The sequence below is a fragment of the Pinus tabuliformis genome, chromosome 3_1 (assembly GCF_031772625.1).
Source record: "Pinus tabuliformis cultivar Carrire ecotype Pingquan chromosome 3_1, CPIR1, whole genome shotgun sequence".
Taxonomy (NCBI): Eukaryota; Viridiplantae; Streptophyta; class Pinopsida; order Pinales; family Pinaceae; genus Pinus; species Pinus tabuliformis.
The window spans coordinates 720107674-720179762 of NC_142301.1; the positions used below are offsets into that span (position 1 = coordinate 720107674).

General features: G+C 36.7%; 1 pseudogene; it reads left to right on the forward strand.

Annotated features, from left to right (window-relative positions):
- The first annotated feature begins 2456 nt into the window (after positions 1–2456).
- LOC149189311 (uncharacterized) lies at positions 2457–56810 on the forward strand (annotated as a pseudogene).
- The last annotated feature ends 15279 nt before the right edge of the window (positions 56811–72089 follow it).

The window sequence follows — 72089 nt, forward strand, 5'->3', positions numbered from 1 at the left end:
TTATTTAATATGGAATTTTTCCTTGTAAGAGTTGGTAATGATAGACAGTGTGATTGAGATATGTGATATGTTGATATTTATTGTGTTTTATTGTAGCCATTCGATCTTTGGAATATGGAAGAAAATATGAGTATGACGCTTCCCACGCATGATATCCAAACAAGAATTGAAGAAAGAGGAGAATAATAACACTTGAGAGACAAATGTAAAAAGAGAGAGATAAGAGAACTAGTCTAATGATATCCTTAAAGCTAATATACCACATGAGACACACATATACAAACTGATGGTCAAACCTTTAGAGTTGATGAATTCACCTGCAATGCCTTGTCAACACAATGATAATGTTTTGAAGTGATGAAACACTATTTCATGTGTAAATTGTAGTCCAATCAATATATAGTTGGAAACTCATATTGTAATTATTGAAATTTTGTATAATATAATTTATGTGGTCGAATTTATTTATAGGTGTACTTGAGACTATTTAGTCTTGTAATTGACATATGTAAATATGTGTTTTCATATTAGATGAACATGCACATTGTATGACATTTTTTTTTTAGATTTAGTTGTGAAATAATACTAATTAATTTATGTTGATTAATAATGAACATATAAAATAAATCTAAAAATACTAAATTAGTAGTTAATATTGATTGGTTATGAACATAAATAAAATGAATATACAACGACTAAATTAGTCATTTATAATGATTATTAATGAATTTAAATGAAATGAATATAAACTACTAAATCAATAGTTTATATAATGACTATGAAAATACTAAAAATAGATAAATCATTACTGTAAATCATAAATTGTTGATTACAAATGATGACTAAATTTTGCATTTATACGACAATTAGTAGCTAATTTACAATATCTTATAACATGACTGAAATTTAGTCATATTTTTTTGGTCACTAATTCGTTTCAAACGATCACTAAAATTTTCATAGATATGACTATTAGTAGATAATTTATAGTATCTTATAATGTGACTAACATTTTGGTCATTAATTGATTTTCTTGGCTGATTATGTAGTAATATATTTTATTGTGTAATTGTTCATTAATTGTGCCAATTAATGACTAAATCAATGACTAAATTAATGACAAAATTCATAAGTAACTATAATACTAGACAATAAAGTGAGATAACCAACTAATGAAAAAGTTAAATATGACTAAAAGATGGTTGCACTATAAGATACTGTAAATTAGCCATTATTGGCCGCCTACTGAAAAATCATCGTTTATATGCAAAATTTAGTTGTTTTTTTAGTAACTAATTAGCCATTTTGTACTAGTCATAGATTACATGTCTTTGACATGTTTGAAGAAATGACTGTCATGGTTAGGCCTAGTTAGGTCGAGTTATTGATAAAATTTTGTATGAATAGATTTGTCCTAAGTTATTTCATCTTTGTGGAAAGTCTCACCATAATTTGGGCAGTGGTTTGGAGGCTAGCCTTAGCTGGTGGTTGAGAATCTATGCCCGCTACCTCTAAATTGGAAAATTTTGGTCGTAACTGCATGGATGTAGGGTTGTGCATGCGCTTGGAGACTTATAAATGCATGGAGGGGTTATTGTGGGCAAAGTTGGGGGGTCGGGTAAAAAAAAAGGGTGTTCACCTCAGTTTTTGGCCCCTTGGGGTGGTTACTCATCCTCTAAGTAACATGTAGTCCCCATACGATATTATGAGATGTCATTTTGTCTTCCAAAGTTGACCCCACTTCCTTAATGGGACCTAGTAGGATGGGTCATGGCATAGTATCTATTCCGCTCATGTTTACCCTAGAAGGACGGTGAAACTGGGTCGATATGGGAGGGGTGATTATAGAATGGTATCAAAGCTCCCAAGTTCAAAACTTGGACAAAATGGGTAGAATGTGTTTGTCATGCATGCATTTCAGTTGTATATGTGTTCGTTATGCATGCATTATGATTTCCGTTGTTGTTACTAGTGTCATCATGTAGAGGTTGATGATGTTGATGCTGAGATGATCGATATGTTGATTTCATTATGTGTGTGTGTGTGTGTGTTGTGCTAATCCAGATTGATCTTGTAGACAATATAACCTCCCCTGAACTTCAGTGAGGTATGTTGGTCACATTTTTATTGGTTTATCTGACATGGTATGTTTGCAAGAAGTAGAGGATCAAAGTTTACAAGAAAAACAATGGACTACACTTCATGTGATTCTCCCTAAAGATAAGATGAGCATCATGGTGATGAGTACTCCCCTGACATAGAAGACACATTAAGAAGTTTGAAGGCAAAGATCAAAAGTTGTAAGGAGGATAATGATAGAAAAATATAGTCACAAGAAAGACTTGCAATGGAACAGGAGAAACAATTATAGGTTAATGTAGTGATCCTTCATATTTTTTCATATATGCAGAGACAAATGAAATTTAGGATCAATCATGGATAGGAGTAAAGGAATAATGGGGCATATGGCAGCAGGTCTTAATCAAGATATAGGTTTGATGGGGATGATATACTTAGAGATGGTAGGTTCCTAGATACACCTCACATGAGGGGTAATGACCATGGATTTCTCTCTATTTCTAGCTCAAAGAGACAACATCATCATCACCATTACCATCCATATAGGAGGAGTGAGAAGAAGTACTTTCTAGAGAAGTTAAAGAAAAAAAATCATGCTACATTTGATTGATAAATGAGGAAGTCATTGGATGCTGAAGCTTGATTTCTTGGGATGAATATTTTTTTATGATTGTATGATTGCTCATAGAATATGAAAGTCGGGATAGCTACTTTCAATCTTAAAGGAAAATCATACGTTTGGTGGGACGATGTGAAGAATGTTAGAGGCATTCAAGAAGAGGAGTTTGCTTGGAGTGAGTTCAAGATACTTTTCAAGAAGAAGTGTCTATCTAAAAAATACAATGATGAAATGGAAAAGGAGTTCTATGAGTTGAAGATGGGATCTATGACCGATGAGGAGTATACTAGTAGATTCTTGAAGTTGTTGAGATACATGCCTTATCTTAAGGAGGAGAAATGAAATATTCATAGATTCATCAGTGGGTTCGTAGTATCATTCAAAGATAGTATTGAGGTTGATAAGCCTATATCGTTGGTGGAAAGAATAAAAAAGTTGAAGCACTATTATGAGAAAACAAATCATAAGAATGAGTCTAAGTAGGTTTGGAAAGGTAATGAGAAGAATAAGGGAATGTGGGTTAAGAAGAGAGTAAAACCACTGGATATACATGATAAGGACAATGCAACATGGCACAAGAAGTTCAATGTAATTAACAGAGGGTAGAGATTTTTGTTTGAGGAGCATAATAAGGGTGGTGGTAGGAGGCATTTACAATGTTTATATTATGGAAAGGATCATCGTAGGACATATTTTCCACAACATTCATGTCACACAATAGGAATTTTACAATGCTCAGGAGGCACAAACATATGGGGATGTTGGATAGAGTATTCCTTGAATTTGCATAGCATTAGATAATATGGAAGATGATCATCAAGCATATATGATTGATTTGGAAGGTAAGCTTTGTGATCAAGTTGTTTCTATTTTGATTGAACCTATATATAACTATATTTATATCAATCTTGACTTGGTGGATAAGTTTTTCTTGAAGAAATAAGTGCATGTAGATTCTTGGTTAATGCAGTTGACTACAAGTACTAAGAAAAGAGTTCATCATTGGTGAAGAGCTTATGCATTTGGGATTAATGGTATGTCAACATCAACGCATATGAATATGCTTCTATTGGGATCACACAATATGTTGTTGGGTATGGATTGGTTATACATTCACAGGACTAAGGTAGATTGCAATGATAAGACTATTGAGTGTTTGGATGATGACAAAGAGGAGAATATTATAGGGTAAGAAGAAGCCTAAAGTAGCGAGAATTGTTACAACTATGCAAGAAAGGAATAGTGGTAGGAAAGGATGTGTATTGTTTTCAGTTCATATTTTTAGTGATAAAGGTAAGGATGTCGAGGATGCTAAAGTATTGTAAAGATATCTGATTTTACAACAATTTCAAGATGTACTTCCACTAGGGATTTCCGAGTTACTTCCTCATGGGGAACTAGACTTTTCTATTCAGTTGATTCTAGGAGCAACACCAACATCAAAGGCACTGTATAGGATTAGCACTCAAGAGTTAGTGGAACTGAAGTTGCAGTGGAAGGAAATAGTTGAGAAGGGATACATTAGGTGAAGTGTGTCACCTTGGGGTGCACCAGTATTGTTTGTTACGAAGAAATATGGTACTCTTAGGTTGTGTATTGTTTATAGGAATTTGAAGAAGGATATGATTAAGAACATGTACCCCGTGCTATGGATTGATGATTTTTTTGATCTATTGAAGGGAGATATAATTTTCTTCATGAAGATCGACTTAAGATCAGGAAGTCATCAAGAAAACATTGAAAACATGACATATACAATATTTCTTTCCAGACCAGGTATGGTAATTATGAGTTTGTTGTGGTTCCATTTGGTTTGACTAATGCTCCAACTAGTTTCATGTGTTTGATTAATAATGTGTTGTGTCCTTATCTGGACAAGTATTTTATTGTATTCATTAATTACATAGTGATATATTCTATGACAATGGAATAACATGCAAGCCATCTATCAACAATGTTAATATTGTGGATAAAACATCAGTTGTATGCCACACTTAGTAAATGCAAGTTCTTTCAGACCGAAGTTCATTATTTTGGGCATCTAGTTTCCAGGGAAGGTATAGTAGTGGACCTGGAAAAGATCAAAGCTATCATGGAACGGGAAACTACTAAGAATGTTGATGAGGCGAGATAATTTATGGGATTAGCAGGTTATTAAATGAATTTCATCAGGAAATCCTCGCAGATTTCCTATCCTATTACATCTTTCCAATGGAAGGGAAAGAAATTTGAATGGATAGAGGAATGTATAACTAGATTTGAGTAGTTAAAGCAGTTTCTTACAAATGCTTCGGTATTGAATGTTGTAGATCCATATAAAGAGTTTATTATATTTACTCATGCTTGCAACATAAGGACTTGGTGGATTATTGACGCAGGAAGGGAAAATAGTATGCTATGAGTCAAGCAAATTGAATGAGCATGACTAGAACTATGTGACTCATCATCTTGTGTTGGCAACGATCATCCATTCATTAAATATGTGGAGACACTATATTCTTCGTAGGAGGTTCACCTTGATGAGTGATCAAAGTGGATTGAGATACTTCTTTGACCAAACTAATCTGAATTCTAGGCAATCTAGGTGGTTGGCTAGTACAACAAGCACTAGTAGAAAATGATGAAATTAGTGACTGGGTGACTTAAAAAGTGAATTACTACTAAATTTGAGCAATTTTAAGTGACTAAACTAAAAATGACTAATTTTGTCTAGGGATAAAATATACGGCTAGATAATAAGTGACCAAACTAAAAGCGACTAACTTAAATGACTAATTTAGTCGAGGAGTAAAATATATGACTAGATAATAAGTGATGAAATTAATAATGATTAAATTAAATGACTATTATAGTCCAAGAATAAAAATATGACCAAATAGCAAGTAAAACAAGTATATGAATTACTCATTTATGTTAGTAATTTTTAATTATGTCACTTTGGAAATGGAAAATTGCAGTTTTTATATTGAAGTGTTACATTTCAATACATGGGTCTCTGAATCCATCTGCGTTGTTAAAATTTAGAGACAAAGGTGTCTTTGAATCCATGTAAAGTGTTAAAATTATGAATGCTCCTTTGTCTCTAACTTTTAACACTATAGATGGATTCATAGACCCCCTTCTTTGAATCCATCTACAGTGTTAAATTTAGAGACAAATGGGTCTTTGAGTCCATCTGCAATGTTAAAATTTAGAGACCCATTTAAGAGGGTCTCTAAATCCCTCTGCAATGATAAGTACATAAAAATGACTCAAAATGAATAAAATTTTCTAGTCAACAACATTTGGCATAAAAAATACTCAAAATGCACATACATTATCTTGAATCCCTTCTAAAAAAAAATATTATCCATTGCATTGTGAATAAAATGTGATATGAGATTACTTGTGCCATGAAATGTTTGATTTAAATAATTTACTTATAATAGTTAATGAATATTAATGAAGATCATTTTCATAAATCCTTTGGAGTTAAGATGTTGTGCATTAGCTTCATTTTGAACATATTCTAGAATATTGGCCTAGTTGAAATATCCCTAAAACATAACATATGATAAAAAATAAATTCCAGTAAAGAAAGAAAATTGCATAGAAGTTTTTTCTTTATTTTATGCTATTGTTTCCCGTGCTACCACCTTACAACTTTTACTTTGAAACATGTGGTGCAATTTCTAGTTTTAGATGTTTGATGAATATAGTGTTTATAGTTTATATAGACTAATTTATTATTTCCTTCTTGGGTGATATTCTTATACACTCCAAGACAAAAGAGGAGCATGAGTGACATTTGAGGATGGTGCTATAGGTGTTGCAAGGGCAATAATTGTATGCCAAGTTGAGCAAGTGCACTTTCTATCAAAGGAAAATCCATGATTTGGTTCACAATTTCCTAGAGGAGGGCATAGCAATGGACCCAGGGAAGATTAAATCCATCAAACATTGGCAATCACCAAAGAATATTCTAAAGGTGAGATTGTTTATGGGTTTACATAGTTACCACATGATATTTATTGGGTTTCTATAATATTGTACATTCAATTATTTCATTGCAACTGTTATGCTCCTATACCAATATGTGTCATATTTCATGATTGACTTGATGAGCTCTGTAATATGTTCATCCCTTTCCTTGATGCAAAGGTTTTCCATATTATCAAAAAAATAAAAATAAAATGTAAAAAATGTAAAGAGGGTATGCCCTAAAAGAAAAATCAAAGGGTAAAAAGAATAAAATGGTCAAAAAAGAGAAAGAAATGAACCCCAAATAAATAAATACTAGGAAAGTGTGCAAGTCCAAATGCCACTACTATTTCATTTTCTATAAATAAAGCATTGTGTGCAGCTTGTTAAACTTTTTCCACAATTGATGAATGGCCAAACAACTTAATCTTGCTTGTTCATGTTTGAATTTCATGTTTTAGAGATAGAGAATAAAAATCTGACCAAACTGTTTAATTTTGGCAGATAAGTAAATAAGTAGAGAAGCAAAGGAGCTCAACAGTTAAGTCTAAGCCCTTGGATGAAACAAGTGCAGACTTAGGTAGGCTTACCATGCAAAGAAAAGAGAAGTTGATGAGGGTTTTCTAGTCTAAGTGCACCCAAAGAAAGAAGGAAAAAATGCTAGGACTAAAGTAGGCAGGGTAGGTAGATTGGTGTTGCAGAATGATACTTGTGATGGATCATATCTCTCAATGTGTTAACTTTACTTTTATCACAAGTGCAAAGGTGGACATTATACTTGAAGCAGCTCAAGCGAGGCAAGGTTTCATGACTAACTCCCCTTCACATTTTTCCCTAATCATTTACTAATTCCCCCCCCAAAATATTAAGAATCTATTTTTAATATCACTAAAAAGCCACTCGTCTCATTTCATAAAGTTTTTCCTAAGTAAAATCCCTATTTTACTTAGGAAAATGGCCATATTTCTTGTATAAACTCTTTTTCCCCCCTTTAGCCTAAGTTTTTTAACATTAACTTAGTCCTTTCATTTACATTTTTTCATATTAACTATTAACTTTTATTATATAAATCCCACTTTATTACCCAATCTCGTATTGTGTATAAATACATTAAAAAACCCCAAAATGCTACATATCCCCTCCCTGATCGAAATACGACCATATCACTGTTTAAACAGGGATTAATGGTTTATTTGAAACCTATTAATAACCTTCCCACCGCGCAAATCATGGGATTAATTAACCCCCAGTTAATTAATAACCAAACACCCCGTGGACCAATAAAACAACCCTGATACATAAAAAACACAGTTTATTGTGTCGGCCCCGCTGCTTAAACTCCTTCCACCTTCAACAATCAATAGCCATCCGATCAACCCATTCTCATCCGATGGTTGATAACCATTTCCCGACCCCCCTAACCTCTACCTTTTAACGAGCGATCGCTTAGCAGTTTTCTGCCATACCTCTGCCATGCAGCGTGCTCTCAGCCTACTCAGTCGCCCTCCACCCAAAATCGCTCAGCTCAAAAAGTAGTGCGGGGCAAAACCCTTTACCACCCCTCGCTGACGTCACCCTTTGCTGACATCACCCGCCATGTCATCTATCCCAAAACTTCATTTTGTCCAATAAAAAGGGAAAAAAGTCATTTTTGCTATGTTTTTCTGCATATAGCGCCCAATGCTCTCTTGCAAAATAAAATCGACTGAGGTCGCATTTCCAGTTTCCGACTAGAAAGGATCGATAAATAAGGTCCTCCACCCATCAATCAACCCTCCAGTGTACGGTGTTCCTCCTCAATTACAGGTACCCTTTCAACTATCTCAGAAAGCCATGAATTTCTGCATCGTTCACTGGAAACTTCTCAGCAATCCCCACAGAAAGATCTATGTGTTATGAATCAAAGGGCGCAGAACAACCTCCAATGTCCAACAACATGTGTTTATCCATAGCTGCACTGTTATCATTGGAAAAAGGGAGATTTTGGGCTAAAAACTGGACAGAGATGAACAAAAATCACGGTCAAAGATTATCAAATTAGGTTTCAAGACAAGTCAAAGTGTATCAATTCAGCATTAAAGATGTCAGAGTAGAATTAAAGGCAACAGATCAGAATTAAAGAGCACAGTTAAGATAGGAAGTCGGCACAGAGCTACTACAGAAGACAGTTTCCAGCCGAATTAAAGGGCCTGCCTCCAGCACAACATCAGCTATGTTTCTCTAACCGCTTCTATTTTTTTTTGTAAACTGTTATCAGTCATCCTAGATATTATCTCACTTCTGTTATGAGATATTTGTTGCACAAATATGTAGTATAAATACCCCCTCCATTAGAGTATTGGGGGTGGTGTGTGGATTCTTAGACTCTGCTGTAATATTGAAATTTTGGAATAAAGAGTTGTTGGAATCAACTGTTGCATGACCTACTGGATGAAGAATTGAAACAGAGGACTTGTCACAGATTTCTTGAATCAATCTCCAGGCCAATAAGTCCTCTATATCTTGTGTTTTATAGTTTTCTTGTTTATTATATCATCTGTGTTTCATAAATCTAAATGGTAAAAAAAAGGTTAACTTCAGAATATGCTTGACTGCACTCCGTTTTCAGTCTTTATTGTTCTTTGTGTTTTCTTCACAATTAGAATAAGCAGTGAAATCTTAATTACTCCTGTTTCCTGATTCTTTCATGTTGATTATTTGTTAAATAATTCTTAACTGCTCCTTATCAATAGTCATCCATTTTCCCACTTTCAATAGGTTGAAGGATTCTTAACTGCCCTTCACCCATTTGAGCACATTCCAGCTGTTTCCAGTCTTTATTTTCTCCCTATTTGACTATCTTGCTCTGTGAAGCCATCCTCTGTTAAGAAACCAAATCTAGAAAGCCATCTTCTTTGACTCCATTAGCCCAATGGACTGAACTACTCTGTTTTAGCTCTCTGTTCTATTGAATCCCACCACCCAAACTCAAAACAAAACCCTTGAACTTCATAACTAGCCTAATACCTTTAAAAACAAAGCTAAATCATAAAGAGAGAGCCCTCTCTGGATACAGATTGGCTAGATTCTGTATCTAAAAGATTGGTCTGTGGTTACCTCGGCATCCTTCCCTTTCTTACGTCTTTGGGGAAAACCTAAGTGATAACAACAACAAAAATGAGTATAAACTGAATGGACTGCAAATTGTGAAGATAATTTTCTAACCAATGCACCTATTCTAAAGAATGTAGATCCAAATGAGGATATTTTTGTGTGCATAAATTCATGTAAAGAAGGATTTGGTGCACCCCTTATGCAAGATAAGAATGTCATATGAATTGAATAAAATAAAATAACATGAAATAAATTAGTCTACCCATGACTTGAAAATGTGACTTGACATGAAATAACATGAAATAAATTATGCTACCCATGACTTGAAAATGCTACAACTATTATCCATCCATTGAAAATGTGAAGACATTATCTTACGGTATGAAATTTTTAGTCGAAAATAGACCATAGAGGTTTGAAATACTCACGTAGAGAAATTAGATGGTTGGAATGTTCTAGTGAATATGACTTTGACATCAACAACATTAAGGGAAAATAGAAGAAAGAGGTTAATGCACTCAACAAGAGGGTGCGTGTAATATATGTTCTAGCTATTAGCATATACAACATAGACTTAAAAAGAATAATTTTGGGAGATTAGGATAAAACTAACGCTTTTTACAAATTAAAAAAGGCTTACGACAAGGTAATTCACACCAAAAATTTAAAGATTGCATGCTAGAAGAGTATGGAATCCTCTTGCAAAGGAACACAAGTTTATGTTCCTAATTCTCAAGAATTGAGAAATTTAGTGATAAGAGAAATGTGTGATTCACCATATGTTGGACACCTAGGGTACCAGAAAACTATTGTAGGTATAAGAATCCAATATTTTTGACTTAGTATGAAAAAAAATGTGGTTGATTACCTAGCAAATGCATGTAATGTTAGAAGGTAAAGGATATAAATAGACATCCAAAATGATTTATATATCCATTGTCAATTCCTAAATGCAAATGACATATTGTTGCCATAAATTTCATCACCAAGTTACCAAGGATAACAAGGTGAGATGATTCCATCATTGTTGTGATGGACAAGATTATGAAAGGCACACATATTATTTCAATTAATTTGATTAATAAGGAATCCAATATTGTGGAAATTTATATAAAAATGAAATTGTGAGGTTATATTTTGAGGTGGGAGAACCTAGAAAACAAAGTGATTGTTGGGAAAATATATATTCCAAAAGAGATGGAAGAATATATGTTAAATATAAGGAAAAATAGAAAGGATACATAAGATAGGTAGAAGGTTTCTTGAGCAAAGGAAAAATGCATAGATAATTTTGATTGGTTGGGCATGTGTTATTCAAAGTGAAGGATAAAAAGGGCTCATTAAAATTGGGAAGCTACCCAAAATCATAGCATAATATTGTGGGACATTTGAAATCCTAGATAGGATAAGGTTGGTTATATACATTCTTTCATTACTTTCATCCATGAATATTCATAAAAGTGTTTCATGTATCTTTCTTGAAAAAGTATGTGGCTAATGCTAACCTTGTGGTTGATTAGACTATGGTCTAGGTGGGGAAAAAAGGAGACTTTTGGGTGGAGCCAATATGCATCTTAGACTCAAAATCAAAAGTTCTCATGTGCAAAGTGGTTACCTAGGTAAAGGTCTAGTGGACCTACTACAATCGTGAAGATACCATATTAGAGTATGAAGAGGCTATGTGGGATGACTACCCATAGTGTTTTGCACATTTTGAGGAAATGTGAATGCACTTTTGTGCATAAATGATTAAAGACTATAGTTTTTATAGATAGGATTAATAAATTCCATAGCTTGGATATTTCATGTCCGATTAGTGGTTGAGCCCTCAAAGGTAAGTGGGACAGTCTAAAGGATTGTGATGGAGAGAAGGGACTACTCTTCCTTGGATTATCAAGGTTGAGGGGAGTGAGTGTTTGGCATTTAGAATTTCTATAAGAGTTACTAAATTTTCAAATTATAGAGTTCTAAGACGTAAATTGTTTTATGTATCTACATGTAAAACCTATATGGTGATGTGAACCAAAGATAGTGAAAAAATGTAGGGGGAGGAAAATGTAACACCCCAGTTTTGATTGCTAGATTGGAAATGTATATTTTTAAATATGATGAATGTCTAAATGACAAGATATATGATTTGTAAAAATGTAGCGAAATATTTCTAGCATGATTGGATTTCGATGGTTTCATTATGTAAGGTGACTAATGTGGGAAAATTGGAATGGTCAGGAGGAGACACCAAAAACAACTATCCATGACAAGGGTTAGTGTGGTCTATGCCTAGTGTGATTGTCAAGTGATTTTGATGGCTCAGATGCCCTAGTTTATGGTTTCTTAGATCACATGATAGTAGCACAAGTCATAAACAAAATATCAAACAAAAAAATATATGTAAACATTTATATTGAAAATAAAAATATGAAATACATCACTGGTTATAAAATGGACAAGAACATATTCATGGAGGACATGTCATTCCATAAAGGAGGTGCATAAAAATGGCTCGAACGGTAAATCATACATGCCTAAAATCCCATATTATTATAATAAATTATTTTTCATTACCATATAATCCCCATTTGACTTATTAAAACCAGTCATTGAATGCATTTTTAAGGTTGGTAGAAGAGTCATATCAATTAGTTATTGAAGCATGGGCTATGTATACTCATGACGGGAGTGGTTTTATTGAATGAATGTTATAGGTGGGTGAGAGAGTAATATCACCTAGAGGTTAAAACATGTGATGAGTAAAATTATATTTCGAATCATCTGAGTTAAAACATGCATAAGAAAAGGATCTTGACAAGAGGAGATAACTAACTTTCAAAAAGTAAGAGGAAAAAAAACCTAGAGTTTTGGTGCATGTTTAAATGTTGTTGTGCATGATTAATTCATCTATATTATTGAATTTTAAAATCATGGAAAGTCACATGATCCTATATGTCAGACAACATACATTAATTTATTTCAAAATGGTATTAGATTTGGATTTATGGTAACATGCCTTAGACTAAGGGTCTAGGTATGCCACTCATTGTCTTATTTGTATGTTGTCAAAAGCTAGCATTTTCAAGTAGAAGAATAACTCTGATCAAGTTTAATGATATTTATCTCAAACATTCACAAATAAATGCAAAAATATACCTAGACCATAGAGAAATTAAATCATCAATGAATCCCAAAGAAAAATTTCTAGTCCTTATTCATTTGATAATGGATTCTTTTATAGTTTTACAAAGACAACATCAACTGAAGAGTCAATCATTAAATTGGCATGCATACAAATTAAAGGCCATAAGAAACAACAAAATATGAAACTAACTAACAAAATAACATTTAATATCTAGAAAGGGATCCTTCATTGGAGGTGAACTACTAGTGATGATGCTCCTTGGAAATCATGGGCTAATGTTTCACATTAGGTCCTCCAACATTAGATGGATATTTTATCCATTTTCTTCTAAATTTAGTGATGGAGCTATGTATGTGAAATTTCTACTAGATAGGTTATCACTAAACTTGCAAGCACTACTAAAAATGATATGATTAGCAAGGTTACAATGATGTGCACAAGCATATGAATAAAACCCTAATCAATGTGCAGACCCAAAAACTATGCTATGAAAAAAAGCTGAAAGATAAGTTGTTGCTGTAAGCTACCAAACACTACTAACATCATAGTGTGCCCGTCATAAAATTCTAATATATAAAGTGAAACAAGGATCTTATCCAAAATGTAAAAACTCATTGTGTCAAGTATCTCACTCTTACATCTCAAAATATTTAAGCTTTTAGAATATTTTGACCTTCAAAATGATCAACATGCATACTTTTGTGACATTTCACAATCAAGAAAAGTTATTACTTTCCAAACCTTTTATAGACATATTTGGGCACTGCAACCCCAATCACATATGTCCATAAACCAAGGGCTTCTAAACCTCTAAAAGTGTTGTTTCATACCCTAAAGGAACAAGGTCAGCTGATTACATCATCTCCCAGAAGTTCTCCATGAAAAACTACTCAGAACTGGTCAAAACAGGACCATACAGACTGGTCCATGCATAGGGTGTGATGCATCTCACCTATTACACACAGGGGGTGCGATGTATACTGAAAATCCCTTCTGTAGGGTGTGATGAGGGAGAGCAGACAAATGGCAGAAGAAGTTGCTAGGTGGAAACCCAGAGAATCTTCTAGAAACTGCTCATATGACACTTGCCTCTTTGAATTCACCCAGGGATGAGTAAGAGATCTGAAATATCCAAGTGGAACCAAGAACTATCAGTGAAATGACACTAATCAAAATCCCAAATGCTAACTCACTCTCCTGCAAACATCTATATATGGATCCCTCATCCAAGATATGCAAAGGCTGGAATTTTGTAATTTGCAAGGAAGTGTTGTTGGTTTCTCTTTGAAGACATTGTTGGGTGATCTTTCTTTGTATGAGGTGAAGAGGGCTTTCATGCTGGGAGGATGATGCTGGATCAGACAGCTTGGTTGTAATCCTCTCTTCTACTACTTCTATCAATAAAGCTATTTGAGTTTTCCTCCATATGCTTGTACATCTCTAAATCTTGTTTATGTATGCATTTATATGGTTAATGTACATCTGATCCTACATTATTTATGGTTATAGATCTATATGCTTTTATGATATTTTTCTGCCCTGACTCTAAAGGTGTTCTTTGAAGTGGGAAAAGTGAGAAAGTAGTGGTGAAAGTTCTATCAAAGGAGAGAGGAAACAAGCAAGGAGTCTAGCGAAAGACTGAGGTTGGTACTCTCTGCTTCTCTCTCATCTATCTCTCATAAAGGAAAACACAAGTGACTTTAGTTTGTTTGTTTCTAAGATAGCTACCCATCTTAGTGGGACTAGTAGCTCTGAATGGACACTAGTTTTCCGGATAACAAAATGGCAACTCCACTAGGGAACAAATAGTCTGTTTGTTTTGTTACCGTTGTTTTCTTTATAAACCACAGATGAAGCCTGAAGTTAAGCCAGCTAGCCTTCGAACTGCTTTTGCTGTGCAATTGCAAAGTAGATCAACACTGCTTCAATCAGTCTCCGAGTTGGTTTATGAACTGAACATCTAGCTTGAAAACATCCTAAGTGCGCTTGTGGTAGCTCAAATAACCTCATTAGATCAGCCCCTATACTTTGTGTTTACTGACAATCATTAGCTCAGCCTAAATCCCTGAACTTAGCTGCAAACTATGAGTGAAAATCAAGCACAGTCTCGTCCCTAGACCATCGCACTGTCTCTTCTAGGAAATTTGGATGCATCGCACCTCCCGTGTGTTGTAGGTGAGATGCATCCTTGTTTCCATGTGTTACAGGTGTGATGATTGACTAAGACTATTTCTACCTCTAGATTTTGGTTTTTTCTTCATTGTCTTCAGCCTTATTCAGTAGTTTTGCTGTCTTATTTGTATGTTGTCAAAAGCTAGCATTTTCAAGTAGAAGAATAATTCTGATCAAGTTTAATGATATTTATCTCAAACATTCACAAATAAATGCAAAAATATACCTAGACCATAGAGAAATTAAATCATCAATGAATCCCAAAGAAAAATTTGTGGTCCTTATTCATTTGATAATGGATTCTTTTATAGTTTTACAAAGACAACATCAACTGAAGAGTCAATCATTAAATTGGCATGCATACAAATTAAAGGCCATAAGAAACAACAAAATATGAAACTAACTAACAAAATAGCATTTAATATCTAGAAAGGGATCCTTCATGGGAGGTGAACTACTAGTGATGATGCTCCTTGGCAATCATGGGCTAATGTTTCACATTAGGTCCTCCAACATTAGATGGATATTTTATCCATTTTCTTCTAAATTTAGTGATGGAGCTATGTATGTGAAATTTCTACTAGATAGCTTACCACTAAACTTGAAAGCACTACTAAAAATGATATGATGAGCAAGGTTACAATTATGTGCACAAGCATATGAATAAAACCCTACTCAATGTGCAGACCCAAAAACTATGCTATGAAAAAAAAAACTGAAAGATATGTTGTTGTTGTATTCTACCAAACACTACTAACATCATAGTGTGCCCGTCATAAAATTCTAATATATAAAGTGAAACAAGGATCTTATCCAAAATGTAAAAACTCATTGTGTCAAGTATCTCACTCTTACATCTCAAAATATTTAAGATTTTAGAAGATTTTGACCTTCAAAATGATCAACATGCATACTTTTGTGACATTTCACAATTAAGAAAAGTTATTACTTTCCAAACCTTTTATAGACATATTTGGGCACTGCAACCCCAATCACATATGTCCATAAACCAAGGGCTTCTAAACCCCTAAAAGTGTTGTTTCATACCCTAAAGGAACAAGGTCAACTGATTACACCATCTCCCAGAAGTTCTCCATGAAAAACTACTCAGAACTGGTCAAAAGAGGACCATACAGATTGCTCCATGCATCGGCTGCGATGCATCTCACCTATTACACACGGGGGGTGTGACGCATACTGAAGATCCCTTCTGTAGGGTGTGATGAGGGAGAGCAGACAAATGGCAGAAGAAGTTGCTAGGTGGAAACCCACATAATCTTCTAGAAACTGCTCATATGACACTTGCCTCTTTGAATTCACCCAGGGATGAGTAAGAGATCTGAAATCTCTAAGTGGAACCAAGAACTATCAGTGAAATGACACTAATCAAAATCCCAAAAGCTAACTCACTCTCCTGTAAATATCTATAGATGGATCCCTCATCCAAGAGATCCAAAGGCTGGAATTTCATAATTTGCAAGGAAGTGTTGTTGGTTTCTCTTTGAAGACATTGTTGGGTGATCTTGCTTTGTATGAGGTGAAGAGGGCTTTCATTCTAGGAGGATGATGCTGGATCAGACAGCTTGGTTGTAATCCTCTCTTCTACTACTTCTATCAATAAAGCTATTTTAGTTTTCCTCCATATGCTTGTACATCTCTAAATCTTGTTTATGTATGCATTTATATGGTTAATGCACACCTGATCCTACATTATTTATGGTTATAGATCTCTATGCTTTTATGATATTTTTCTGCCCTGAATCTAAAGGTGTTCTTTGAAGTGGGACAAGTGAGAAAGGAGTGGTGAAAGTTCTATCAAAGGAGAGAGGAAACAAGCAAGGAGACTAGCGAAAGACTGAGGTTGGTACTCTCTGCTTCTCTCTAATCTATCTCTCATAAAGGAAAACACAAGTGACTTTAGTTTGTTTGTTTCTAAGATAGCTACCCATCTTAGTGGGACTAACAGCTCTGAATGGACACTAGTTTTCCGGATAACAAAATGGCAACTCCACTAGGGAACAAATAGTCTGTTTGTTTTGTTACTATTGTTTGCTTTATAAACCACAGATGAAGCCTAAAGTTAAGCCAGCTAGCCTTCGAACTACTTTTTCTATGCAATTGCAAAGTAGATCAACACTGCTTCAATCAATCTCCGGGTTGGTTTATGAACTGAACATCTAGCTTGCAAACATCCTAAGTTCCCTTGTGGTAGCTCAAATAACCTCATTAGATCAGCCCCTATACTTTGTGTTTACTGACAATCATTAGCTCAACCTAAATCCCTGAACTTAGCTGCAAACTATGAGCGAAAATCAAGCACAGTATCATCCCTAGACCATCGCACTGTCTCTTCTAGGAAATCTGGATGAATCGCACCTCCCGTGTGTTGCAGGTGAGATGCATCCTTGTTTCCATGTGTTACAGGTGTGATGATTGACTAAGACTATTTCTGCCTCTAGATTTTGGTTTTTTCTTCATTGTCTTCAGATTTATTAAGTAGTTCTGCTGTCTGTGATCAGTACATCTCTATTGAAACCATCTTCCTCTGCATTATTCATCCTCCATCAGAAGGAATTGTGAATGTTTTTTTATGTATTTTTCATCTTTTACAGTTTTCCTTTGCAAATAGTAGCTTAATCGAACTGTCATCTTTTGATTTGAAAGTGTCGCAAGTGTCGCTTTCAGTCAAGAAAAAGAGTATTACAAAGCATTCCTCCTTTAAATAGTCGATTACACTTTTGCTATTGTATTCGATTTGAATCATTAGTATTTCAAGTGTCGAAAACAGTTTAAAATTCAAAATCGCAAAATGTCGTCTGGACCTTACTTTCGTTTTTTGAAAAGAAAATTGTTAATATTGTCGCTTTGAAAGAAGATTTTTTAGATCTATACTTTGTTTTCTTTGTTTCATTCTCACATTAAGGAAATTGAAAAACAATACATGCATGTGCATTTGCATTAAGACTACATGCTGAAGTTGATTTAGGAAAAGTGCATCTAGTGTGTGCTCTCTGCTCTATGTTGAAAGAATTTCATTTCTCTTTCCTTAGTAGCTAAGATTTTCAATGCCAAAAGAACGTAAACAACTCTTTATCATCTTAGTATGCATATTTAGGAATTTTATATCTACATCACGTGGTGAACCTTAAAGGCAAACTTCTTAAGAAAGATCAACTGTAAAATAAACTTCAATGAACATAAAAATTCTTTGGAACTTAACGCACAACATTTAGAAGTCTAGGCTAGAGACGTATTCCGGCGTCGTAAAGCCTGGTAACTATCACTTTCATCGTAGGTTGGGTGATTCCTCCTGTTTGAGATGACAAGTGCTAGTATGGACTTGTGCTCCCATGTACCGTCGAGTATATATTGGGAGACTACAATAGGCTACATCCTTTATCCTTAGAAAGCCGTGTCTGCCACCCTATCGATCGCAATGCACTGAACACAACATTTGGGAAGATCGACTGTCGTACTGTAAACATTATTCTGCAGTTTTGCGATTGGTTTGGTAATTCCTCTGTCTAGATTTCTAGAGTAGTCACTTTCGTTCCTTTTCAGACTCCTTAAAAGAAAAGGTCCATCTGTGCACTTGTCACTTCAGGCTCATTAAAAATATAAGGCGACTAGAGTCATATTTAGCTTTTTCTCGACTCTTAAAAATTGAAAAAGCAAGTTGTGTCAAAGTGTCATAAAATTTATTTTAATTGGAATAACGTCATTGTTCCCTCATTGGCCTTCATGTTGAGAAATGGAGTCTACCAATCAAGGATTTCCCCTTGGCGAAAATCCTAGTCCCTTCTCCTTTTGGGGGGATGTTGGTGCTCCACACATGGCCACATTGTCCCTTCCAGGACTCCTAATTGGCTTGCCTGTATGGCTTTTCTTGACCTCTGTTGTTCAAAACACTGCAATTCCTTAGCAATCAAATCAGCAACTAGATGAAGTTGCTCCCCCACCTTCTACTTCATTTGTTTCTCCCTCTCCTTCTTCCTCTTCGCTTGGTGAAGCTAGTAACACTGAAAACCAAGTAACTGAGAAGAAGAAGAAAGGGAAGGAGAAGAAGAAGAAGAAGCCAACAACAAAAGGAGGAAATCGTACATCAACTAGCGAAAATCCACACGCTGCACCTTCCAAACCTAAATCTCCATGTGTCATTTGTAAGGGAGAACACTATCATCGAGATTGTCCCTCCATCCCACGGATCTTGAGGGACTGGTCTCCCCACTTGCACAATCCGATGTCTTCAACTGCTGAAGATCATGTTGGAAGCACATCATCAACTAGTGAAAACAAAGTCAATGGACAAAAAGGAAGATCCAAATTTCCTTGTAGACTGTGTGAAGGCAATCATGCCCTCCACCCTTTTCACTTCTTAGATGAAGCTAAAAGAGTCTTGGATAACCATCCTACATCAAGGCAGTGACTTCCTCCTAGATACAAGAAACTCTTGCCGAGTCCATAGCTAGTTGAAAATCTGAGTGACACACCATTTTTGTCAGTCGAAGCACCTATCATTGAATATAAACTCTCTGAGTCCACACCGGACCAAAGTCAACGGGCCGAGATGGCAATCGACCTAATCTTGTCTTCAGAGGGTCCACCTTTAGATGATACTATCACCAAAGAGAATGAGAACGACACCATTCAAATTCTCTTCGTAAACGCAGACTCTGATGAACATGGGGGCAATCTACCCATTCCTTTACTGCAGGAAGGAAGTGCATCAGAGATTTATCCTGTTGTTTATTCAGTCCCACCTCCAAGCAACCTAGTCGTTTCCTTCGATTGGAATCTACTAGGCAAACCCCACCTACCATCTAATGTACCATTCTGAATCATAGTACAAGCTTACAGAATGATCATGGTTGGTACTATTATAGATGGAGGGGCTTTTGTGAGTATCCTTTCCTCAATTACTTGGAAGTGCTTGGTTCGCCATCGATTCTGCCTGAGATTCAAAATATAACAGACTTCAACAAAGGAACCAGTCAACCATTAGGGATCCTTCCAAATTTCCTATAACTTTGAGAAGGAAAACCCTTCATCTAAATGTGATGGTAGTCCAAGGACCTCTAGACTAAAATCTACTCCTTGGGTGTGACTACATTTATAGCATGGGAGCTATCATTTCTTCACTCTTTCTAGTGATGTGTTTTCCACATGAAGGCAGAGTGGTCCAGCTCGTAGACCAACTTTCGTTCCCTGGTTCAACACAGCTATTAGTCAAATGCCATCCCTAACTAGTCTTTTTCTCAAGGAATGTCTCATCACTCTCCAGTTCGTCCACCTGATGAACGCGAGTGATTCAGTTATTGTGACTGAAACCCAGGAGGCATGCACCCTGGTCTGCTTCAGTAGAAAAACCCTAGATATAAGGTAGGTTTCCACGTAGGAATATTACTATTCTGACAATCCTGTCTGTTTAGGATAATGGAACAGTCTGGAAAAGGATTCCTCTGTCAAAGGTTTGGTGATTGGAACTAGAATCACCTTCATCCATTTCGATGGACAGATCCAAGGAAGTGTTTTGTTTGCAAATGTGAACGAAACAATCTTGCTAATGCAAGAACTTTCGTATGGTAATTTGGAAACTCTATTTCCTTATACCTGGGGGCATGCAAACCTTTTTTCATGCAAGTGAAAAGAGACCATTTGTTTTCTTAGTTTGTAGGCTCTCAACCCTTTAGACTCGTAGGTTGGTCATTCCTAGCTTGCATAACGAAAGGCTCAGGAGCAAATTTTCGAATGGGGCAAGCTCCCTAAAAAATGAACCTATTGATGAGAGATCCTTATTATACGACTCGCATGAGTAATTTTACACGAAGTTCAAGCTCGTTAAAAAATAAACCTAGCAATGAGCAAGTGTTTCCATAGAGTTCAAGCTCATTAAAAAATGAACCCCACCTTTAGTAGATAATCTTTGCGATTGCATAATTATTATCTTTTGAACCTTGGTCGTGTTCTTACCATCACCTCCACTCTTTTTTAGCCAATCATACACCTCCATTTGATTGTTTACCTTTTTGAGGAACACCTGCGATGAGTGATTCTATTAGCCACCTTCTTTACATTGCCATGATTGAAAAGTTACAAACCTTACCTAGAACCAGTTGCTATCCAAAACATCACTCGTTCCTCAAAAAATGAGTCTCCTTTAAGCTCTTTTAATCCGACTCATAAAATATGAAAAGATTGTCGAGCAATTGGCCTCTCCAGCTCGTTAAAGTAACCGGAAGTGCCATCCCTCCTCTAGATTTTAATCTTTTTGGACCTGGGGGATTATTACACAAAAAGATCGAGCACTTGTCTTCTTCAGCTCGTTAAAACTATCGAAAAGTCATCCCTTTCATATTGTTTTACACTTTTTTGGACCTAAGGGATTACATTACAGAAAAGGACCACTGGAGTTGCCTTTCCATCCCTTTTAGACTCTCTAAAACTGAAAAGGACCAAGTTATCTTTGTTGTTAAACTCATTAAAACAATAGCGACAAACTTGTCCATGTAGACAAGAGCGAGTTTCACTGTCGCTAGGCTCGTAAAAACATAGCGACAGGTTTGCCTGAAGGGAAAATTATAGAACAAGAATATGTTATCCTCCTCAAGCTTGACAAAGATAAAGAGGTACTGTTCAGCAATGACTGGGGACAAAGGGAAAAAAAAACTTGAATAGCTTCATTGGTAGTAGGTCACTCTTGAACATGAAACTTTCACTCCATCACCATGATTGAGTTGGGTTGGGTTATTCCGTTCACCAGTCATATCACCATTGGTCCATCGTACCATCCACCTTGGGGTTAATGCTACCAATCCATTTCAGTGTCGCTAGTATGTTGAAGAGGAGTCACTCGGATAATTCACCAACTTAGCCAACGTCTCATCTGCTACAATACCTTCACTCTCCATATTTTCATGACTGCCACCCTGAACCTTGTATCATCAGATCATTTTCACCTCCATAAAATCATTTGCTCCGTTCCATGTCGTAGATGTGGGATTCATTAAGGCCCTCCTATGACGGGTCACTTCTTATCGACATCAGCTCATTATCCAAGAAGTTGACTGAGGAACAACCTTTTCAGTACTTTGGAGCTTGCATGCCTCAATGGCAAGTTTCTCACATCCAGTGATAGGTTTACATCAATGGCCTTTAGACGAAAGATTTACGTGGTGTTCGACATCAACTCATGTATTCACACCACGTGAATTGTACTACAGTACCTTGAGGGTCATCATCATTATTGGTGATTCCTCTCATGCATGTTAACAACTTACATCATTAGCTGGTAATCAGGCGATATCTTTCCATGTTTGACATCAGGACATCTTTTCACATGGATCGCCTTATGCTTTGGGTGAAGATTGAACGAGTTTTAAGACCCCGGATCTAGTTTCATCCATTCGGGCTGCGATATATTCAGGAAAATAAAGACATCAAATGTACATCACAGCTACACAGATAATCATCCAAACTAAACGACGATGACTCTACCAGAATCATTAGTTTGCCACGCAGATGATTGTCTGTCTTATGTACAGGAATATGAATTTATAAAGCTAAGCATGGGAATGCCTGCCTTAGCCAGATCATGAAAATATTGTGAAGATAATGTATTGTGTTATATCTTATTACCGGTCACCTTCCAGTTCGAAAAACCTCGGATCCTCATTATAAAACATTTCCCCCGACATCAAAAGGATTTATGACCTCATGCTTTAGGGGGAACTGTTATAGACATATTTGGGCACTGCAACCCCAATCACATATGTCCATAAACCAAGGGCTTCTAATCCCCTAAAAATTTTGTTTCATACCCTAAAGGAACAAGGTCAACTGATTACATCATCTCCCAGAAGTTCTCAATGAAAAACTACTCAGAACTGGTCAAAACAGGACCATACAGATTGCTCCATGCATAGGGTGCAATGCATCTCACCTATTACACACGGGGGGTGTAATGAATACTGAAAAGCCATTCTGTAGGGTGCGATGAGCGAGAGCAGACAAATGGCAGAAGCAGTTGCTAGGTGGAAACCTAGAGAATCTTCTAGAAACTGCTCATATGACACTTGCCTCTCTGAATTCGCCCTGGGATGAGTAAGAGATCTGAAATCTCTAAGTGGAACCAAGAACTATTAGTGAAATGACACTAATCAAAATCCCAAAAGTTAACTCACTCTCCTGTAAACATCTATATATGGATCCCTCATCCAAGAGATCCAAAGGCTGGAATTTTGTAATTTGCAAGGAAGTGTTGTTGGTTTCTCTTTGAAGACATTTTTGGGCGATCTTGCTTTGTATGAGGTGAAGAGGGCTTTCATGCTGGGAGGATGATGCTGGATCAGAAAGCTTGGTTGTAATCCTCTCTTCTACTTCTTCTATCAATAAAGCTAATTGAGTTTTCCTCCATATGCTTGTATATCTCTGAATCTTGTTTATGTATGGATTTATATGGTTAATGTACATCTCGTCCTACATTATTTATGGTTAATGATCTCTATGCTTTGATGGTATTTTGCTACCTTGACTCTACAGGTGTTCTTTGAAGCAGGACAAGTGAGAAAGGAGTGGCGAAAGCTCTATCAAAGGAGAGAGGAAACAAGCAAGGAGACTAGCGAAAGACTGAGGTTGGTACTCTCTGCTTCTCTCTCATCTATCTCTCATAAAGAAAAACACAAGTGACTTTAGTTTGTTTGTTTCTGAGATAGATACCCATCTTAGTGGGACTAGCATCTCTGAATGGACACTAGTTTTTTCGATAACAAAACCATTTAAAAAAAATGTCCAGAAGAAAACAAATGTCAAAAATCTTCAAATATATTTAGCGTAGATTGCTCAAAATTAAGCACCTCCAAATATATTTTACCATGAGCTAATTCACGCCCAAACAAATAAAGTAACACCAAATTGATCACATTCTTAAACATATTTTACGATGAGCTAATTCCCACCCAAAAAATAGAATTGCACCTGATTGACATAACCACGACTACGGGCAGAGGGGAAGGCATAATCAATGATGAGCAAGTTGCAAAGCCCAACCCTCCCACTAAAGCTGGAGATGTCACACCCCACAACATCCATTACGCCATCCACCTTTTTCAGTGCCCATGTAACGAGGGGGGTGTGCACAAAGATTGTTAGGCAAAGTGAGGGTGAATTATTTGCGATTAAATAATCCAAATGTTTCACAAATTATAGCGCAATGCCCAGATTATACAAATTGTTGTCAGTCGTTTCCTTTTTCAGGTGTTTTGAAAAATTGGTTTTGAATATAATGTATATGAATGAATGTTGGAGAGTTGCAAAAGTGGAAAGGCGAGAACAATAGTTTGGCATGGCTCCGCATCAAGATCGATCTCCAATCTTTCATGCGAATATATGAAAATAGGTACAGGCCAGTAGATTGATCTTTATAATCTCTAGATCGATTCTCATTCTTCGAATCAATTGAGCTTTGATTCCTTAGCTGCAGATTTGTTTTACATTTTCACAGGAAATGCGACAGTGATTCACCGAAAGTTATGATTTCAGGGTTGAATTTGGATAGATTGAGGGATCGATGGATGCAGGAGGATCTCTTCAATAGCTCTCACCTTGTAAGCAGAGAAAGAGAAGGATCGATGGATGGAGGAGGATGTCTTCAATAGCTCACCCCTACTCGGAGAGAAAGAGAAGAGCTAAGAGTTGAGACTCTTTCCGACAAAAAATCACAGATATTGAATTCAACGAAGAAACTATACGGATTGGCCTAATGACTTCTTATGCTAATTTTTTATATAAAAAGTCTTTATTCTATTTAAGGAAGTGATAACCAAGTCGATATTGAACTTGAAAAGAGGAGGGTGCCACCACTGGTAGCTATTGATGTATATAAAGCATTAGTATAATTTTCACCTAACCTCGCACCTGCATTAGCACCATCACTAGTAGAACCATTGGTGGAACCCTCAGTAGAGAAAGAAGCAACAGTGGTATGGCCATAGGTAGTGGTAGCTAGAGCAGTAGATGAAAAGGCAGTGTCAATGGATGTGGATCGACATCGGAATGAAGAGCCGGGTGTTTGAATTGGATATTATTGTGTTCCGAATTGAAAGGAAGAGCATAAGTTTGGTGATCAGGATAAAGAGTCAGATGCTTGAGTTGAAGAGATTGATGCGAGTCTTATGCTCATAAGAGAGATGAATATTCTTATGCTCATGGTATAGACCCATATTTGGATGTCTGTGATAAAGATTGAGATTCTCGAAATGAAATGAAAATCCCTACTTGTGCCTTACTACAAAAGATCAATTTGTTCGGCACCTATTTTGGTGAATAAATAGTTTAATGAAATATGAGAATAGAGAAGTGGCCGCCGAGATAACCCTACATTATGCTCTACTCATTTCTCTCTTATTTGATTTGATAGACTTAGCCAAAACATAATTAATTTTGATTGTTATTATTTTTTACTATTCCCATGATAGAGGACACGGTTACAATCAATTACTTATGGAGATTTACTGACATAAATGCTTATGGAGCTTTTGATATCAGTCTCACATATGAATAATTGGAGGTGCCAGGATTGATTTCCATGTGTAGGTTTTAACCCCATACAGAAATTACCCGCATACGAATTCTAAAAAATGGAAAATAAATAATGCGAGAGCAGAACACATAAAACACATATACATAGAGATTTCCCTTGGATCCCAAAACCATGACTACCAGCTTGATTTTTCATTATGTTCCATTCAATGTTATAATACATATTTATACATGCCAAAGCATCCAATACCATGGACCAAAAACCATCGTGTCCAATATCATGGACTGAAAACCATAACATCCAAAAAACATGTGTGAAAATCATGCACAAAACCATAGGTGGGTCTGCCCAACCTAACATAGGGTCCAAAACCAAAATTTCCTGGGGTGCTGCCCCAGACCCCATAAAGTGGGGTTACGAGTGCCCCTCAAACCCCCCGTTAACTACGTGGAAAGAATATAACACAACCCAACATTCTCCCACTTGTTGTTTTCTTTCCACAGGGGGCCACAAGAGAGCTTAGTCATTTTTCCAGCCCTAAAATGCCCATTGTCTCTCTACACCAAGAGAACTTCTCAGAGCTCACAAATTTTGTCAATGCATATGCAGTATTATTCAAAGTGTCCACCTTTACCATCAACACCTTTTTGTCTTCTATCATATCCCTCACAAAGTGATACTGAACATCAATGTGCTTTGTCTTTGAATGATATGCAAGGTTCTTTGACAAGAAAATTGCACTTTGGCTGTCATAGTATATCCTTATAGCTTCCCATACTAACCCCATACTTAAACACAATCTCTGCAGCCAAACTACTTCCTTGCTTGCATGAGTGGTTGCCATGTATTTTGCCTCTGTAGTTGACAGTACCACTACATATTGTTTCTAGTCATCCAACTAACTATACCTCTAAATAGGTTAAACACATACCCACTTGTAGATCTTCTTTGATCCAGATCTCCGGCCCAGTCTGCATCAACAAAGCCATGAATATCCAACACTCTATCCAATCCTGGTCTTCCTTGGTAGCACAAATCATAATCATAGTGCCACGCAATACCTGAAAACCCGCTTCATTGCTGTCCAGGGCTCCTTCCCTAGTTTTGACATAAACCTGCTCAATACTCCCACTACAAGTGGAATTTCTGGTCTAGTACAGACCATTGCATACATCAGGCTACCAACTGCACTTACATATAGAAGACGGGACATGTCCTCTTCCTCTTCTTATGTCTTGGGACACTGTTCAGCAGATAACATCACACCTACAACAATAGGAACCTTCACCGGTTTACTATCCTGCATATTAAACCTTTGCAATATTGTCTGGACATACTTCCTATGGTTTAACCAAAGCTTCCTCTTTGCCCGATCTCTTTTAATTTCCATGCCCAAAATATAGTTTGTAGCACCAAGATCTTTCATCTTGAATTTGGAGGACAATTGGGTCTTCAAATCCTGGATAACTTCTTTGTCATTTCCAACCAACAACATATCATCCACATACAAGACCAGATAAATAACACAATCACCAATTAATTTAAAATACACACAGTGATCTGCTTTGCTTCTGGTGAAGCTAAGTCCCCGTATAAGTGTATCAAATTTCTGATACCACATCCTTGGTGACTGTTTTAACCCATATAGAGACTTCTTTAACTTACATACCAGTTCTTTCTTACCCTTCACCGCAAAGCCTGCAGGTTGCTTCAAGTAGATCTCCTCTTCCAGATCCGCTTGAAGAAATGTTGTCTTCACATCCATCTGTTCTACCTCAAAATCAAAAGTAGCAACAATAAATAAAAGTAATCTAATAGAAGTTAACTTGGCAACAGGAGAAAAAATATCACCAAAATCAATTCCTGCCACCTGGGAATAACCTTTTGCTACCAACTAAGCTTTATATTTCTCCACTTTTCCTTTTGCATTTTTCTTCTTTTTAAATACCCATTTGTTGCCAATGGGTTTCCTTCCAGCCGAAAACTCCACTAGATCCCAAGCCTCATTTTTGTGCAAAGATGCCATTTCATCAACCATGGCCTCTTTCCAGAGTTTTCCATCCTCTGAATCCAATACCTCCTTCACAGTTCTGGGATCATCATCAGTAACATACAAAGAAAAATTTGAACAGAAAGCAGATGGACTATACCTTTCTGGCTGCCTTCTTTCTCGAACTGATTTTCTCACAGTCGGAGTTTGTGGCTCTTCATATTTTGATTCGTCATCTACTGTAGAGTCTGATTCTTCCTCCTTTAGCTCAAACTCTATCTTCTCAGGTTCCTTTGGTTGGACTTCATGTTTAATAACATCTTTCACCTCTCTAAACACCACGTCTCGGCTGTACATAACCTTCCTTGTTACTGGGTTCTAAAGCTTATAACCCTTTAAACCATCCTTATACCCAATAAAGATGCATTGTTCAGATTTACTATCCAACTTTGTTCTTTTCTCCTTTGGAACATGTACATATGCATCACATCCAAATACCCTCAGATGTGAAAGAGAGGGTTTCTTACCAGTCCATACCTCTTGTGGAGTCTTATCCTTCACCGCTGATGAAGGTGACCTATTGACCAGGTAACATGCAGTATACACCACCTCCGCCCAGAATTCCTGTCCTAACCGGACACCACTAAGCAAGCTTCCTGCCCTTTCCATCAACTTCTTGTTCATTCTTTCTGCAACTCCATTTTTCCGAGGTGTATATGGAGTAGTCTTATTCCGTGCTATGCCACACTTCTTGCAGAATTCTTCAAATTACTTCCTGCAAAACTCTCCACCATTATCTTTCTTCAGCACCTTTATCTTCTTCTCTGTCTGGTTTTCCACTAGAGCCTTAAATTCTTTAAACCTATCAAAGACTTCATATTTCTTCTTAAGGAAATATATCCATGTATTCCTTGAGAAGTCATCTATAAATGATACATAGTACATAGACTTACCCAGTGATGGAACCTTCATAGGTCCAAACACATCACTCTGCATAAGCTCTAATATATGTTTCACCCTCTTACCACCAAAGGGGAAACTCACCTGATTCTGCTTCTCATATACACAATTTTCATAGAAATAAAAATCTAGAGAGCTATTACTCATACCTTCTACCATACCTTTACCATGAAGTATTCGAAGGCCATTTTCTCCACTATGTCCAAGCCTTTGATGCCACACCATGGTCTTTTCTCGAGAGACCACTAGATTTTGTGCTCCACTTTCAGGAATCACGGAATTGTTGCACCCATCAACAACAGTGCTACCTTGCAGCTTGTACAGAGTTCCAATCTGAATTCCCCGCATCAATACTAGTGCTCACCGAACCATCTTGCAGGTATCCTTCTCGAACATTGTTTTTACACCTGCATCATCCAACTTACTAACAAAAACCAGATTTCTGGCTAATGCAGGAATATGCAGAACACCCAAAAGTGTTCTAACCCTTCCACCTTGCAGCTTCAACTTTACTTTTCCATGACCAATGATTCTAACCTTCCTGTCATCCCCCAAGTAGACATCACCACCATCATATTTCTCATACTCATAGAACCACTATCTATGGGGAGTGAAGTGAAAGGATGCACCTGAGTCAATCAACCATGCCTCATGATCTACATGTGTACTTGAAGAAGCCAAGTACACATCTCCACCTTCATCTGAGGTGGTTTTCGCCTCTACAAAAGGAGCCTCATCAGATCCCTTTCCTTTGTCAGGAGCTTTAGATTTACAGTCCTTTTTAAAGTGGCCTTCCTTTTCGCATTTTTAGCACACCACCTTTATAGGTTTTCCTGGAGATTTAGATCTCCCACATGATGACTTATTTTTGTTTTTGTTCTGGGACCATCCTCATACAGACAAGGCATCACCATTTTGGCTCTCCATATTTTTCCGTCTCATATCCTCTGTCAGCCAGGTTGAGACTATTTCATCAAACTACAAGGTAGTTGCATTGCTACCTATTGCAATAACCAGACTATCCCACGAATCTAGTAGAGAACACAACAAACTGATGCACTTATCTTCATCTAAAAGTTTAATATCAACAAATGCTAACTGACTTACCATAGTATTAAATGTGTTTATATGCTCTGTCACTGAGTCTCCATCTTTCATCCTCAGGTTATACAGCTTTTTCCACAGGAACAATTTATTCACTCAGCAATACTGAATCTGAGACACACAATCATATTGTGCTCTTTGCCTTCCAATCCAACTTCTTCCATTATTCATCGGACACTCTCGTTGATTTAGTACCTAGATCTACTGCGATCCATTGATCTTTATCCACCAATAGATCCTCCATCTTGAGTTTCCACAACTCAAAACTTGGACCATTAAATTTCTCGATCTCTATCTTTCCACTGCTCGCCATCTTCTTTCACCACCAAAATCGATCGCATAGATCTCCCACTGAACAGGGTCTACCACAGGCCCGAGCAAAACCCCTCAGCAACAAAGGCATCCCCTTGAAGCCAAATCTACTCTGATACCAAATGTAGGTTTTAACCCAATACAAAAATTACCTGCATACAAATTCTAAAACACAGAAAATAAATAATGCGAGAGCAGAACACATAAAACACATATACACAAAGATTTTCCCCTGGATCTCAAAACCGAGACTACCAGCTTGATTTTTCATTATGTTCCTTTCAATGTTATAATACATATTTATACATGCCGAAGCATCCAATACCATGGACTGAAAACCATCGCATCCAATACCATGGACCAAAAACCATCGCGTCCAAAAAACATGTGCGAAAATCATGCACAAAACCATGGGTGGGTCCGCCCAACCTAACATAGGGTCCAAAACCAAAATTTTCTGGGGCGTTGCCCCGGACCCCATAAAGTGGGGTTACGGGTGCCCCTCAAACCCCCGGTTAACTACGTGGAAAGAATATAAAACAACCCAACACCATGACACAAATATACTATATCACTGATTCCTTCTACTCTGCCAGTCTATTCGTGCCTTTGGATGGACTAATTTTCATAACATCCATACATTAGTGCCTAGAGGAGGAATCACTTATGTCTGGTAAGTTCATAAACTTTGAAGAATTTTCTTTTGGAATTTACGTTTCAAAGCTTAATGTATTTTGGTTTTTTGTGAAAGTTATGTTCTTATTGGAGATAGAGTAGATTACCAAGAATATTGGCTTGTAAATGTTTTTGCCTATTTACTTCATTGATACCTTTAACTGACTTCATCGAAGTACCCATCCTTTAATAAATACAATATAAAATTCGTTGAGCTGAAGTTGGTACTCATTGGTCACTGCGTTAAATTTAATTGAAGCATGCTTCCATATGTCGACTGCATTCAATGCCTCCTCCACAATGCTTGGAATATTCCCTTAGAGATGTTTTGGGGAAGTGCAACTGACTTCACCAGGCTTAGCCACTTATGATGAAGAAAGTGTTATAAGGGAAATATGGGAAAATTTTTGCAATGCCTACGATCTCCTTAGTTCTCATTTTGTATGAAGCATGTTGACCATCAATCCTAGAATGGATGCAATAGGCATCAAAAACTACAACGGGAATGAAACCTATTGTTTTGATAAGTGTTGGAGGCCAACGTGCAATATGAACATTGCATGAATTTAGGCTTCAACAAGAGGAAACCCTACATTCTAATCTATTCCAAGTAGCTAAAGCATTTACAATATTTTCACATTTTAACTCTCTTCATGCTTATTTTGAAAACCTTAAACTTCTTGAACACGTGAGGAGGTTGACCTCGATTATATATTTCAATGAGAATCTAGACATCAGGAAATTTTTATTCTCCCCAGATTTTGCATTTTTGTGATGGTGGCACAACCTATTTTCCACCCTCTTTTTTTTATGGCATGACCCATGCCTTATTGTGTAAGTTACATTATTCAATAAGCATATTCAAAATAAAACTAGTGGCATAAATCATAATTCCAATATGCCATGTTTTTTGACTTCTTATGTATTCACATTATATTCTCTCTTTCTCCAGATCCAGGTGATAATTGGAAGGTAGCCAGAACCCAACTATATGTTGGACAATTTTCCTTTGAAAGAGTAGTGGCATTATGATAAGAGGAGGGAACCATAATTATTCTTCTAGTTATTCGAAGTTTATAAATAGAAATAGAAAGTACCAATGTGAGTCCTACAAGAAAACCATCAAGTCAATATAGATTCGTATTCAAGGCTAAGGTGATGACCATAGGAATGTCTCAAAATACTTTCTTTCACTACCATTTTTACTTTAGAGTGGATGGGATTGAGATTCCTACAACCTACACATACCTGGGGTTCAAGTCTTAGGAGTCTAGTTTTGATTGAGGCATGATTTCTATCCCCAAGTTAATAAGGAATATGTCTTACTTGGCTCAATAGATAATGTTGTAGGACATATCGTTCAATATGCACCACTTTGGACATGATCATCAGAGCCATGAGCCTTTATGGCTTCAAGGTGTGGTGACCTGCCCTACTTTAGATTAATTGGGCTAGGAAAGAGAGATTCTAAAGCCTTATATTACAATGCTTCATCTTCTACAAGCATGCAATTCCTCAGTCTATCATCTAGGTGGAGTTCATGGTATTACTTCAATAGACCACCCCCTTGGTGTAATTGTTGTGGGTTCTTCTTAACTTCTTCAGTTAGTGTCCATTTCTATCAATTGACTTGCCCTTTTTAGGTAATCTTTACACACTCTAGGTGAGATAGTGCTATCTAAATAAGACTTAACCTAGGAGATTAGAGAGGATATCTACAAGCTACATCCAAATCAATTGGATTTCCCTCCTTGAGGGCGTTAGCTTAAATATGTCATTTTATTATTTTGAGTACTTTCTGTAGGTAAGTGACTCTTATTGTTAGGCCTATGTATACTAATAAACATTGGATGCACAACCTTAGGATTCCCCTTGGTTCATTCAGAGTGGGCTCCCACTAGCTTCGGTTTGAGATAACTCACCACATCACACAACTCAAAAGGAATTTTCATCTATATCACTTACAAGAGATCAAGTTGGAGGAGCACATTGTCTTCAATTGTTCCATCTATTAGGATATAGCATTGTTACATATTTATTTGGTCTATTATTGACCGATAAAACTTGTTGTTTGGTTGTTTTCTCATGACCCATGTCTTATTCATGAGTTTTCAAGTTTTGTTTGTTGCTTAGAGGCTATAGCCCAGGGAATAGGCACTAGGTCTTGCTTAGATTTTCATTTTAAATCTTAAAATACAAAAACAATATCATTCTACAAATCTATTTTTTTAGCATGTAAAGGAATGTTTTATATGCTTCTAAGGGATTACTCACTTTTTTTTAAGGAGAGTTGGCCTTAAGTGAGAAGGACGATCACCAAGGTGACAATGGGTGATATCCTCAAGTAACTTTGGGGTTTGTAGTTGATAATTGAACTTATTTTTTGAAGCACAGATTTTAGAGGTAGAACTAAAGTGCTTTTCTCCTTCGATTGATGGAATGACTTTAAGAACTTAATCAATTTCTTAAAAAACCATCATTTAGCTAATTTTATGGATCATTTTATTTTGAGAAAGAAGCTGCCACGAGATATTTGAAATCTTCTGTGGTTTCCTCAAAGTTTGGATTAGAGGAGGATAGGGAGCCACCCCTCCTTGTGGAAGTCATGGTTGTCCCTAAGAAAAGAGAACTTTAGAGAGAAAACCTAGTTGTGCATGATGTCATTTGTATTAATTGTAGGATTTGGGCAATCAAATATAGCTTTAACACAATATGCTAGATCATTTTTGAACATGCTCAATACTCCCATATGTAGGTGGGAATTATCTCCTTGAAAAGTTGTGGACCTACTTTTCCAAGGGAAAACAATGGCACACAACTATGACTCCAAGGATTTATATTCACTAGCATTTCCCTTTTTGAAAATGCTTGTTTTTCACCTCTTTTTTTTTCCCTTAAACTTCACTTTTTTACATAAGCTTAGAAGTGTGGGTGGGCCCCATGGCATGAAACTAGAAAAAGGTTGAAAAACAAAAAAATAAGCAACTATATTTTTATGTGAAAGAAATTTGTCTTTAAAACTAGCTATTTTGTACCTTATTTCCTGTCATATCATATAAAATTGATTTGTGGTCTTTGATTGAACAAAAAACTATATTTTCTCCCATATTTTTCTGGGAACTGCCATGAACCTTTGCCATTGAAGCCACTAAACTCTAATGATAATATTCATCTGACATTCTTAGGTCATATGACATATAAATGTGACTATGGCTAATATATGTGTATACATACACACAATTTCCTTGTTTGTTGAGGATTTGAAAATATCTGTTAATTTATACCTTCTGGTAATCTGAATTGTGCATCTATTTCCTCATTCTAGGTGGTAGGATTGAATTAACCGATAAGTGGTCTAGTTTTTGATATCTGCTAAATAGATTGTCAACTTCTTAAAAACTCAAATTTAAATCAATTTCAAATTGATGAGTTCTATAACCCTAGAATTCCACTACCATGATTTTGGCCCAATCCTTAGCATGTAACCACTACTTACACATCTTCAAGTGAGCTAGTTCTAACAATAAATATAACAACCTGATTCCAAAATGTGAAGGTGTCACTTGGGACAATATTTAGCAATATCTGCTCTATTTCTCTTAGCCACCTCAGGATCCTTGTAGATAATTAGTCACTTATCTTCAAAATGAAGCAAATAGTACTCATCATAATATGCCATGCTTATGCATATGCCAAAGTATGCAAATGCAAGTTGAGTTTGTCATATCTCTTCACAACTATATTCTAGATTTGATTACTAGGCTATAATATCTGATGATCTGTTGAACTCTTTTGATTCTGTTATCCATGTCCTTACAAACATATCCATACAAGACACATTTGTTTCAAGGAATAAAAGCATATCCACTACCTACTCCCAAAATGAAAAATGGCAATAAACCTCAGCAATAATTGTTTTTGGTGGGGTTGCTAAAACAAAAACCATCTATCCTGAAAAGTCTGGTGGTTTTTGTGACATCAGTCTATCATAGTTAGAAGGTAGTTCCTATTTGACTTTCTCAATATGATAGATAACAAGTTCTTATTGAGATGATTCACAAATTTTTAAATAAGAATATAAATGAAGAACATTTGTAGGTTTGACTATAATGATCAATAATTTATTTCTTTGAGTTGTATGAAATGAGTTTTATGTACTTGTTTCTTTCCGAAGTTTGTAGCTGACTACCCAATGAGATTGTGAACTTCAATCATTGTTATAGGATGTTGAATTTTGATGAAACATTTGTATTTTTTATATTCTCATATTTTGCACATCAGTTGTTAATACAGGGGTTCTATATCTTTTTCTATCATAAATGAGAGTTGAATTTAATAGATCTTTTATTATTAAATGATCTCAGGTTCTCAGGCTTTAGTTAGCTTTGTACTTGCAGGGGAACTACCCTCAAGATTGTTTTCCTTGGTTGCAGAAGAGGTATTGTTGTTTGAATATATTAGCGCATTCTTTTAGATTATACCAATGTTTTTTTCCAAATGTTTTCCTATGGAAAGGAAACCTTTTCATATTTATATTAAAAACAAGAACAATTATGTTCTTTTCTTTAGTCAACATACAAACTATAGTTTTTTTAGGTTGCAAATAATATACTTAAAATCTGTGTATTGCTATTAGGATTCAGGAGATTTATAGAAGAATGATGCACAAGATATGGTGGAACACATTACAACACTTGTAAATTAAAACATTTATAATGATGGTACCTATGATATTTCTCCATTAACAATAAGAGATGTGCTTGCAATGATAGATAGAGGTAAATCTAAAGGAGGGCCCCATGGTTGGCACTGGGTTTTAGACCCCATTGAAGGGACAAAGGGGCAAGAGAATGTGACAGGAACCTACAATGTGCTTTATCCAAATTGTAAGTCCTTACCTTTTATTTTGTAAATGTGGTTGCAACTTTTCTCTTGGTCACCAAACCAACTTTTCTCTTCCTGTTTTCGTATTGTATGTTCTCTTCCTGTCTCTATTTTTTTATATTGTAGGGAGAAACCTTGTAGTCACTATATGAAATGTTTATACCTTTGTTAGTTGTTACTATTCAAGTTGCATTTATTTCCTCTAAATTAATGTCTACTATATGTTTCCTACTTGCATCAAATAATCAACCTACATATATAACAATGTAAACTTTGAAACGGGAACTATAAACTCAAAACGGGAACTCTGGCCAAAAAACCCCAAAAAAACATCAAAAACAGTGCTAAAAATGAAAAGTGTGTATACTGGAACGATGTTTTTTTATTTTAGGTGTCAATTTTGAATGTGTTTTAAAAATGGCGGTGACTACGAAATTTACTACGCAATTTTCGTGCAAAATATAGCTTCAAAACGAAAGTGATGATACAGGAATAACGTTTTTTTTTTTGGGTCAGTTTTCAAACTTTTTAAAAAATGCTAATAAAACCAATTTTTTATGTCTCAAACAAAGTTAATTTTTAAGGAAAAAACACATTAATGTTTCTGGTAGAATATCATTTTTCTTTCCTAAGTATAAATTTAACATGTTTTCAACCACACCATGCTAGATACAAAAGAAATTGAAATTTTTTCAACTATAAAATTAAAAAACCATGACATTATGAACAAATTATATCACTGAATGAAATCAAAAGTCTTTATTTGTATACTGAATAAAACAAACATTATATCTCTAATTTTATATTGCATTGTAGATATTTAAACAATAAAATTTATCATACTTAAGACATAATCCAACAACATAAAAATGCTTCATAACTTCTCATTTAACAACATATGGAAAACAATAATTTTATTTGAAGATATGATGCATACATCAGTTATATAATCTATCTTAAACAATTATTCAAAATCACTCATATTTTCTTGCACACCATCACAATTCACATCTTGAGATGAGTGACTGGATGCTGACGAAGATGTTCCATATTCTTCTCTTTCATCAACTAGTGCCCCATCTGAGTCCACATGCATGCCCAACATTCCAGGTTTCAAAAGTCTTCTAGATCTACGACTAGTTTCAGCAGACTCCCATGTCAACACTATTCCTTCTGGTAAAACCCTTTTCAGAATCTCTATCGTCTTGAAGCGAAGAGTTCCTCTCTTTGTTAAACTGAAGTCATAAACAAGTATGTCAACATCCTCCAATTGTAATATGTCTGTGCGGCGGCGATTTATATTTGTACCCTTTCTTTTTCTTTTTCCACCATTTTTTTGTCAACTACCATCTCTGGCTTATACACACCATTGAATGGGTGTGTATTTGTGGCATACCAATGTACTTCAACACTTGTAACATCCTCATTTTCTGTAAAGACCTTTATAACTTTAGCAACCCAAAATGGATAGCCTTTAGGATCTCCATCTGCTAGCACTGCAATCATGCAACCCTCCTTAATATCGTGTACTGAACCCCTATAAAGGTCTTCCATGGCTTCACGTTGTGCACGAGATCTTCTGGAACCAATATACATCTCTCTTTCCATTGCCTGTGAAGAATTAATAATACCTTGAGTTTGTTGCTGTTCAACAATGTTTACTTCCTCTTGTTCATTCGACACATTTTGTGGCCAAATAAATGGATATTTCAAAGGTATATCTTCATTGGTTGTTGTTGAAATGATATCACTTTGATTATTGAAAAATGACTCCCACCAAACTGAATCAACAATGTCAAAGTACTCATATGTATATCTAATACATTTTTTAATTTCTTCTAGGCAATCAGAATAATTTATATGTCTATTCTGTCTGCGTGCATTCTGAACTTCACCAACTGATTGTAATAACAATATTTTTGATGCAAATATTGGACGATCTGGAATGAACTTCAAAAATTTCAAACCTAATGACGGTGCCCATTCTGTAGTAGTTGAAAACTTCTTACCCCATATTAGTGTTTTCCCATCAATTTTTTTTATACGAAATTGATGTTGGAAGCTAATATCATTTAGTTGTTCAATGCATTTCCCCTCACCATATGATCCTAGAATAAACCTTCGCATGTCAACAATTTCTTCCAACACTTCAAAAGCAGGCTCTGGCATGTATGATTTCTTAATACATTCAATTAGTGATGGCAAGCTCCCAACTTCCTTCCTCCTCAATGTGACTGAAAAACGACTGAACATCTGATCAATATGGTCATGAGTGTGCCCAACAAGAAGGAAACCAACCTTTACCATTTGAAAAATTCTCAATTCAACAAGCATGTTCAGATACCCAAAAACAACCTGATTTTTGTTTTCACGGCAAGTGTTGTCCAATTATAGATACAAAACTTCAGGAAGATTACCAGACCAATAAGAAATCACATCATGAATTATGGTTATGGTCAGATTTGCATCATTATGAATATTTGGAGCTGTGAAGTACACCCTTGGCAACATTTTCCCATTGAAGACCATACAACCGGCCAAGTGAAACTGAATAAAATTTTCCTCTTGTAAATTTTTGGATGTGCGAACAAAATGTGGTAAAAGTGTTTTCTTCTGGTCCATACAATCAATTATCAAACCCAAATATTTATTTGGATTATCATAACACTTCTTTCGATGCTTGTACAACTTCTTCCTTTCATTTGTTTGTTGTTCGCGATGCTCCTGAAGTTCTTTGACAATTAAATCTACACAACATAAAAGAAATTCATTAAGAAATATGTTTTCATAGTTGATGACTATACAATTTTGAAAGTAAAAGTTATGAACACTTACCTCTTTCTGAGCCTTCACATTTGTCCCTTTTTTATTTAAGAGAAGCACATGTACTGCAAATCCCCATCCTTGTCTTCTTAGGAATACGAACATTATTGAATTCTTTCTTCCATATCTTCACAAACTATTGATATGTAATAAATTGGCCCTGTCCCTCAGCACTTTTTGCATATTCTTTGTATAAGTTGTAGATTTCTCGTCTTGAAAAATTATCTGGAATATGTATTGTCTCTCTATTTGGCATACACTCTCCATGCTTTGAAAAGAAATATTTCATCCATGACATTGCAGTATTTGATAATGGCCCAAACTGTCTTTTATAACATACTTCTGAATAAAATGTGGGATCCTTTTCCAAATTTTCTTGAATTCTCGAGAGACGAAAATTCACAATTGAATGAAACATTTTGAAAGCTTTTCTACACAACAATAAATTCCTAATATGATAATCATAACCTGACAATGTAGATTGCATGCAGCCAACTAAATATGAGTTTTGCATGCTTTTATTCATTGACAAATATCTCTTCCTGCTTTCTAATGCAAATGTGAAATCCATACGTTTCAAGCAATTTTTTTGGCAACATTCACCTGAAATGAGAGTGCTGATAGAACTTCTTCTCGTCAGATATTCTGTTCTACCCCTTGTATAACTAGAATAGTTTGCATTGATACGAAAAGGTCTACTCCTACTCCTCGATACAATATTTCTTGGCAACATCTCCATCATTGGATCATCATTGCTGCTCTCATCCTGTTTTTCATCACTGCTGCTCTCATAGTCATTAGAATCAGGACTAAGAGGACATTGTGATACTCCAATCTTTTGAAAATCATCATCCCGCGCTTCATCACTGCTGCTCTCATAGTCCTTAGAATCAAGACTAAGAGGACATTGTGATACTCCAATCTTTTGAAAATCATCATCCCGCGCTTCATCACTGCTGCTCTCATAGTCCTTAGAATCAAGACCAAGAGGACATTGTGATACTCCAATCTTTTGAAAATCATCATCCCGCGCTTCATCACTGCTGCTCTCATAGTCCTTAGAATCAGGACTAAGAGGACGTTGTGATACTCCAATCTTTTGAAAATCATCATCCCGCGCTTCATCACTGTTGCTCTCATAGTCCTTAGAATCAGGACTAAGATGACATTGTGATACTCCAATCTTTTGAAAATCATCATCCCGCGCTTCATCACCGCTGCTCTCATAGTCCTTAGAATTAGGACTAACTGGACACGTTGACACTCCATTCTTTTGAAATTCATTATCACACTCATCATCACTGCTGCTCTCATAGTCCTTAGTATTAGGACTAAGTGGACACTTTGACACTCCATTTTTTTGAAATTCATTATCACACTTTTCATCACTACTGCTCTCATAGTCCTTAGAATTAGGACTAAGTGGACACCATGAAACTCCATTATTTTGAAATTCGCCATCATGCACGTCAAAACTGCTGCTCTCATAGTCTTCAAAATTAGGACTCAGTGGACACCGTGACCCTCCATTCTTTTGAAGTTCACCATCACACTCTTCAAAACTGCTACTCTCATAGTCCTTAGAATTAGGACTAAGTGGACATCGTGACACCCCATTCTTTTGAACTTCACCATCATGCTCTTCATCACCGCTGCTTTCATAGTCCTTAGAATTTGGACTAAGTGGAATCTGTGACTCTTTATTAATTTGAAATTCTCCATCCCCTCTTTCATCAGTGCTACTCTCGTAGTCTTTAGAATCGGGACTAAGTGGAAGAATTGACTTTCTATTCATAGTGGAAGAATTCCCGCTATATTCATCAATATGAATAGAGTTGTTACGCGATGAAGATGTTGATGGTGTATAAATCGAAACTTCACCATCAGAACAATCCATCCCTTTCAAATAGAAGATGTTGAATGATACAAATGGAGTCTCCTAAGAATATTATATAGCTTAAAGAATGAAATATTCCCTCCAAAATTATTCCCTCCAAAAATTTTCGCGAAAATATTTCCCTCCAAAAGTTTGTTAGATTTATTTACCTTTATTATTTTATTCTACAATTCATTGAAAAACATAAACTAATTTTTTTTATGAAATCAATCATTGAAATTCAAATTGTAAACTACAACTTCTATATTAATTATTCTAATAGTTAAAGTATATAATATTTACTAAACAACTAATTTTTTTTTTTTTTAATTTTTATAATATATTCTAAAACAAATTAATCCCACATTCAATCCATTGTAAAATAACTCTACAATATTCGCTCTATAATAATTTAAAACAAATTATCCCACATTAATCGTACAGAAAAACATCTTCGTAATTTCACTTATATATTAAATTTGTTATCACTATTACTTACCTCACATCCAGGTTTTCTGAAGTTCGTTGAAAGACTTGTGAATTTGTGGAGCAGCTATATTGCTATCAATAACATATTCAACGAAGAATTATCGCAATTGAAAGGTAAGTTCAATTTTTTTTCAAAATTTTCATATTAAATTAATTTAACGTCGAAGAAGATTTTTTTTTTTAAATTAATAATTTTTCCAAGCCAAAATAACAATTATGTCAATCGTAAGCATGGTGGGCCCAATCAAACTCAATCACCCAATAACCGTGGGTAAGCCGTCGTCGTGCCCCCTTCCCCCAACCCATTACCGATCTTTCCCATTCACCCATGCCCTCTTCCCCCTTCTACCCTACCCATGCGCCAGCCCTTGCCACCCCCAACTCACCCACCCATGCACCCTTTCCCCAACTCTTCCTTCCCTACCACACAACTCTCCTCCCAATAACCCCACCCCGTAACTCCCATTCCCCTCCAATCTCAACTCCTCCCCCCCTTCCTTAACGCCAGCCCCATGGGCCCCACCCCCTAACTCCTTCCCCGTGCCCCCTCTCCCACCACCCCTTCTGCCCCCCTCAACCCGCACCCTACCCCCCCCTTCTGCCCCTACCCCTACCCCCCACCCCTACACCCTTACACCCCCCCCCCACCCTACCCGCGCCCTACCCCTACCCCCCCCATCCCCCTACCCTACCGCATCACCCTACCCTCGCCCCCCCCCCCCCGCCGCCTACCCTCCCCATTCCCCACCCCCCTACCCTACCCTACCCCCCCACCCCATCCCCCTAGCCCCCCAATTCCCCCCCCCCGCCCCCTAACCTACCCCCATTCCCCCCCCTGCCCCTACCCTACCCCCCCACCCCCCCCCATTCCCCCCCCGCCCTACCCGGCCCACCCCGCCCACCCTCCCCCGCCCCTACCCGGCCCACCCCTCCCCCTCCTCCGCCCCTCCCCGGCCCATCCCCCCCCACCCCTCCCCTCCCCCACCCCTCCCCACCCCCCTCCGCCCACCCCTCCCCGCCCCCTCCCCGGCCCCCTCCGCCCACAGCTCCCACTCCCCTGCCCCCTCCCCGGCCCCTCCGCCCACCCCGCCCCCTCCTCGTCCCCCTCCGGGAATCGACCCACTGTCGGTCGGGCGGGGCAGGGTGGCACTGCGCGTGGCAGCGCCACCCCCGGGCCGCCCCGCCCCGTCTGACCGGCGGCAAGTTGATTCCGGGAGCGCTCAGGTCGCCCCGCCCCGCCCGACCGGTGGCGAGTCGATTCCGGGAGCGCCACCCACGGGCCGCCCCGCCCCGCCCGACCGGCGGCGGGTCGATTCCCGGAATCGACCCGCTACCGGTCGAACGGGGCGGGGCGGCCGGGGGGTGGCCCTGCGCGGGCGAAGGGGGTCGGGAAGGGGGCGGGGTGGGCGGAGGGGCCGGGGAGGGGGCGGGTGAGTGAGAGCGGTGGGCGGAGGGGCCGGGGGGGGGTGGGTGAGGGAGAGCGGTGGGCGGAGGGGCCGGGGAGGGGGAGCAGTGGGCGGAGGGCCCGGGGAGGGGCCGGGGGAGGGGGAGGGGTTTGCGGGGTGGGCAGAGGGGTCGGAGAGGGGGAGCGGTGGGCGGAGGGGTTGGGGAGGGGGCGGAGTGGGTGGAGGGGCCGGGGAGGGGGCTGGGGAGGGGGAGTGGTGGGCGGAGGGGTGAGCGGAGGGGGCTGAGGAGGGGTGGCGGAGGGGGAGGGGTGGGCGGGGTGGGCCGGGTAGGGGCGGAGGGTGTGCGGGGTGGGGAGGGGGCGGGGGGGGGATGGGGTGGGGGGGTAAGGGTAGGGGGTGGGGGTGGTAGGGGGATGGGGTGGGGGGGGGGAATGGGGGGTAGGGGGATGGGGTGTGGGGGTAAGGGTAGGGCGCGGGTAGGGGGGGGGAGGGAATGGGGGGTTAGGGTAGGGGGGTAAGGGGGGATGGGGGGGGCGGGGTGGGCTGGGTAGGGGGCGGAGGGTGTGCGGGGTGGGGAGGGGGCGGCGGGGGAATGGTGGGGCTAGGGTAGGGGGGCATGGGGTGGGGGGGTAAGGGTAGGGGGCAGGGGGGGGAATGGGGGGGGTAGGGGGGTAAGGGCGGGGGTAGGGGGGGTAGGGTAGGGTGCAGGGGGGGTAGGGTAGTGGGGGGGGGGTAGGGGGGGGGTAAGGGGGGGGATGGGGTGGGGGGGTAAGGGTAGGGTAGGGGGGTAGGGTAGTGGGGGGAGGGGGATGGGGTAGGTGTGGGTAGGGGGGTAAGGGGGGGGGGGAATGGGGGGGGTAGGGGGGTAGGGGGGGGGGGGGGAATGGGGGGGGTAGGGGGGTAAGGGTAGGGCGCGGGGGGGGGTAGGGTAGTGGGGGGGGGGGTAGAGGGGTAGGGCGCGGGTAGGGTGTAGGGGGGGGGGGGGTAGGGGGTAAATTGGGGGGTAAGGGTAGGGGGGGGTAAGGGGTAGGGGTAGGGGCAGAAGGTGGGCGCGGGGGGGGTAGTGGGGGGGGGGGGGGTTAGAGGGGTAGGGCGCGGGTAGGGTGTAGCGGGGGGGTAGGGGGCGTGATGAGGGGGTAAGGGTAGGGGGGGGTAAGGGGTAGGGGTAGGGGCAGAAGGTGGGGGGGATGGGGTAGGGCACGGGGGTAGTGGTGGGTGGGGGGTTGGGGGGGTGCGCGGTGTGCGGAGTGGTCGGCGCAGTGGGGAGGGGCGGCAGCGGGGAGGTGTTGGGGGGTGTAGGGGGTTTGGGGGGATGGGGGGCTGGGGATGGGGGGGAGGGGGTTTTGGGGGCAGGGGGTGAGGGGGGATGGGGCGCGGGAGTGTGGGGGACGGTAGGGGGTAGGGTGAGGGAAGGGGAGGGGGGGCCGGGGAGGGGGGGAAGCTTAGGGGGTTGTGGGGGGCGCATGGGTAGGGGCTCGCCCATACTTGCCTAAATGTCTACTTAGCCTCATTATCCCTCACCTGACCTCCCGCTCGCCCATCGACCCGCCTGCCTGTTAGAGGTGGCTGGGCAATTCTGATTATACAAATAAAAAATTTATGGTATATTTTTGTTATTAATTTAAGTTAATATGTTTTTTTATTTACTAATTTATGTGTTTTTTTTTAGGAAAATGGCATCAAGGAAAATTTCTGTGAATCTTTCTGGACCAAAGAGTCTTAAAGGTGTATCTTCAAAAAACATTGGTGAATGAACTCCACCTAAGCTCATGCCTAAAATATTTCAAGTGCTTCAAATGATAAGAAGCTAATCTCAGATTGGAAAAGTTCAAAAGAGGTGAAATTTCCATCAAGAGTCTGGTATGTGAAAGAAAGAGAGAGCACAACTGTGAATATATATCTATACATTGATATACCCCATAATAATGAAAATTTGGAGGTGATGGGAAGAGTCATAGATATGTGTTCGGTACCAAACACTGAAGTTGTTTACGTACTTACAAAAGCTCCCAAGTCACATGAAAGGATTAAATACCGACTATCATATTCATTATATGACACGAGAGAGGTATCTACAAAGTTGTGTAAACAAATTGTAAATGAGATGACACAAAACATCGTAAGTATTGTTATTTGTATTTTTATTTTGTGTTTTGAAAGTGTCTCGCTATATTTTTTTAACTTTGTTTATATTAACATATGATATTTTGTTTGGCAGAACTTTGTTGAAAGCTATTCAATTAGGTTGGGAGACATTCATTTCATAGAGCATGATATCATGAAAGTTGTCAGCCATTTTTACTCAGTGTCAGAAGAAGATATGGAAAACATGGAAAATGTAGTAATTGATGATGCTACAAAACTACATCCAAAGAATCAGAAAAAAAGGCCTCTGGTGGATAAATCTAGCAAGGGTAAACAAGTTACTTTTGAGGACGATGAAGTTGAAATTGACAATGAAGCATATGTTGCCATTACTGAAGATGACATTGGAACTGAAGAAGGTCGTAAAAGACCAAAAGTATCAATGCCCAAGAATAGATCTCTTGAGAATGTTATGACGAAAAAAAGTAGAGTTGAAGATCTTGAAGTAGTCATTACCAGCAATCAAGAACCTAGTGAAACTTCAAAAGAAAGTAGAGAAATCATTACACCAGGAGCTGATTTAGATGATGGCATAATCAAAACAAAACAAAATGCCATTCGACAGAATTTGACAAAGAGAAACTTAATTGATGGTGGTCGTACATCTCAGTTAAATGTCAGACAAACCTATAAGGCAAGTGAAGGACAATGCCAATATCAAGTCAGAAAGCCACATCATCTGCATGTTCACAACTTGAAGACATTGATGAGGTACAATCCATATGCTCATGTGGTTAGTTATGTGCTTCTTGTTGATCCACTTCAAGTTCCCAACAAAGAAGCATTTGATAAGTCAAAATGTTTTGAATACAATTATTATGTGCTTGGGGGGGACCATTCTGTTGAAGCTCAAAGACAATTGATGGAGGAATATCCTAATAACCCACGTTTTGAAACAATGAAATGTATCATTTATGCTGGTTTAAATGAAACAGAAGCAAAGTTAGTGGCATGGGATCATAATTCAGATAATGAATATAGGATGTCTATGACTTTGATCCAAAAGGTTAGATTTATTCATAGTGAATTCCTAGAAAAATGTGGTGGGGATAAGATAAATATTACTGCAGATTTATGAAAGGAATGTTGTATGGAGATAGGCTATCAAATTGAAGAGAAAACCAATTCAAAAGGTGGAAAAGACAGCAGATATAGCGATTTATTCAGAGGTGTTGATAACATTTTCCAATTGGCATTTAGAACTGGAGATATTTGGAATTTGATTGATGACATTTTTAGCATGTGGGAAGACATTGGCATTAAAAAGCAGAGGGTCAAAAAGTCTAAGCCATTGATATGTAGCAACAATAAATCAGCTCCTGAACTGAAGCAACTTCCAGACGATATGACCATCACGCCTTGGAGGGCGATGCAAGGAGTGAAAGATGAAAAAATTGTCAAAACAATATTATCTCGTGTGAGGTAAGGGGAATTATCATTGGAAGAAATGTCTGAAGAATTTCAAAAGTAAGTTTGCTGAATTATTTTTACTTATTTCCAGGATTATAGTTATCTTTTAAATAAAACATGTTGTTATTGGTAGTATTTGTTATACATATCATTATATTAACTTTTTCTTACTTTATCTATGCACTCACAAAGTTTACATGAAAATTCAGGAACAAATGGTTAAATTGTTGAATGAAGATAGTTGGGATGATGTTGTACGCAACTATCCAGATTCAAGTTCTACATCAACATTAAAAGCTTTTTATCTTGCATTTAAAAAGGTAACTTGATTTATACATTCAGTTTTAATCATCTGTGTACTATTTTTAATTTAAAACTTACACATACATTTGTTTGTTTGGTAAAAGATGAGGAAAGAAGATAATGGAGCACCAGACAGTTTCAAGACTTTTATTGAAAAAATAAAGATTGAAACACTGAGAAAGCGACGTATTAAGAATGTTGAACTTGATCCAACTCTTAATCATTTCATTTGGAATGGGCTAGACACTGTTCAATATCAAGTAATACAAGGAGACTGTGAAGACATTGTTAAACTCGTACCAAAAAGGGATTATGCCCTGGTTATTGCAGATATTCCCCATGGTTTCAATATTCCAAACATTTACTATGATATCGACCCTTATACTTATCAAGCTTTTAATAAAGTGGTGGCGGGATTTATGGAAGTGACGTCATCACCATTATGGAGATTTGTGACATTTCATTCAGACACACAATTGGCAATGGTATTGTCAAGCTTCAAGGGGAAAACAAATTCAAGGATGCAGCTTACATGGTAAGATGTTTAAAGGTATATTTGATTAATGTTGAAAAATTCATTTATGTACAAGTTAATTGAACTTTTACTATTTTATGTTACAGGCAAAAGTCAAATCTTCTTAACAATGAAGATCAACAATTTATAAATGACTGTGAGTTCATTCATATTGATAGTTGGGCAAAAGATGATAGCCATATGTCTATGATTTTTAATCGGGTGGACAGAAAGAGTCATAGCCAAATATTGACTTATGATGCTGTTGTGAGAAAACTAACATATGAAGACAAAGAAACGAAAGGAGAGATAGTTAACATTTATCAGAAACCACAATTATTGATTAACTATCTTATAGACATATGTTCAAATGAAGGAGATTGGGTTCTGGATTTATTTTCGGGCTCAGGTAGGTTTTGCCACATGGAATTGAATTTTAATATGTTCTTTTTTTTTTAATTAATATGTCATTGTACTTATTTACTTCATTATTTTTTGTGCTTGATAATTAGGTACAACACTAGCATTCTGCCTTCAAAAATGAAGAAATTGCATTGCAATTGAGAAAGATCCATTACAATGCAATTTCATTCCGCAAAGAATTAATGCTCTTCAATTTCTTCCAGATGCAATGCAAGAAATTGGGTTGAAGAAAGGGGACTTTAGTGAATCACGTGTGGCAAAATAGGCAAAGGAACCCCAACCACCATTACATGGAATGTTTGGAAAGACATATATTGGGAGATTTGCAGACATCAAAGACCCATTAGAAGAGGAAATTGCGCAAAAGGAAGCAGAAAATATTGTGGAAGATGACAATGATGAAACTCTAGAGGACGAAGAGTTTGGATTACGTGACATTGTTGATTAAATTTAAGTTATACCTGGAAATCAAGCTTTGCAATATTTTGACTCTGACATTTCATGAAAAGAATAATCAATGAATTAAAGTTGTTATGTGTTCAATATTTGTAATTTGTGATTTTCGCATTGATTTTTAAGTTAATTATTATTTTTTGAAAAAAAAGTTGTTATTGTTATTTTTTTTGACATGAAATTCATTAAAAAAACTATTATTTGACCATTTTTAGTTAATATTATTGTATAAAAATTGTGATTTTGACATGTTAATTCTAGCAAAAAATTATCAAAACGTTTAGTTTTTTTGTTATATTTATGTTAAAAATGGTTATTTTTATGTCCATTGTTAAAAAATGTTGTTTTTTAGAAACAATTATTTCATGTGGATTGAAAAATTAATTAAGGATGTATAAATATGTAGATTATCTAAAATTCAAACTATCGACTTTATAATTTAAAAACGCAAAACAATAAAAACCCCACTAAAAAAAAAAAAAAAAGATAGAGAACAAGAAAATATGAATAAAATGACCACTTCAAAAACTATCAAATTTAGAAAATAATTTTTTACATTTCACACACTAGAAAATTTAAAGTCAAAAAATAGGTCTTTTAAAAAAAGGGTGTGATGCAGAATACTCATTTTTTAAAATCAGCATGAAAATCACTACCATTCTAAAACTTAATGCACATGAAAAAAATTAAAGTTCCAAAAACCATGTTCTAAAAAAAACATGTGTATTCTGCATCACCACTTTTGAAAATCGGGTCATTTTTTTGCTATCTTTACGAAACGGGTAACAGTATCAGTTCCCGTTTCAAAGTTTACATTGTTATATCCATCATAACTATGGATTGTTAAGGACTAGGTAGGACCAAAAAGGATTTAAAATGAAAATCTCTTTGTACTTCAAAGATCTAGAGTGTAGATGGACTTGTGCTTGAATCTATATCTCTATATATCAGTTTTTAAAAGAATTCCAATTCAACTCGGATTTGGTTAACTTAGATGAGTTGTCTACTGACCATATCAACTTGGCCATATATTTATTTTGGAGGTCTAGTTGGTTATGGACCAGTAAAAGCATGGCTCATCTAGTCTGGCAGCAAATTAACCCTAGTAAACCAGGTAAAGAGACCTACCCCACCCATCCAATTGCATCATACCTCCCTTAATGAGCATGTGGAGTTTTGGAGGATCGTTGAAGAGAAGTGATCTCCCCCAGCCAAGTATATGCTAAGTTTCATACTTTCAAACCATTACCAATTTGAACTGTAAATTTTTCAGTACGAAATTTGCATAATTAGAAGTTAAGATAAGGTTAGGAAAAAAGAGATGGATGTTGTATGTTTTTCATATTTTAGAGTCTAGAGGGAACTTAGAGCCCCATTAAATAATTATGTATTTTGTTGTTGACATGTATTGTGCTCAGTTCCATTTTGAAATTTTGAGAGATATTCAAACTTTATATGGTATGTGCACGAGAAAACTTAATACGCTTTTTTTTTGCAATGGATTGAAATCTTTAAAAATGATTTTTAATCAGTACCTAAGTATTTTAAGTATTTTTTGGTAAACCAAGACATTAAACTCAAATCATCTTGAGTTAATCTGAGTCTGAGTGGGAGTCCAAGTTGACCCATGACTGATTCCAAGCCTGAGTCTGAGTTGGAGTCCAAGTTGACACTTGACCGATTATGAGTTGAAAACATTGATCTACACACACACATAAATATATTTTTGGTATTTTATTTAAATTTTCTTTTTTACTTTATGAATTTTAATTTTATCTTATTTTTAATTTACATGTGTTACCCATGGATGTTGTAATCTCATTCCCATTTGCTGTAGAATGCACCTAGCTTCTCTCAGTATTGTAATTCATTTCTAGTGAAGATTGTACAATTGGTGTACATTTCTTATTCCAGTTTTTACTGTATTGCAATATGTGAGCCATTGCACATTTCAAACACTTTTTCATGTTACAATATTTTGAAATTTTGATTAAGAAGACCAACCTATTTTGTAGATTTCATAGAGGAGACTAATATGTTGTGGGCTTGGGCTTATTGGATGAAGGAAAAGTTATTTTGGGTGTGTTGGCGTGCGCAAATTTTCTGTAGACATTTGTTAGCATCAATTCTCACCTTTCAAATGGTCCAATTGGTTTTCTTTTTTTCTGCAAGAAACAGAACTGACACTACTATGCAATCATTGGATGGTTCTGTACAACCTAAAAGGGTGCATACCTATTCATTTTTAGCCAAGAATAATCTTTTGTTGGGACTGATATTAACACCATAGTTGATATTTTAGTTTTATTTCCATCTTATATTCAAAGTTGATTTAATGTACTTTTGCATAGGTGTATGTAAGTGCCATAGAAAGCTATGAAGGATCATATTTATTTGAATCATACGAGGCAACGCATTCAATGCATGATGTGAAAGTTGTAATAAGGAAGGTAATTTTCCATCCAATTAAAGATCTTTTAATATTCCTTTTTGCAGTGGAAAATGGCACTTTGTTAATGAGTCGGGCTCTACATTTTCTTACAGGCCATGATGAATGGGTATCCCTTCAATTAAATTTATCCAATACTTGCATCTTTCCTCCTTTGTTGAGATAGGCCACAACCATGGGTCATCAAAGTTGGTAGGACTTCCACCAACTTTTGGATGGGGTACATAACTCGATTGGCCACATTAATTTAGTAACATGCCTTCGAGTAGTTTTGAACCTGGTTTTGTGCATTGAAAGTGATTTTATTTAACCACTTGACCACAACCCACCTAAGAGGATTTTGAGTAATTGGATTCAATTTGTTTTAATATAGTGTTTAGCAGTTTATTTACTATATAAAATGTGAGATTCCTATGAAAATATCCGTATAGGTCCTAGGTGTAAAGGCGCCACCAGTTAGAGTAGATAGTGAGGAGGAAAAATATGGAGCAATGACAAGGGGTGATGGAGCAATATATCTTCACTTTCCTATCATTTCTATAGTGAAATATTTGGGATCATGTAGTTGGTTGCATTGTAATCCAAGGTGATTCTAGAATTTTTATTATTTCTAAGCATTTTTTGAATTGTTCTTTTTCAGCTACTTATTCCCATGTGGTCCGTTCATATTGCAACCATGTTTTTTATCCAAATTTTTGCCTATGGAAAGGAAATTTTTTCATATTTCTTTTAAAAAGAAGAAAAATTATGTTCTTTGATTTATTCAGCATACAAACTGTAATTTTCTTAAGTTGCAAATAGTATACTTAAAATTTGTGTATTGCTATTAGGATTTAGGAGATTTATAGAAGAATGATGCACAAGATATGGTGAAACTCATTACAACACTTATAAATTAAAATATTTTTAATGATGGTACCTATGATATTTATCCATTAACAACAATAGATGTTCTTGCAACGATATATATAGGTAAATCTAAAGGAGTGCCCCATGGTTGGCACTAGGTTTTAGACCCCATTAATGGGACAAACAGGTAAGCCATGAAAATGTGACAAGGACCTATCATGTGATTTATCTATATTGTAAGTCGTTACCTTTACTTTTTTAAATGTGGTTGCAGCTTTTCTCTTGGTCACCAAACCAACTTTTCTCTTCCTGTCTACTTGCTATCTATTCCCTTCATGTCCCTATTTTTTTATGTTGTAGGGTGAAACATTATAGTCACTATATGAAATGTTCATACCTTTGTTAGTTGTTATTATTCAAGTTGTTATGAATCATTGTCTAATAAATGTTGCCTGCTTGCATCAACTAATCACATGCATAGATCCATCTTAACTATGGATTATTAAGGACTAGGTGGGGCGAAGAATGATTTAAAATGCAAATCTCTTTGCGCTTCAAAGGCCTAGAGGTAATATGAATTTGTGCTAGAATCTATCTCTCTATATATCAGTTTTTAAAATAATTCCAAGTCAACTCAAACTTGGTTAACTTGGATGAGTTGACTGCCGACCATATCAACTTGGCCATATATTTAGTTTGGAGGCCCAGTTGGTGCCAAACTAATCAAAGCATGGCTCAACCAGTCTGGCAGAAAATTCACCCTAGTCGACCATGTAAAGGGACCTGTCCCAACCCTCCATTTGCATCAGACCTCCCTTAATGAGCATGTGGAGTTTTGGAGCAGCGTTGAAGAGCAGTGATCTGTCCCAACTAGGTATACCCTAAGTTTCATACTTTCAACCCATTACCAATTTGAACTTTAAAGTTTTTAGTACAAAATTTTCATAATTAGAAGTTAAGATAGGGTTTTCAATGTTGCATATTTGAATTTGCAGATTGGAATTTTACCATGCCCCCAAGAGTCAAAGACCTTGCATGGATCCATGTTGATCTTGTCGATGAGTAGTTTATTGCAATAAATGCATTGGGGGGTGGGGGAGACTAGTTGCAAGAATTCTTGGCTAGTATAAGAGGCTAAGTTTCCCTGGGCATCGCCCCATTAGAGGAGTCTGGACAAATTAGATTGGAACTACAAAATCAACTTGTGAAATTTAATGAAGACAAGGCTAGGAAAAAAGAGATGGATGTAGTATGTTTTTTAGATTTTAGAGTCTAGAGGGAATTTAGAGCCCCATTCATCAATAATTATGTATTTTTTTGTTGACATGTATTGTGCTCAGTGCCATTTTGAAATTTTGTGAGATATTCAAACTCTATATCGTATCTGTATGAGCAATTTTATGTATTTTTTCTCTAATTCCTTGGAACCTTTAAAAATGATTTTTAAGTAGTACCTAAGTATTTTAAGTATTTTTTAGTAAACCAAGTCATTGAAATCAGATCATCTTGAGTCAATCTGAGTCTGAGTGGGAGTCCAAGTTGACCCATGACTGATTCCAAGTTTGAGTCTGAGTTGGAGTCCAAGTTGACACTTGACCAATTCTAAGTTTGAAAACATTGATCTATACACACACATAAATATATTTTTGGTATTTTATTTAAATTTTATTTTTTACTTTATGAATTTTAATTTTATTTTCTGTTTTAACTTAGAGGCTTTAACTATGGATGTTATAATATCATACCCACTGGGTTGTAGAATGCACCTAACTTCTCTGAGTGTTATAATTCATTTCTAGTGAAGCTTCTACAATTGGTGTACATTTCTTATTCCAGTTTTTAGTGTACTGCAATATGTGAGCCATTGCACATTTCCAACACTTTTTCATGTTACAGTCTTTTGCAATTTTGATTAATAAGACCAACCTATTTTGTATATTTCTTAGAGGAGACCAATATGTTGTAGCCTTGGGATTATTGGATGAAGGAAAAGTTATTTTGGGTGTGTTGGCCTACCCAAATTTTCCCTAGACATTTGTTAGCATCAATGCTCACCCTTCAAATGATCCAATTGGTTTACTTTTTTCTGCAAGAAAAGGAGCTGGCACTACTGTGAAATCATTGGATGGTTCTATACAGCCTAAAAGGGTGCGTAACACATTCATTTTTAGCCAAGAATAATCTTTTGTTGGGACTAGTATTAACACCATAATTGATATTTTAGTTTTATTTCCATATGATATTCAAATTTGATTTAAGGTACTTTTTCATAGGTGTATGTAAGTGCCATAGAAAAGTCTGAAGAAGCATCTTTCTTTGAATCATACAAGGTAACACATTCAATGCATTAATTGAAAGTTGCAATAACGAAGGTATTTTTCCATCCAGTTCAAGATCTTGTCATATTCCTTTTTTCAGTTGGAAAATTTCACTTTGTTAATGAGTTGGGCTCTACCTTTTCTTAGAGGCCATGACAAAAGGGTATCTCTTCGATTAAATTAATCCAATAGTTGCATATTTCCTCATTTGTTGAGATAGGCCACAACCATGGGTCATCAAATTTGCTAGGACTTCCACCCACTTTTGGATGGGGTAGATAACTCCATTGGCCACATTAATTCAGTAACATGTCTTCGGGTAGTTTTGAACCTGGTTTTGTGCACTGAAAGTGCTTTGATTTAACCACTTGACCACAACCCACCTGAGAGGATTTTGAGTAGTTTGCTTCAATATGTTTTAATATAGAGTTTAGCAGTTTATTTACTGTATAAAATGTGAGATTCCTATGAAAATATCCTTGACAGATCCTAGGTGTAAAAGCACCACTAGTTAGAGTAGATAGTCAGGAGGAAAAATATGGAGCAATGACAAGGGGTGATGGAGAAATATATCTTCACTTTCCCAATCCAGGCTATAGTGAAAAGATTTGGGATCATGCAGTTGATTGCATTGTAATCCAAGGTGATTCTAGAATTTTTATTCTTTCTAAGCATTTTTTGAATTGTTCCTTTTCAGCTACTTATTCCCATGTGGTACGTTCAGATTGCAACCATGTTTTTTTTCCAAATGTTTGCCTATGGCAAGGAAAAGTTTTCATATTTCTATTAAAAAGAATAACAATTATGTTATTTTCTTTAGTCAGCATACAAACTATAATTTTTTTAAGTTGCAAATAATATACTTAAAATCTGTGTATTTCTATTAGGATTTAGGAGGTTTGTATAAGAATGATGCACAAGATATTATGGAGTGCATTACAAAAATTGTAAATTAAATGATTTCTAATGATGGTACCTATGATATATCTCCATTAACAACATGATGTGTGCTTGCAATAATAAATAAAGGTAAAACGAAAGGAGGGCCCCATGGTTGGCACTAGGTTTTAGACCCCATTGATGGGACAAAAGGCTAAGCCATGAGAATGTGACAGGGGCCTATAATGTGCTTTATCTAGATCGTATGTCCTTACCTTTTGTTTTGTAAATGTGATTGCATATTTTCTCTTTGTCACAAAACTAACTTTTCTCTTCCTGTCTGCTTGAAGTCTATTCCCGTCCTTTCTCTATTCTTTTAGGTTGTAGGGAGAAACCTTGTAGTCACCATATGAAATGTTCATACCTTTGTTAGTTGTTATTATTCGAGTTGCACTAATTTCCTATGAATCAATGTCTAATATATGTCTCCTATTAGCATCAACTAATCAACCTGCATATATCCATCTTGACTTTCGATTGTTAAGGATAGGTGGGGCCAAAAATGTTGTAAAATGAAAATCTCTTTGTGCTTCAAAGACCTAGAGTTAAGATGGATTTGTGATAGAATCTATCACTCTATATATTAGTCTTTGAAAGAATTCCAAGTCAACTCAGACTTTGTTAACTTGGATGAGTTGATTGCTGACCATATCAAGGCATGGATCAACCAGTCTAGCAGCAAACTAAAACTAGTCAACCAAGTAAAGAGACCTTCCCCACCCCTCCATTTACATCAAACCTCTCTTATTGAGCATGTGGAGTTTTGGGGCAACGTTAAAGAGCATTGGTTTGTCCTAGCCAGGAATACCCTATGTTTCATACTCTCAACCCTTACCAATTTTGAGCTTTAAATTTTTCAATACGAAATTTGCACAATTATAAGTTATGATAGGGTTTTCAATGTTGCATATATGAATTTCCAGATTGGAATTTTACCATGCCCCCAAGAGTCAAAGGCCCTCCATGGATCCATGTTGAGCTTGTTGACGAGTATGTTATTGCAATAAATTCAATGGGGTAGTTTGGGGGTTGGAGAAGCTAGTTGTAAGAATTTTTGGCTAGTATAGGAAGCCAAGTTTCCCTAGGCATAGCCCCATTAGAGGAGACATGCAATAGTAGATTGGAACTAGAAAATCAACTTATGAAATTTAATGAAGATAAGACTATGAAAAAATAGATGGATGTAGTATGTTTATTAGTTTTTAGAGTATAGAGGGAATTTAAATCCCCATTTATAAATAATGATGTATTTTATTTTTTACATGTATTGTGCTCAATGGCATTGTGAATTTTTTTGAGATCTTCAAACTTTACTTGTTATGTGCATGAGAAAACTTTATATATTTTTTTTTGTAATAGCTTGGAATATTTAAAAATGATTTTTAATCAGTACCTAAGTATTTTAAGTATTTTTTAGTAAACCAAGTAAATTAAATTAGATCAACTTGAGTATATCTGAGTTTGGGAGTCCAAGTTGACCCACGACTGGTTCAAAGTTTGAGTCTATGTTGGAGTCCAAGTTGACACTTGACTGATTATGGGTTTGAAAACATTTATCTATACACACATAAATATATTTTTGATATTTTATTTAAATTTTCTTTTTTACTTTATGAATTTTAATTTTATTTTCTGTTTTAATTTACAAGTGTTACCCATGGATGTTATAATCTCATACACACTAGGTTGTAGAATGCACCTAGATTCTCTTAGTGTTATAATTCATTTCTAGTGAAGCTTCTACAATTGGTGTACATTTCTTATTCCAGTTTCCAGTGTACTGCAATATGTCAACCATTGCACATTTCCAACACTTTTTCATGTTACAATCTTTTTCTATTTTGATTAAGGAGACCAACCTATTTTGCAAATTTCTTAGAGGAGACCAATATGTTGTAGCCTTGGGCTTATTGGATGAAGGAAAAGTTATTTTGGGTGTGTTGGCCTGCCCAAATTTTCTTTGGACATCTGTTAGCATCAATTCTCACCCTTCAAATGATCCAATTCATTTTCCTTTCTATATGTAAGAAAAGGAGCTAAAACTACTGCGTAATCATTGGATGGTTCATTACAACCTAAAAGGGTGCATAACACATTCATTTTTAGCCAAGAATAATCTTTTGTTGGGACTGAGATTAACACGATAGTTGATATTTTAGCTTTATTTCCGTCTGATATTCAAAGTTGATTTAATGTAATAATGCATAGATGTATGTAAGTGCCATAGAAAAGTCTCGAGAACCATATGTGTTTGAATAATACGAGGCAACACATTCCATGCATGACTTGACAGTTGCAATAGTGAAGGTATTTTTCCATCAAGTTCAAGATCTTGTGATATTCCTTTTTTCTGTTGGAAAAAAGGCCCTTTGTTAATGAGTTGGGATCTACCTTTTCTTAGAGGCCATGACCAAGGGGTATCTCTTCCATTAAATTCATCCAATACTTGCATCTTTCCTCCTTTGTTGAGATAGGCCACAACCATGGGCCATCAAAGTTGCTAGGACTTCCACCCACTTTTAGATGGGGTAGATAACTCCATTGGCCACATTAATTTAGTAACATGTCTTCAGGTAGTTTTGAGCCTAGTTTTGTGCATTGAAAGTGCTTTTATTTAACCACTTTACCATAACCCGCCTGAGAGGATTTTAAGTAGTTTTCTTCAATTTGTTTTAATATAGAGTTTATCAATTTACTTATTCATAAAATGTGAGATTCCTATGAAAATATCCTTGACAGATCTTGGGTGTAAAAGCACCATCAGTTAGAATAGATAGTCAGGAAAAATATGGAGCAATGAAAAGGGGTGATGGAGCAATATATCTTCACTTTCCCAATCCAGGCTATAGTGAAAATATTTGGGATCATGTAGTTGGTTGCATTATAATCTAAGGTGATTCTATAATTTTTATTCATTCTGGGCCTTTTTTGAATTTTTTTTTTTCAGCTACTTATTCCAATGCGGTACATTCATTGAATGAGAATTGTGTTCTATAATTTTGTTTATTGCAACCTGATTCGATCAAATTGTTAAAATGATATACATCTCAAGACAATAAATATGAAATTTTGATGAATGTTTATTGTTATTGTTTAAGGTGAGATGACAAATATGTTTCTTGCAATTATTGTTTAATGATCAAATTGTTGGGTAGTTCTATCTACCAACTCATAAATTGTGAGATTTTTAACAGTGTGATAGGAATTGATCTTGACATGTGTTTATTGAGATTTTGTTCCATATTATTGTTCCTTGGCCAAGCTACAAGCCCATATCTACTATGTCAGTATTGGCAAGTTTTGTGAGAGTGTACTGTGTTTCTCAAGGGGACTACAAGGCCCTGTGCACCATGTAATATTTCCAAGCTTTATCATTATGTTCGTAGGAAATTTACTTCGTATAGACCCTAAGGATCATGGCATATTGGGGCGTGTTACCCACCCACATGTATGGGTAACCATAAGATATTTTTTCTTCTATGATGCAATTTGCTAGCTAGTTGTCATACATTATTTATTATATGTTGTCTTTTTCTTTCCATTTTTTTTCACAAGTTATTTACAGCTTGAGTTTTTTAGCATGTAACTTAGTTGGGAAGATTGTTCCTAGGCCTTTCTTGAAGGTTGAATACTAATTTCCTAAGGTGTTATTTTCTATGGTGACATTTTATTTTCTTTATTTATATAGGCCATCTGGTCACATAGTTGTCGCTATTATCCAACTGAAGAAACATGTTCAAATTTTTTGCATTTCTAGGGGGGAAATTGCAGACATTGCTAATGTTGTGGTATATTTGTATAAATCCTATATAGTCTACTTCGATTATATTTCACCATTCATCTCATTATATCTTATACTCTACATTGTATCTTCTTTCATTTTCAGAAGAGGAACTCAGTATTGATGGTAAGCAAGAATATAAGAAAGAGGAGAACAATAGCACTAGAGTGACAAATATAGAAAGAGAGAGAGAAGAGAACTAGTCTAGTGATACCCTTAAAGCCAATATCCTGCATGAGACACACACATAGAGACTGATGGTCAAGTCTTTACAGTTGGTAAATTCATTTGAAATGCCTTGGCAACATAATGATAATGTTTTGAAGTGATGAAACAATATTTTCTGTGTAAATTGTTGTCCAACCAATATTAAGTTGGAAACTGATATTTTAATACTTGACATTTCATATAATATAATTTGTGGTTGAAATTATTTATAGTTGTACTTGATATCATTTAGTATTGTAATTAACATATGTAGCTTTGTATTTTCATATTATATGAACATGCACATTGTATGAAGTTCTTTTAATTTAGTCACAAAATCATACTAATTATTTTATGATGATTAATAATGAACACAGAAAATCAATATAAAACTACTAAATTAGTAGTTCATATTGATTAATGATGAATACAAATAAAATGAATATATGACTAAATTAGACATTTATAGTGATTGTTAACGAAAGTAAATGGAATGAATATAAAATAATAAATCAGTCATGTATATAATGAATATAAAACAACCCAAAAAATATAAAAGACCGTTGTGAATGATAAATTTGTCATTACAAATGACGACTAAATTTTACATATATATGACTATTAGTGGCTAATTTACATTATCTTATAATAGGAATGAAATTTACTCATATTTCTTTGGTCATTAATTGGTTTCAAACAATGACCAAAATTTTCATATATATGACTACTAGTAGCTAATTTATAGTATCTTATAACACTACTAACATTTTGGTCATATTTTCTTGGTCATTAATTGATTTTCTCAGGTGATCATGTAGTAGTGTATTTTGTTGTGTATTTGGTCATTAATTGTGACAATTAATGACTAAATAAATAACTAAATTAATGACCAAATTTATGACTAAATATACTACTAGACGATAAAATTGAGACACCCAATTAATGACTAAGAAAATACGACTTAAAGTTGGTTGCGCTATAAGATACTATAAATTAGCCACTACTGGTCACCGATTGAAAAATTGTCATTTATATGCAAATTTTAGTCATTTTTTAGTAACTAATTATCCATTTTGTACTAGTGGAGTTTCAATTTGAGATTAGGTCTATCAAGTGTAAATAGAATAGGGTTGCAAATTCTCTTAGAAGAAGTGTATAAGTAAATCACATAGCAACTATGATTTCATATGGGAGAAATTTACATGTTCAGATCTTGTAAGTGAGTTAGCAAGATGATAGCTACGAACAACTTAATCATATGTTACAACAACAGGATACAGGTGAATAGGATGTGGATTATCCTCTCACGACAGATGATTTATTCAAATTTAGGGATAGGATCTATGTTATAGACGACAATGATCTCAATAAGCTTATCTTGAGGTAATTTCGTGTCAATCCATATTCAAGTCACCCAAGATATTTAGAAGACGTTGAGAATGGTTAAGAAGTTTTACCATTGGTTTAATTTGAAGAAAGAGGTGAAAATTTTTTCACGAGATGCTTGGATTGTCAACATGTAAAATTAGAGTGTAAGCATCTAAGTGGTTTATTACAATTGAATCTGCTTCCAGAGTGGAAATGGGAGGTCATTTCCATGGAATTTATTACAAGTTTGGCAAGGACATCAAGAAGAAATGGTTTTATTATGGTTTTGGTTGACAGGTTGACTAAGGTAGCTCACTTCATTCTAGTGAAGTCTATAAATTCAACTAGCAAGGTAGCTTAGGTATTCATAAGGGAGATGGTGAGGTTGCATGGTATTCCTAGGAATATTATGTCACACATGTAAGAATTTACAGGGTAAGTTCTACAGAAAGAATACCAAAAGGACACCGCTCACAACCAGATCTCAAATCAATACACCAGTATTTTTGACGTGGTTAAAACCCTCAGAGTGCAAGGAGGGAAACAGTCCACGGCCTGTCCCAACGTGGGTACTACAGGCAATTTATTAATCAAAGAATGAAAATTTACATAAGCTTCTCTCATGCAGGGATTACCCGAACAATGACCCTCCATGCGCTTTAAATAGAACTCATGGACCAATCGGGTGTCAAGCCACGGATCAAGTGTCGGTAATACCGAGGTGAGAGTGAACCGTCGGATCACTACATATCGTGACCGTCGGATTGTAAGTTACAAAATGTACAACGGTAAAGAAACACACTTTACCTAACTCTACCCTAACTCTATGCTAGACCAAGTTGAACTTAACTATATCCTATGTGTCGGAATATCCTAACATCCCCCCTTAAGAACAACTTGGGATAGGATTGAAGGATTTACAAATATGACACAATAGGAGAAGGAAGGAGGCACTAGAGCCTATCCCCCCTTAGTGACAACTTCCTGAACTCCAAGCATATATCGAAGTTTAGTGAACTTCGCCTCTGTGAGAGCCTTTGTGAAGATGTTTGCAACCTGATCATCCGTTGGACAATATTGCACTTCAAGAACATGGTCATGAATGAGCTTTCTGATGAAGTGCATGTGTAGTTCAATGTGTTTGCTGCGCTGATGCTGGACTGGATCTTTGCATAGCTGAATGGCACTTTGATTATCACACCAAAGTGTGGTTGGATGCTGCTGCTCAAAGCCAAACTCTGATAGGATCTGACGAAGCCACAAGGCTTCCTTACTAGCTTCCACGGCACCACGATACTCTGCTTCTGCTGACGAAAGAGAAATGGCAGCCTGTTTCTTACAAGCCCATGTAATAGGTCCTGAACCAAGAGTGAAGACATAACTGGCAGTAGACTTCCGATCATCAAGGTCACCAGCCCAATCAGAATCAGTGAAACCAACTAACAGAGGAGCTGCTTTGGCACTGTAATGAATCCCAAACTGTACTCTACCTCGAACATAACGAAGTATTCTTTTAGCTGCTTTCCAATGACTTTCACGGGGGTTTTGCATAAAACGAGCAACAAGGCCAACAACAAAGGAAAGATCAGGACGAGTATGGGTTAAATACAAGAGTTTTCCGACAAGTTGACGGTATAAGGTAGCATCAACTTCAGGAGAAGTACAAGAGACTGAAAGTTTGACTCCAGACTGAAAGGGAGAAGGGGCTGGCTTACAGTCTTCCATGTGAAAATGACGAAGAATATCACAAGCATACTTGGACTGGGAAAGGAAAATACCTTCTTGGGATTGCAAGACTTGAAGACCGAGAAAATAGTGTAAGTGTCCTAAGTCTGTCATTTCAAATTTCTTTTTAAGGCTGGACTTCACATGGTTTATAAGGTTGGGATCACTACCAGTAAGAATAAGATCATCAACATAAAGAACAAGGATGATAAGAGAGTTGCCCACTTTCTTGGTGTAGACAGTATTGTCAGAATGACACCTAGAAAAGCCAGATTCTAAAAGAAAGCTATCCATTTTGGCATACCAAGCTCGAGGAGCTTGCTTGAGGCCATAAAGGGATTTCTTAAGTCGACAAACGAGGCTGGAGTCTGTTTGTATGAAGCCAATGGGTTGTTCCATATAGATTTCTTCCTGCAAGTCCCCATGCAAGAAGGCAGATTTAACATCCATTTGATGGACTTCCCATTTTAAAGAGGCAGCAAGGGAAAGAACAAGGCGGATAGAGTTCATTTTGGCAACTGGAGAGAAGGTTTCAGTGTAGTCAATGCCTTCAACCTGTGAAAAGCCCTTAGCAACTAGACGAGCTTTATGTTTATCAACTTTCCCATCTGGTCCATACTTGGTTCTGTAAACCCATTTGCATCTAACAAGTTTGCGTCCCTTTGGTAGAGGAACAAGATCCCATGTATCATTTGTCATCAATGAATGATATTCTTCATTCATAGCTGCTTCCCAATGTGGATGGCCTGAAGCTTCTGCAAAAGTGTCAGGATCATGATTTACTGGAGCTTGAGCCAGTAAAGAAGAGGCTCTTTCAAACTGAGAACGTGTACGTCGCTGATCTGTAGGATCACCGGCAAGATCACCTGCTGCATCCCGAGTAGCACGGACCCATCTTGGAAGTTGAGGATCCTGAGAAGGTGGGGGAGGATTATCATCCTCGCTTTCATCATCAGAAGAAGAAATGTTTTCAAAGATAGAAGAGATAGGAAGAGGTGGCACATCCGCCGGACTAGGCTCGCAGGCCGATTTATTTTCATCAAATTTTACATCTCTTCTAATGATAACATTTTTGGACTTAAATGGAATAAGTCTATAACCTTTTACATCTTCAGAATATCCAACAAAAGTACATTTCTCACTCTTAGGTTCTAAAGCTTTATGCTTTTCATCTGGAATATGGGCCCATGCTTCACTTCCAAACACACGAAAGTGACTTACATCTGGTTTAATGGAACTCCAAGCTTCTTCTGGAGTGATATTCTCTAGAACCTTAGTAGGAGTGCGATTGATTATATAATTTGCACAATTAATTGCTTCGGCCCAAAAACTAAGACTGAGTCCTTTAGATTGCAGCATACAATTAGCCATTTCCTTTAAGGTGCGATTTTTCCTTTCAGCTACACCATTTTGTTGTGGAGTGTATGGAACAGTATGTTGCATTTGAATTCCATTTTCGGTGCAAAAGTTGATGAATGTGTTTTTAACATATTCTCCACCATTATCAGTTCTTAGCTTAAGAATTTGATGTCCAGATTGTTTTTCAACAAATGCTTTGAAGGCCAAAAAAGTGTTAAATACTTCGCTCTTGAGTTTTAAGAAGTATACCCAAGTGCGTCTAGAGAAATCATCAATGAAAGTTAAGAAGTACTTGCAGCCAGAGAATGAAGCAACAGGAAGAGGACCACATAAATCACTGTGCACAAGCTGTAAAGGGGCTGAGGCGTGCCAAGAGGCACGTTTGTCAAAACTGTCCCGATGATGTTTTCCGAGTACACATCCGGAACAAACACCATCTTGCAAGATACCATAGGAAGACCTGTCACCATATTTTCTTTACATAGATGCTGAAGGGAGCGATAGTTTAAGTGACCAAACCGCTCATGCCAAAGTTTGCTCACTTCATCATTATGAGCAACAAATACTGAGGGAAGATGGGATGACCCAAAGTTGTGAAACTTATACAACCTTTTGGAATCATCAGCAAGACCAGTAGCTAGAATCTGTTTAGGATCTTTTAGATCCTTGATTACAACATCATGAGGTGAAAATTCAACAATTTTACCTTCACCTGAATGAGTTATCTGATAGACAGATAGAAGGTTGCAGGATAAGTTTGGAACACATAATACATCATTGAACTGACCATTGTCTAGATGAACAGTTCCAGTCCCTACAACATTAAGAGATCTATCATCACCAACATATATATTTTTGGTGTTACAATCATTTAAAGAAGAAAACATGGCTTGGTTTTTGGCCATGTGACAAGAGGCTCCAGAATCAATGAGCCACTCATGAGAATGAGAAGAAGAAGAAGATACATTTAATGCATAACCAGACTGAGATGATTGACGATGACATGCAGAAAGTGCCGTTCCGGAAGTTGAAGTTGAAGTAGGCTCCAGATGGATGTTATGTTTCTTCATTGCGGCTTCCAAGGCTTCCATCTTCTTAAAGCATTTAGATTCTAAGTGGCCATCTCGATTACAAAAGTTACAATGTCTATCAGTCTTCTTCCATTTGTTTTTATTGGTCTTATCATTTTGCTGAAATGATCTTTCATTTTGAGGCTGAGATGGTTTAGGACCATTCTTTTGAGGATATGACTTCTTAGGATTCTTTGAATTTGGTGCTGCTGGGCGGCTAACGCTTTTGTGGAAGAGTTTCCAAGATTAAGAAGACCAAGGTGTAAGAGTTTTTCTTGTTCTCTTATTAAGGAATCACAAAAGGAGTCAAAGGAAGGGGCCTTGTATTCTTGTCCTTGACAAATGAAAGCTTCCCTTGTAGAATGGAAAGTGGAAACAAATACAGAGTAGGCTGGTCCTAACTTAGTAAGGATGGAATAAATAAGGTTACCATCATCTTTCTTAACTTTAACACCTTCCAAGAGATATCTAAGGGTCTTGAATTTTGACAAGAAATCTTCAATGCAAGAAAAATTATTAGGATCCAAAGTAAGCAGCTCATTTTCAAGTTGATGGGATCTAATTTCATTTTTAATCCCAAAAACTTTAGCAAGTTTTTCTAATGCTTCATGAGGAGTCTCAAGTCCTGCAATGTGGAATCTAAGATCAGGAGAAATAGACATCCCTATCAAACCACGTGCTTGATCTTGTCTATTTTCCCATTTTGCCGCCTTGTCTTCATCTTTGGGTTTCTTCTCTTGGTTTGTGGCTATTCTGAAGAGACCTTTACTTCTAAGTAAATCTTCCATGTATTCTACCCATTGGAAGTAGTTAGTGCTGTCAAGAATGACTTGGCATGGACTTTCCATTTTTTTAAAAAACTGAAGCTGAAGATGCTGAAAGTAAGTGTACCAATGGATAGATCTCGAAAAAATAGGCGGTTTTAAAAAAAACGGCTCTGAAAAAGGCTTCCGGATGAAGAAGTTATGGCTTTTTGAAAAAAAACTTGTTGACATTGCCGGCAAAGTGCGCGAATGTGCGGGAATGAAAAAAAAAATCCGCCCCCACAAAATGGAGACTTGAACCCAAGACCTCTACTCTCTAAAAATAGCTTTGAACCAATTGATCTATACAAAAAATTTGAGAGAGAGAGAGAGAGAGAGGGGGGGGGGGGGCCTCGATTTGCGTGCTTGCCTTGAGAAAGCTCTTTTTCCCTACAAAACACAAAAAACAAAACCCAACACGAATATGCAAAGAAAAACGAACCTTACGGCTCGAAGTTAGCTTTAGCCAAAAAACTAGAAATTTTAAAAAAAATCTCAAAGTTAGCTTTATCCGAAAAACTAAATATTTTTCTCAATGTTTCTGATTTTCCGAGATCACACTAAGGTGCAGGGAAAAGAGCATACGCATGAGAAAAATCCTTCCTTTCTGTTTCTGATTTGCCCAGATCGCACAGAGTCGCAGGGCAAAGAGCATATGCAGAAATGAAAGGTATAGATCCGGTTAAAAAAAAGGCTAAATAAACTGAGACCGAAATAAGCAGAGAGAAATTAACAGTAAACTGCAAAAAAAACTGTATACCTCCCGATCTAAAAAATGACGCAGCTAGGGCTACCGGAAACCTTTTCGCATGAAACGAAAGGGGTTCCTCACTGGAACAGATGCTCTGAACGCAACAGAGCAGTCCTCTCGGTCCGAAAGCAGTCAGAAACAACAGATCTAGGAAACGATAGCCGCATGCAGTTCTACCGGCTTCAGATTTGGATCACCAACGGATGCGGCCCTCAAATAGCTCTGATACCATGTAAGAATTTACAGGGTAAGTTCTACAGAAAGAATACCAAAAGGACACCGCTCACAACCAGATCTCAAATCAATACACCAGTATTTTTGACGTGGTTAAAACCCTCAGAGTGCAAGGAGGGAAACAGTCCACGGCCTGTCCCAACGTGGGTACTACAGGCAATTTATTAATCAAAGAATGAAAATTTACATAAGCGTCTCTCATGCACGGATTACCCGAACAATGACCCTCCATGCGCTTTAAATAGAACTCATGGACCAATCGGGTGTCAAGCCACGGATCAAGTGTCGGTAATACCGAGGTGAGAGTGAACCGTCGGATCACTACATATCGTGACCGTCGGATTGTAAGTTACAAAATGTACAACGGTAAAGAAACACACTTTACCTAACTCTATGCTAGACCAAGTTGAACTTAACTATATCCTATGTGTCGGAATATCCTAACAACACAGAGATGCCAAGTTCACTTCCAAGTTTTGGAAAGAGTTATTTGTAGATTTAGGGACATAGTTGGATTTCAGTAAATCTTATCATTGGTAGAAAAATGGAAAGATAGAGAGTGTCAGCAAGATTCTGGAGGATATGTTGATAATCTATATTATGCATCAACATAGGAGGTTGGAAGAGTATCTTCCAATGCTAGAGTTTGCGTATAACAATGGGTATTAGGAATCTTTAAGGATGAGTCTATTTGAAGCACTCTATGGGCAGATTTGTAATACTCCTATCATCTGGAGTGATCTAGTGAACAAGGTATTGATTCAACCAGACATGCTATAACAGATTGAACACAAAATGCAACTTATCAAGAAGAATCTAAAGGTAGCACAGGATAGACAAAAGATTTATGAAAATCAACACACAGTTTTTAAAGAGTTTCTGGTTTGGAATAGGAGTACTTGCGCGTCAAGCCCAAGAAGGTATCCTTGAGGATTGGATCATGTCCCAATATGGCACCTAAGTATTCTGGGCCTTTCATTGCTCTTGAAAGGATTGGACCAGCTTCCTACCGACTTGCACTGCCTCCGATAGTGAAAGTACATGATGTTTTCCATGTGGCATTGCTTAAGAAGTATGTGAAATATGTTGATGATGTGATTAATTGGTCTATATTGCTGGTGGAGCTAGAAGGATAATTCTAGTTTGAACCTCATTGCATTTTGTAGTGAAAGGTTCTCAAGCTCCAAAATCTAGAAATCAGGCAAGTTAAAGTGTAGTGGAAGCACTTTGGCCCTGATGAAACTACATGAGAGATGACTTATCAGATGTGGTCTATGTATACTTCTCTATTTAGTGGTTGAGCGGATGTACTATGGTATATTTTTTGATATTGTGTTGTGATTATCTATATATATGCCTATGTATGTAAATACTGCATCAAGATGTTCATAAAGCTCCAATAAGCAGTATGGTGTTCATGGTATGCTGGTTATGTATTCATAAATATGATATGATGTAACTATTGTATTGAGTTACGTTATAAAACTCTATGGGAAGCATGTGTTTTCTTGGTTCATAAGTGTCATTGAACATTGAGGACAGTGTTCCCCCAAGGGGGAGGGGTTTGGAACAACCCTTGGTTCATTTCCTATGTAAATAAATAAAAATAAGACCAATGTCATGGGACACATATTCGAAGATAAATGTTGGGAAAAAGCATAGTGATGGGGCCACTTATGACTAATTTATGCCTATGGAAAATGAAAAAGGTATTTACAAAGGAAAAGTTCCATTAATTGATATTTATTTATGAAAATAATGGAAAATAGGAGAAAAGGGAGATGAAATGTCAAAGGATTTCATGCGGAAATGATGGAAAATTAAGGAAAAATGAAGAAAACATAGGCCTTAATGATAAAAAGGATTCTGAGGATCAATTCAAAACATTTGTCAATTGAATATTTTGTTAGTTTTAGCTTGGATATATCTCTCTATTCTCTCTCTCTCACATACTCGTGCACACTTAGAGAAAACTTGGAGCATTGTTGGAGAATGGTTAGAGCACTCTAGTTTTCATTGGATTGGGAGAAAGAAGGAAAAGAAAAGCAGGAAATCACAAGAGAACAAGTGGATCAACAACTACATATGGATTGATTACAGGTAACAGGTTGCATGTGTGATTTTACTTGTTTATTATGGATGCATGGTATATGCATGTTATTATTTGGTTACGGAATGTCCCTGGCATGTAGGATTGCCTAGATTGAGAATGTTTTTCCTAGCCTTTCCTTTTCCTAGATAGACATGGTGTTTGTGGGTTTTTCCACTTGTTGATTTTAATTGGTGCTTAGGTTACTTATGAGTGTGGGTTGAGTTACTAGTTCTTAGAGACATTGGTTGGAACATATGCTCTAGAGCTCTTGAAAAACTTGGGTTGACTTACTAGTCTTGGAGCCTTGGTTCGACAAATTCTCTTGAGCCCTTGCTGGGTTGAGTTACTAGGCTTAATGTTGGGTTGGAAAAATGCTCTGGACCGCTGGAAGGGTGTGGGTTGAGTTATTATATCCTAGAGCCGCGGTTGGGACAAACGCTCTCAAGCACTATATAACTTGGTGAGAGATCTATCTAGTTGGTGTTAGTGATGTCAAACTGTGAGGTGGAACCATTGGCTGAGGGTTGAGGTGGTTTGGCCTTTGGAAGCCCTAGTTTAGTTTTTCTTGGTGTATTCCATGATATCCCATATTCATGCTTCGAATATGGCACAAGGGTGATTGGTTGAAAGAGATATTTGGTTCAACCCAATCTATGGTCGGGTGGTACAGGGAAGTCCGTGACTTGGTTGGATTTTGCATATGTTAATAATATCTCCTTTCCTATTGTATTTTTAGGAGTAATATTACTTTTTATTATGTGGCTTTGATGGTTTTTCTATCATGGTTACTATTTTGGCTATAATTATGATTTCATAACAGGTTCCAGCTATGGTTGTTGATATGTTTTTCTTGTTGATGAATGGTTAAAGAATGCATGAGATAATAGATGTTATTGCATCTATTATGAGAGAGCATTAGACCTTCTTGGTGATTCTCAAATAAGTATCAGACCCCTATTTTTCAATATGCATTCATGACATGTAGATTACATGCCCATAATGAGATACGTGTTCAATATAGGATTAGAAGCGATATCGTGGAGCAGTAAGAAAAAACTATTTGTTTCCTTGTTATCAATTGAAGATGAGTATAGTGAACTAAGTAGTGCAACTTGGAAATAAATATGGCTTAGAAGTATTTTTGAAGAGGTTGGAGATAAACAAAAAGAGCATAAAGTGATCAAATGTGATAATCAAAGCGCCATCAAATTGGCAAAAAATACTATATATCATGCAAGGTGAAATCATATAGAAGCACAACATCATTTTCTAAGAGAAGAATCACAATCAAAATAAATTGACATAACATATTTTAATACAGATCAAAATATGGCTTACATATTCACCAAGCCTCTTGGAAAGGCTAAATTTGAAATTTTTAGAAGTTACAAGTTATGCAAAATCCAAATCATGTTGTATGCCTAGTTGAGACATATGTCAGTAGGCAAGGTAATATAGAGGTCATGTTTAAGGGGAGGTGTTAGAATAATCATGACTATTCTAAATAGGTGGTGAAAACCATTTCTAGAATATCAGTGTCTCCAGGTAGTCGGTGGAAGGTATGTGTCTCTAGGTAGTTGGTGAAATTTTGGTTGAGAGCGTTCTGCTATGTTTATAAATTAACAAATCTGGTAATGAAAAATACAAGCTTTCTTATTGTGCAATCTTTGATACAACTTCCTACAGTTCTCCTTAAATTTTCCTAAAGTAAATGAAAAAGAAATCTTGCCTGCACTTTGAATATCTAAAATCTTTGCCTAAATATATCTTGTTCATGTGGAATCTTAGACTTGTAAACTACCTTTCAAAGAATTTCTATTGTGGAGGTTAAATGATCAAAGTACCAACTAAAAATCTAATGCCAACTGAAGCATTTAGAAATTTGAATGAAAATCCTTCTAGGCTAAAAATTTCACACACACAACATCAAAAAACCTCATAGTGGCATATGACATATATAGTTTATAGTATGACATGCCACTCATGCATATAATGGGTACATCAAAAAAGTAACTTTTAAAAATGCAAACAAGTAGCCACCCCTAGATCACCCTTTGATGTATCTCTCTCATGTACATGAATGAGACTTTGTCTTGTCCAGTATATTTGAAGCCTACTCCCAAAAACAATATAATAAGAAAACTCCAATTTAGATATATATTTGATTAAAAAAAAAGATTTTGAACAATTTCAAAACTAGCACAACTATTTTAGTAAATTTGGTCGATATATCTCACAACTACATTAGAAAATGTGGTTCATATATGTTTATTCAAGTCATTTCGATACATGAATTGTTAAATAGAAGGTGGAAAATGCCATTGATCAACATATATAAATCAAATTTACAAATAAGGTTAAATCAAATTAACGAATATAGTTGCGCTTGTTGACTGTCGATGTGTGTGTAGTGGATTTATTGAATATGGTTGAAAATGGTTAAAAATGATTGATGTGGTTGACCATGCTTGAAAAGGGATTTTAACAAACCACCCCATCTCTTACCCAAATGGGATATTTACAACTAATAATCCGATTCCTCTTGTGTTGTTACAAGAATAGGATAATTTCCTTTTTTTTGTATTATCTATATATATAAATTATTAATATATGTGATATACTCTGTCATTATGCCTTGACTATCCCCACCATCACCACTAAATTTGACTATCACGATTAAAGATAGGACATCTCACTCCTCTAAATATTCGGTAAAATAATACCACTGATCCCCTCATCAATAGCCCACAATCATTTTGACAGCATTCATCACCCTTTCTAAAACCATCACAGGGTCTGTCAGAGTAGGCAATGTTAGTTTTTGTAACCTAATTACTGTTTTCGTTGACAGGCACATGATGTCAGGAGGCACACCCCTAACAGCCACATCATTTCGTCTCCGCTTATCCTGGCACTTCCATCCGCTCACCTCCTTTATACATATGGGATGAGGCCTCCGAGACACGTCATTCCAACTCTTTCATCCCGACTCTCCTATCCACTCCCCTTATTTAACCATCAGGGGTGGGTCCTTAGGGACACGTCATCCCAACCCCATCGATCCCAGCACTTTGCAACACCCTCCCCTTTGAACTCATGGGGTAATGGCCTACGGGATTAGTTGTCATGTGGTCTCCACTCTCACCAATAGGGATGCACTTTACGGGCCAGGCACCTCGTCATCCCTACTGCTCCTTTATGTTGCTAATCAAACCTGCTGGGGAATGGCCTATAGACCATGTGGCCAGTGGGACATGACGTCGGATAACTCTTGCTTCCAATTGCCCCATGATGCGGTGGTGCCACGACATCTTGTGTTGAATCATTGTGCATCCCGCTACAAGTTATTTTTTGAACTTGTAATATTTTTCATCGGGATGACCTATGGCGTAGGTTCCACTCCAAATCTGTGAGCCTAGCTGGCCCAATGCTCATTAATACTGGTCGTTTCTTTATGCCGCAACAGAAAATGTCTAGAATATTTCGTTTAGGTCACGCCACCCTGCTATCACCCAATCACGATAAGGAAAAATATTAATAGCCAATCCATGGTTTTCATGGCTAGGTTTTCCATCAGACTGATTTGATATTTTATCTGATTAATATATGAGATTAGCTTCCCCTCCTAACATCACAGTGATGCTGCTATGCGTGAAATTCACAGTTCGACATTGATTTCATTATAGTTTAACTACGATGAATATGAAAACGTCTAGATCTTATAATTATTAATTTTATATATTTTTTATTTATTTATTTTTTATTTAGTCAAAATATTCACATTATATTATATTATATATTTTACTGTATTCTGATGAAGAGTAACTCTGGACATAAAATATTTCATAACATGATGATCACCAATTTACCTCGAGTAAATTTTAATTAATTTTAAAAATAATATAATTTATAGTTTTATTTCATGTTTGAAATATAATTAAATATTATTTTCTTATTTTCTTTTTATTTTATAAGCTAATATAAATTATAATACATTAATGGTAATTTAGGCTCAAAAGTTTGAAAAAAATGTATAATAAATATTTATTTATTAAGTTTTTAAATTATTAATTTTAAATTAATCAAATTTAAATTTGTAAATTAATAAAAAATGATTATTAGCTTTAATTTAGTTGGGTGAAGTCTAAGTAATAAATAAAATGTCTTTTTAGTTGGAGTCAGGGAATATAATTTCTATCGAAGTTTTGTTCTTATTGTTTAAAATACACTTTTGAATGCATAAATCGATTCCACACCTTTGAAAGACCTAAGACACTTCATCTTTGGAAATTAAACTATTTGAACATATGATTTTTAAAAATTTGTATTGGGTTTTGAATAAAATTGACAAAAAAATGCTAAAGAACTATTAAGTCTATTAATTAGACTACATGAACTTAATTTATAATATTGATAAACAATACGTTTAATTATTGACCCATATATAAATTATAGTGTTTAATTGTTTGTTTTTTATTTATAATTTTTTGAATTTCACTTATAATTAGAGATGGACATTTTCATATATATTATCTACTATTTACGATATGAGAGTGTTTAATGGGTCTCTCGTATACAATGGATTTGTATTTGCATTTATTAAATCACATATATATAGAGTTATATTTTATATTAATTATTTCAATGAACCACACATAATATGTGTAATAAATTTATGGAGTAGTCTTAACTGCAACTTTTGGGAGTTTCTCGAGGATTTTTCATTGGAGTTCGAAAAAAATAAATGTGGCAAAATGTTGATTTTTGTTGTTTAAACTAAA